At 41.7% G+C, this 72,089-nt stretch overlaps 1 protein-coding gene across 1 annotated transcript; it reads right to left on the bottom strand.

Annotated features, from left to right (window-relative positions):
- Positions 1–30,571: 30,571 nt before the first annotated feature.
- On the bottom strand, positions 30,572–36,644 carry FGF3 (fibroblast growth factor 3). The gene is made up of 3 exons (XM_049821278.1): positions 36,309–36,644; positions 34,173–34,276; positions 30,572–30,904 (listed from the first exon to the last, which is right to left on the bottom strand). The coding sequence occupies exons 1-3, from the start codon at positions 36,565–36,567 to the stop codon at positions 30,572–30,574; spliced, it is 696 nt and encodes a 231-aa protein (XP_049677235.1). The 5' UTR covers positions 36,568–36,644.
- Between the last annotated feature and the right edge of the window lie 35,445 nt (positions 36,645–72,089).

Here is a 72,089-nt window from a genome sequence, read left to right on the forward strand (position 1 = left end):
GGCCGGTCGTTCCGAAAATACGCTCGCCCCCCCAGCTCCCACTTTATACTGAGGTCAAAGGGAGGTGGGGAGGAAGAAAAAAAAGAGAACCAACAACAACAACAAAAAAAAAACACCCACAAAACAGAACAAAAAAAAAAAAACCAACCCCAAAACCCCAAAAGCGAGGCGGGGGGGTAGGGAGGGAGCCCCGCGCTCAGTCCTCCGAGGATCTGTGGTTTCCCTGGGCTGGCTGCATGGAGAGGAAATCCCGGGAGCAAGAGCTTCTGAACTTGATCTCAACTCCAGGAGTCTTGTCAGAAGTGCTGATCTTCTTCTATAGCTGCTCAGCCATAGCGCTTTAGCCCTAGCCACGATATTTATATATCCATGTGCGTTGGTACCTATTACATCACCACCTACTGCTGTCTGCTGCAGCCCTCCGGTTTAGCTGAAAGTCAAATTATCACCCCTAGATGCTTAACAACTCCGAAGCGTCTTGAAAGGAAAGGGTGAGCAGCACCGGTGCTAAACAAGAGGGACAGCACACACTTTTAAAAGGAAAAGGTCATATTTTGCGTCCATCACAGCAGCTTCCTTCTCTCTCTTCTTTCTTTCTTTTCCTTTCTTTCCTTTCCTTTCTTTCTTCTTTTCCTTCCTTTCTCTCTCTTTCTTCTTTCTTTCTTTCTCTCCCTCTCCTTCCTTCTTTTTTCTTCTTTCTTCCTTCCTTCCCTCCTTTCTCTCTCTCTCCTTCTTCTTTTCTCTTTCTTTCTCTTTTCTTTCTGTTTTTGTCTTTCGTAAGTGCTTACAAATGCTAATGCAGGACACAAAAATCAAAGAATGCCCAGCACACTTTCCCCCAACACAATGTATGACTTTGTGGAAATCTGTGGAATTTCGGCTTTTGCTGTATCCAAGCGACATGGTTTACAGTTTGCTGGATGCAGAAAAATTCCCTTCATTAAAAGCCAAAATAGTTGTTGCATGGGAGGTTTAAGAAATGAAAATTGAAAGAACTTGAAAAAAAAATAACAAAGGAAAGGGCCGAGGCTTTAATAAAGAAGAAAACAGTTAAAGAGGCAGCATGTGCTCAAAAGCAGTAATAAAGTTTTTGATTCTAAATATTCCTTTAAGAAATCAGAAAGCATAGCATTGCTCTGGAGTACAAGACGTGGAACTCCCTCTTGGTCACTGTACTGATAGGGGCTGTAATGACACAAGTTTATTCCTGAGCTTTAGAGGCTGCCCATACATGCAAGTACTGCTGTGCTTTTTAATGGTGTGATTATTTTCTAATCTTGACTATGCGTGCACATACTTAGATGTTGCTGTTGTGTCTTAATGATGCCATTGTTCCTAGGTAATTACTTCATTTGGTTTAAGTTCATGAAAATGAAGCTCAGTATTTAAAAGTAGGAGAAGTTTTGACCCCATCCGTCTAGAATCCCTTTGTTTAGAGCAAATCCCGTATGTTTTGTCACCTCCCTTAGCTTAAGCCTGAGCCCTCAACAGGTTTTCAGAACCAACAGGTGAGGAGACATTAGGACAATTTTGGAAGGTCCTGAATTAATACAAAAGTGTGTGTTGCAGGGGGAAGTGGTTTGTGACTCAAGTCCTTTATAGCCCGAGGACAGTTTAGTCTTTCACGCCAGCAAAGCTCTCCTGCTGTTCCAGCAAAGGATGCGAGAGAAAAGAGAATTGCCCCAAGCCAGATGACAGCTCACCTAGGTGCGAAAATCTCTGACCTTCGCTAAACCTAAGCAAACTTAGATGATGTGCTTTTATTTCTTCTTGTGAGGTGCATATACACAGTGTGTGTGTGTGTGTGTGTGTGTGTCTTTCTCCTACCACACCTCTCAGGATGGAAAAGAGACTGCTGCTGTTTTGTGGGTGATTGCAATCTGGTGCTACAGAGGTGAAAGACTCCTAGGTGTGGTTTTGTCTGTGTTGAACAAGTTAATTTCTGTGTGTGTGTTTAAAGACAGCAGAATTTAGATTTTTTTTTTTTTCTGTGGAGTTTTACAGGTTGGTAAATCCATTGAGGTCAAATGCACAGACTTTACTACATTTCTGTTTTCATTGGGTCCATCCAGACCCCTCTTACACCTGAGAAGCCCGGTGGCTCAGTTCTGGATGAAAGGGCTGTGCATCAGGCAAAGGTCAGCTGCTCACAGGTTTGGAAACTGCCCTGCTCTGCTGGGGCTGTGCTGGACACCCGCTCCTTCCCCAGGGTCCTTAGAACAGCATGATCCCACCTCACTTCAAAATCCAAATTATTTGCTGTTAGCAAACAGCAGTGGATGAATTCGGGATTAAATTTGTTTATCCTCTGAAGGATAAGGCCAAGGAGCGGTACTTCTGCCAGCATAGCTAAGCAGCAGCTTCCCTCCTGCAGCAGAAGTGCAGTCTAATGCCCACAGCTCATGGGTCACGGCCAGGTCTGCTTGGCCTTACTGCCACTGCCAGCGATTGTCCCAGGCCCAAAAAAACATGACCTCTGAGGCCTATAGTCCCCTGAATGAAAGCACGTTAAAACTCGGAGTAGGGGATGTGAACTGGAGGCTCAGCGAGCTGTGGTACCTTCATCCCTTGGGGATGTGTGGAAATGGGTCCTAAAATGCCCTGTTAGGCTCTGAGCCCATATGTTTGCAAGATCAAGTCCTAAGAGGTTACACAGAGCATCCAGAACATCAAATTACGTTGCCACAATATCACTGATGAATAAGGGATGCTTCTGCAAGTTCATTCTTAAACTTGTTACAGAATTAGATGGCACTTTTCCCATAAAGGCTTCAAATGAAGCTTTCTGAGAAGAAAAGCAACAAGTTTTCAGCTAAGAATGAAACAAGGAGGTTTGGGTTTGCTTTCTAATGTTATATATTCATGTGTGTGTGAGCTTGTGCACAGTCTACCTATGAAACGCTAGTCCTGATGCTTCAAAGCCCTCCGATCGCCAACTTGTTCGTACCTGTGAAAAATCCATAGGGATGAAAGCAAAGCAGAACTGCAGCATTTCCAGTTTGCCCCAGGTGTAAATGACAGGTGGAAGCTGCTGACCTTCGGGGTCTTTATGCTGCAACACGGACATTTCCACTTGGAAATTCCTGTCACAGGAAACCGTTAAAGCGGCCTATTCCCTTTGGAAGCCATGAAATCTCGCCAGCAAGGCTCTCCAACATGCCATCAGCTTTCACACAGTGGAGGGGAGCTGCGCGTCTCCAGATCATCCCATAAATAATTCTTCTGAACCTTCCACATCGTACCACGCTCCACTGCTGTGTATCCCCTATGCCTGGTGTCACACACTCTTTCACAGTAATAATTTAAATATTAAAACAGGTAAAATGTCTTCATCTTTGTATTGGCTCTGTTCCCTAAGAAGCATATGGGGATGTCACAGTTCAGACAGCTCTGCTGTCCAAATTCCTCTAGGCTTAAAGTATAAAAAAGAAGAAAGGATTCACAGAATTCAGGTCCACACCTAGGCTCGAGCCCCATGTCATGTATTCTGAAAGAAAAAGGGAAAAGAAGGAATCTGGAATATCTTTACAACCTTTATGGAAATTATTCTGTAATTGCACTGGCACACCAGTCACCCGAACTTGGCTCTGTGTCTATATATCCAAAGGGGTCTAGGTCCACAATTTAAAAATCAATTTACATATTTATTAACCCCAGTAAATAGATGTAAATGACCCTGAAAGATATTGCTCATGAGCTTTTTTGCTGAAGGCAAATATTGTACTGAGATCCTTTGATCTGGAAGGATGGGGAGTGGACTCGAAGGGGCACGGAGAAGTATATTGTTAGGAAAAAATCCCTTTCACCATGTTTGCACGCTATGAAGACATGATAAAAAAAAGCAAGCCCGTACCCCAGCTCCCCCTTTGCGTACGCCCCTTTTAATTATGATTATTTTGGAAGACAACTACCCAGTGATCTGCAGAAGGGACTCGCCTGAGAAAGCTTTCTCACGTTCACGTCTGGCTGCCTCTCTGTGTGAGCGGGGGCAGTGGTCCCGGGAGAGGAGGCAGGCTGGAATGCAGCGCGGTGCTGGGGGCCCAAGCCCCGAATGGCCGGGGTCGCTGGGAGACCTTCGCCATCCAGGCCTCTGCTGCCTGCATAACACGCATACCCACACACAAGCTAGCGAGTCATATGCGCACTTTTTTTTTTTCCCCTCTCTCTCTGTTTGCAGCTGGTCTATTTGATCTCCGTGTGCCTGGGCTGTTTGCTGTTGTGAGCATCTTGCCATGATCAAAACCTTATTATCTCGAGTGATGTTGTAGTGTTATATATTGGAAAAGGGCAGCGGAGTATAGCAGCGGGGAGCTACAATACTAGGCAGCTAACAAAGGCACCAATAACCTCTCTCCAGTGTATTTGGATTGATTCAGTGAGAGGACTGAACATCACTTTGCTTGTGATGGGTATGGACTTTTTCAACCGCTACTCCCTCTGCTGCTGGTGAGCTTGCACAGTCGTACATCTCTGCGTATCTGTATAAAGCAGAGATCAGAGACTGTATCCATCTGTGTGGGGTCCGTAGAGTTTCAGCAGCTTAGATGTTGTAATTCACATTTCTAGTTTGTGACCGTGCTGCTCGTATACACGCACTGCTGCAGGGATGGGCACCAAGGAACTCCAAATGGAAGATCAAGCCACAGACGTTTGACTTTGTGAACCGCATTCAGTGTCTTAGCAGCCTCTTTCTCAGCTTCTGTGCTTGATTTATTTGCTTTATTGCTGTTGAGGTTGCTGTTCCGGCAACATCAGCTCAAAGGGGTGAGGTGGTGGTGTGGTGGTAGCGACCCTCTGGGACACCCAAGGCCGTTGGTCAAGCAACCTGATGTGGTCACGGCAAGATGTTTCCTTGTCCTGCTGGTCCTTGACACTGACCGATGTATGAACAGCTCTCAGGTGAAGAAACACGTCCAGACAATCTAATATACCCTCTGATTCTCACCCAGTTCCTGCAGGCCGCAGCTTTACTCCAAGCTTTTCTTTCACTATACATTCCCCACAACAAAAATTCCCAACCCTACTGTCATTACTGCTCCATATTTCCAGCAGTTTTCTTTTCTCCAGTGGCTTTTGCTCTGTTATCAGCTCTTCTTGCTGCACATGCCTCCTGTGGTCCACTACCCTCTCTCCTTTTTCTGTAGCTGTTCTACTCTCTTCTCCATCCTTAGGACGAGGTGACAGGCTTACAGAAACAAATGCCCTTCATGGAAGCTACCTTCATGGTAAAGGATGACTAAACACCACCCTGACCTTAACTGCAGGGCTGAAGGATGTGTCCTACCTGGTGAATCTTCTGCAGTCACCTTTACGGTGCTGCTGCTTACGTGAATGTGTGAACCATGGCTGGCATGAAAATGAGCTTTGGGGAGCGATGTCATGAGAACCAGCGAAGGGAGGAATTCTTAGCAGCCTTAAGTGGGGTTTCTCTCTGATGTTGCGATTAGTGTCAGTTCCTGAAGCCTGAGATGCTTTTCTGTGGGGCGGTGGGATGAGTGAGGAACATGGAAGATCTGAGGACTTCTCAGGAGCATCGTTGGAGTTTATACTATCGAAGAGCAGGACTCAGTGGGATGGGACAGTGGAAATGTCGTGGGAAGTCATCAGTCAAACCAGGTCATTTTTGAGGGCAATCATGTCTCAGGGTCTTGTCATAGCCTCACAGCTCTCATCCTCATGAAGTTTAACCAAAGTTTGGAAGGAAAGTCTGCTAAGAACCTAGATGTAGAAGTATATTCAGAGGGCTCCAGTTATTAATGTAGGTCTTTTTTAGAAAACTTTGTTCCCAGCCAGGCTCACTCTTATGCTAAAACTCACATGCTTATACTTTCATATTCATTGCTGACATTTCTGCATATGCTATTTAGTTCTTCCTTGTCCTGTATTCTTTTTACCTGTTGAAATTATAAACACTTTAAAACTAAAAATACACATTTTTTCCTTTTGTCAGATTATGGCACACATACTTTTGCTGATACATTACTTGACACTCTGCCAAACAAAACTGGTGAAAGGAAACATAATAAAAAGCGAGTTTTGAGAATCAGGGTAAGTGTTTGTTAAGCTTATTTTTATTATTATTATTGTGGGAAATAGTAGCTTAAGCTAACTTTTTGTGTGAGAATGTTTTAGCTGACTTTGAATGTAGCATAATTGGTTTACATGAGTCTGTTCAACATGTGGCCGCTCTTGTATGAATCATTTTTTTACCGGTGGCTAATGTGAAGAAAACTGGCTGTTGTAAGCAAATGACGTGTATTGCTGAATTTTAAAACTTCCCAGCAAAGCACCACTTAAAATCTGTCAGAACATATATGGACATAGCTGTACAATTCATAACCTCTCTGAGCATGCAGGAGACTAGCTTTTCCAGTTGACCTTTAGTGTCACAACCATGAAACAAACGGGATGTCTCTTTTCCTTATTTACTCTTGGACTTTTGGCGGTACTCATCACTGCAAGGTCTGAGTCCTCTGAGGAGATAGTGGCCGTATCCTCAGAACACCTCCATGAGCTGGGTGTTGCTATCCTCCTTCCCAGCCCGTTGCTGTCTGTGGCAGAGGGTCAGCCAGGCTGCCGTCAGATGAGATGCCTTCACGTACGTCTGGGGTGGCAGAGGGGGAATCGAGATCAGAGAGGTTGTGGAAGGTCTGTGTGATCTGTCGGGGTTGATGAACCACTGTGGTAGAAGTTCTCAAAGCCTGGTCTAGGCAAGTTGCTTTCCCAACATGGCACAGAGTGCAGAGAAACTGCGATGCTGACTTTGACCCCCAAGGACAGGACAGCTTCACAGGTCCTGCAGGACCACAGCACTCGCCTGCACCGGGAGACATAGCTGGGCTCCTTGGATTTTGGACAAGCTCTGCACCTTATGGGCTGCACGGAGTGGGGGCCGGCACACAGACATCCCGAAACCTCTTCAAATATTCTTCTTTCCTAATAACCACCAGCGGCATTGGCAATGGCAAAAACTTTATCTTGCGCACAAAAGGCCCTGAAAATGGTTATAAACCCACAGTTTAACAGACAGCTCGCTCAGACAAGTACCAAGTTCAGCACTACCTTACTCCTGATGAAGTCAGCCAGCAACAACTGTCCAGTTTGCTGGGTGAGTTTTCAAAAAGTGAACTGCAAGCCTCAAAGTATCCACAGATAACAGCTCTAGAGCTTGAAGACTAATCAGCATGGAGGTTACTCATCAAATTCTGTGTTGCTTGAAGGTAGTGACAGCAGTAATATATTAGGTAAAACGTAATTTCTTCTCCTTCAAGGCGTTTGGAAAGAAAAGCTAAGAAGCCAGGATATATAGGTAAGAAACATATTGCGGAAGTGTCTAAAACAGGTTATCTGTTAACAGACGTGTCAGTCATCTGTCATCAGACATGTCTAGAAGATTTGTCGTAGGTTTTGGCACATTCATTATTCACTCTATGCTCTTTAATAACAGGCCTTATAGATTACAGCAGGACCCAGTTCTCACTCCAAGTTTGAATCACACAAGATATAAGTAAATAAGTTTTGGATGAGTGATCCTTGCCCAGAAAAATCCCCTTGACACCAAGAAACCTGCAGAGACGGCATACTGCATTGCTCGATTTTTAACTTCATCAATTAATTCCTCTTGCCATTCAAGGCCCAGAACAACTTCATTCTAGTCAACCATTTTAATATTACCTCTGTTTCCTGCCCCCCGCATCTTTCTCACTGCACTAATAAAGCTACGACAGCTACAGTGACATCAGCATTGCAGGAACTAATACATGCAGGTTAGAAAATAAACAGGCAAAAGAAAAAGAGAGAGATTGCTTATATCCTTTTGGGTGATTCCTGGTACTACTCTGTGAGTACATTTCTTGCAAGGTCTGACTTTTGTTCCTGCAAATGAAAGGAGGAACAGGACTGGACTCCAAGTCAGTTTGTTCAATGAACCCACACAGTCTTCCTTAGCTCTCAGCAATGAACATTGTTTATGATTTTTCTTCCATTTCAAAGTATGTTTATATTTGGACCAAGAGAATGTACAGTTTCCATACTGCTAATGTGCTCTGCGGGAAGAGATCCACAGGAAATTAGCTTAGATCCTTACCTTGCTTAGGAGTGCCTTTTGTTTTTAAGATGTAGAGGGAGTGAAATGCAAACTTGAAATGACCATTTTAAAGACTGTCTTGAGAAAGAAACAGTGTTAAACCAGGCAGAAAACAACAGAATGAAGACTTTGGTATTCTTAATGTTTTCCCAAGACTAACCCATGATTCCATCCCTCAGTGGATTGGAAGCCACTCGGAACTAAGCCAAGACTCCTTCCTGAATATATACGTCCTGCAAATGTTGAATGTAATAGTGTGGTCATCTAAAAACTGTTAGCTATCACATGCAAGCAGAACATGTCCCACAGCTCCAACATTTTCACTTTCCTACTACCCAACTGGAATAACAGGTAAATTATTGCATGAAAGACACTGAGCTAAACTCTATTCTCACTCATTTCCATGTAACTTCCTGAGATAATGGGATAAAACAAAAGAACTTGAGCCTACAGAAAGTCCAATCCCTACCAGAGATACTGTTTTTATGTTCAGAGCACACCCATTCAGAATGATTATTTTGATATGAATCTCCATGTACATTATTATTGATATGAATGGGAACAGAGGATGCACACGCGAGCTGTTGGAATCAGGACAGCGGGATGGGAACGACACATAACGAAGGGAAAACTCCCTGCCCAGGGAATTCAGACAGTGCTGTGCAGTCACTGCTATGCTATTTGCCCCGTGCTATATACAGTCATGAAATATTCCACTCAGTCAGAGACATGGCCAGAAAAAGCCCTGCGAACCCCAAAGTCTTACAGTCTTATAATAACCACCGAAGCACGCCCTCCTCCACAAAAGGAGCACAGCAAAGCTCCTGTTGACCTGCATGGGACAAGCTGTATGCAATTCATTCCAGTACGTAAAGAACCAGGCAAAATCAGAAAGGCTGGTTTCAGTACATCCGTGGCCATTTAGCATTGCTCTGGAACTACGAAGCAAACGTTTTTGGCTACCTTAATGAAGCTTCATAAACGTGGAATGAGATATTAAAAAGTTATCTGGAGTTTTCAGAATAACCATTTATTTCAGTGGAAAACTAAATGTGGATACCAGTATTTGGGCAAAAAAGGATTCTGCCATTAAAAAAAAATGCTTTCAAAATTAATCTGTTGTCTTCTCCCCTCCCCCCCCTTTTAATTTGTAAATTTATATTCCTGAGAGTTGTTGGACCTGCATACTAGGAGGTTACTTGTCACTTGAAGTTCAAATGTAGGATCTCAGAAAAATAAAAAGCATTGGAGCCTTTATGAGTGCTGCTTGGATGGGAGGACAAAGGAACATAATGACAATACAATAGTCCTTACTGTAAAATACCATTCCTATTGTCTACAACACTGTACATATTATTATCATTCCCATTATTATTTTTCTGAAAAAAAAAAAAAAGTCAGTCTAAGACTTCAGTTACAATCAAACCACAAACAGGACAAAAGAGCAAACACAATAAGCTGCTGACAGACTTGCCTTCCAAAATACTCAGGCAGCTGCTAGTTTTCAATAGTGTTTCTACATGCTGTAATTACAAATTACTGCAGACAGGTCGTTTTCATTTAGTCTTTATCGGCCAACACCAGTATAGCAACCTGGATGAATGGTTCCGATCTCTTTGCATATTGGTTTTAAGAAGAGGATGGGGCAGATCGTCCCTTGTCCCACACAAGAGGATGGCTGCAGAAGGAGGGCAGCTGAAGCCGGTCCATACGTTATGCCAGGACCACCGGGAACTAGAGCACCGTGTCAAAGAAACCAGAGCCACCATTGGAGAGGTCAGGCCAGCGCTGAAGATTCTGTCAACCGAGGGAGCCCAGGGAAAGGGGGCATTTGTTGGTGCTGACTCTACCTTAACGCTAAGAGGGTAGATGGAAAACCTGGCTCGGTAGCCTTTTTCATGGAGTGCTGGACTGTGGCCCCAGTAAAAAAATCCCACTGGCTGGGGACTGGAAGGTATCAGAGGGTCCGAGAGCTGGGAAGACCTCAACGCTACCCTGTTTGTGTGCCTGGAAGTCCCCACTGAACTGCTGCCAAAACGATTTAATAAGAATGTTATTTTTGGTGGTAGTGACAGTTTTCACTATCGGTATTTGCAGCATCATCCATAACAAACGTATTCCAGTTTGGGGATGCGTCACCCCTGCAGTCAGATCTCCTCTTTTCCATTCCCTCTAAAAGTCCCCTGCTCTTTCTCACACTGGCTGGGGCCACTGCTGGGGAGCTGGGAGGATGAGGGAGAAGAATTGCACTGGCGTGTGTTGTTCTATGTTAGATTTTTTACAGAGCTTAGAAAGTTTGTCTTCCCCACCCCCCTGCTCCCATTAGCCATGGTAGTTTATTTAAATTGCAGCAGGAAAATTACAGAGTGTAAATAAAAAAACTCCCAAAACTCCCTCCTGTAGCAGCTTTGGTGCAAGTGCAATCATAATTCAGAATCACGGGAACAAACCTGGTACACTCCTGTAGTTTATTATTTAACAGCAGCAAACTGCCATTTTTTTTTACTGGGCCTGAAGGGTGGTTTGCAAGCCATACTCATGCTTCATGGTGCTTGCAACTCCACATGAACACAGGCTGCAGAGTTAGCTCCCAAATACATCGGATCCTGATTTGATGATGTTGGCAAAGCGGCTTTAGGAACTCTTGCCTTTTGGGGCTGCAACAGTTTGTACCCAATGCCCTGCTGTGGTACTCCTGCTGCTCCTCCAGGGGCTTCAGCACTTCCATTGCCAACGCCAGACTCATTTATGACAGAGTTGCATATTACTACGTATTATTTAAGCTTCTGTGACGATTAGGAATAAGGGGAAGACATTTCCATTAGCTGCTTTTGCTCATGGACTAACCCTGTACTGCTGGAGGAGCTTCAACACCTCAGCAGAGAGCTTATAAGAAATCAGCCAGACATGTCTAAACAGCAATTTGGAATCACCAAATACTAGCCAAATATATCTCACTGTTGTTGTAGTATAAATATAATTATTGCTATTATTATTAGTAGCAATAGTTACTATTACTGGTTATTATTAGTCATAATTTTTACTGTGGTACCACTTAGGAATTCCCTTAGTAGACCAGAGTGCCATCGCAGTATGCGCTGTAACGCTGTTACCATGACAATTTTTCTCTGTTTGCCAGTGTGTTTTGGCTAGAGCGCCAGCTGTTGACTAGCTGTGCTCCAAGTTGCCGAGCAATAAATCCCAAACCAAATTCATGACCAAATTTCTGCTCTAAGTCTCAATCTTGTGACCTGCTGCATAGGCTGCTTTGCAATTCCACCCGATTTCATCAAGTCACCCTGCAGAAACTTCGCTCCGTCACTGAAACAAGTGGCTGCTACGTCAAATTTTTGAAAATATGTATGGCATACTCATTCATACTGGTAAGCAGAGGAGGTGCTGCTGGTGAGGCTGGCAATGCAGAAAATACTTGTGAAAGGCTCTGGGGAAACAAGGGAAGATGAGAATGGTTTCTTTGCAATACAAGAGTAAAAGCTTTTAGAAGCACATTATATCAAGAAAAAGGCATTCAACTAAGCAGGGCGAGACAAACTTTGTGAAATGTCAATGGCTTCTTATAGATGAGGCGATTTCCCTGACAGATTGTCAGTCTCGAGGGATCCACAAACTATTGGCCTGGCTTTCAGCCTGATGTTGAATGTACTAGTGTTGTTAATTCTTCCAGGACAATACAGCAATTTGGTTGGGTTTTTTTTTTTTCCCCCCTTCTTGTAGCAACATGTGAAATTGGTCACTGCGCACAGAGAATGAATTTCACTGTGGGGTTCACTCACGAATGATGTTCCCCTTAAAATTTTCATAGCCTTCTGGACAGAGGCACATGTCACGCACTGAGCAGAAAGTGCATCAGAGGTGGCGGTGGTAGGGGGGCGGTCCTCAGGTGCTCAGAAAGCTCTCAGTGATTCAGCAGCCCCAAGACCCCTGGGGTGACACAACCCTCTTGTCACCCAGGACTGCAAACCATTAACATCTGAGGGCTGTTGGGTAAAGCCACGGTATGTGAGCTAATGGTCCCAAACCATTACCTACCAAATTGAAATCCTTATCACCAAAGCACTATGGTTGTGATTTGCATCTCTCCAATGTGTGGGTTCAGTAACTTTTCCATCTGTCACCACCAGTAATCTCTCTCCGTAATCTTCCTAGGCCCTCTGTGTCACCAGTATCCCCACTATAGGTGTTGTGTTTTCTAATGGTCCACTTAGCACATTCAGAAGTCTTCCATGCTCGCACTATTGTTTGATTATGTCTTTTAGGGTTAAGATCTGATCAGTGTACGTACACCCTCTTCTGAAGCTAAACTGACTTTCCTTAAGCCTACTATTCAGCCGTGCCTGCTTTCTTGTTCACAGGCACTCAAGCAAATGTATTCTCAAACACAGCAAACAGGCTAATGCCTCTTGAGTTTTATATTCCTTCCTGCCACCTCCTTTTCTTTTTCTTCAGCTTGCTGTAATCACATCTGAATACCAGGGACAAGTCCTTCCGCAGCTTTGAAAAAGCGCTGGGAATACCTGGTGCTGTCCCACAGGTGACACCTTTGATGTCAGCACAGCCAGGAGGATGCGATGCTTTGGGACAGCCGTCCGTGTGTCACACGGAGGGCTGGATCTAAGGAGCAACGGCATCTGTGGGGCCACTGCACTCTCCTTGGTGGCTTTTGGTCATGATCTTTGTGCTTGGCACCCCTATTGACTGATTTTTTTTTTTTTTTTTTTTTTTAATTTCCCAGCCTAGATTACCAATGCTCTTTTCAACAGGTTTCCACTGTCACTTCTAGCTTCTCACCTAAAGTCCTAAATTTTCCTGTCTCCCTTTTCAATAAGATCAACTTCTGAGAGATGAGATCTTCCATCCAGTTCCTGACTCTGTTCACGTGGAGGTGTGGGGCCACGTGAGTTTGTGACCTACTGCATCTGTCACCCACTTTCCGAAGCACAGCTTCAGAGATATGTCTCTGAAAGGATCTATTTAGAAATATTGATTGAATAAAAGTACACCTGGAACTTGGTGTTAACACATACTCAGCCTTTATTCAGACCAATCGCAAAATTGATCTGTCTCTTCACACTAAACTCTTTTCACCTTAAGGGGACTTTTGTCCTTAATCAGAGTTTATCTGATTAAATACTGATAAAGTCTAAAGTCGTCCCATGATACAGGCATGCAAAATATTACATTTAAAAGAAGATAAGCATTCAGACTTACCTGCTGTGATCAAATCAAAATAGTGAGCCTTAGTTTCCTCCTTTGGGCAACTTGGCAGTAGCTTTCTGAGAACGCTCTCCATTTCTGGCAAAAGGTTCACAAAACTTGCATGGTTAGCAGCCAATCTCCAGAGAAAGGCTGAAATTAAGTGAGCTCTTCTTGAATCAAATGTCCAGTCACTTCTTGCCAAATATGCTAGTGTTACCAGTACTACAAGAAAAAAGATAACGAGGAAAACAAATATTGTTTTATTAATTCTCTTACATGTCTGTATTGTTCAAATGCTGCAAACATTTTGTGCAGCATTGCACAAACATGCAGCATAAGACACTGATCTGAACAGCTCATTAGCTTGATTAGTGCAAATGTAAAATAGCCATACTGCACACTTAAAGTTGTACTACTTGTGATAAAAGTGAAACCCATTATCAAGAAAAAAAAAATCCAAAAGTTACTTGCGCCAACCAAAGAAGTCACAATAGTATTTGTGCCACGGCATTTTAGTGCTCAAATCTGTATTTGATTAAATAAAATTAAATGAAAAAATTATTTCACCAATAAGTGATTGATATCATGCTTAGTAAAAATATCTCAGGATCATGGGGAAAATCTGTGACGTTTTATTTCTGCTAGAACTCAGTGTAACGATTAGGGCTTCCAGCTCAGGTTCCAGGGAGACACCTTTCTTCCATTGCATTTTTCTCTCTTCCTTCTGTGCCAGCTCTTATAAAACAAGATACCACAGGATTTAATTCTAAAAATCTAATATTACTGCCTTGTGGTGAACTGAATACTACAGATTCCTTCTTGATAATACTGTCTCATGGGATTCCTGTGTGGTAACAGAATCTCCTGGGATTCCTGCCTGGTAACCATATCTTGCTGGACTTTGGTAGTATTTCTCCCATTGGATAACCCCAGCCCCACCAAATAAGCAGTCATAAACCTTATGCTCTCATTATTTTACATGACATTATTCTACTAATGTCAGATCCTGCACTGTTTAAATCAGTGGGGGTTTTTTCCCCACTGATTTTCACCAAGTAAGAATCAGGGCTCCAAGAGAAAAGAGTATTATGGAATATTATCTTTGTTTGACAAAAATAGCATTAAGAAATACTTTTAAAGTAGTGATAATAGAAATATTTCATGGCTGGTTTATCTACATACTGTTATTCAACTCCTGCAGGACTTGCACTTAGTCTTTAATCATACATGGACTAGAAAGATTTTTGTTGTTCTGAAAGTGAGATATTGTAGCATTTCTTGCTCTTCATGCCAGTGAGCGAAATCACAGCTAAATACTTTCAAAAGGAATATACTGGACAGCTCTTGAGATTTTCAGCAAATGTCTCTGCTGAAACTATAGATCAGCAGTAAACCAACAGCCAAAAATCGCCTATTATTCTGCTTGGTTTATTGTACCCAAAAGGCTCACTAAAATATCAGGACCCCATGGCAGCAAATCCTGCACCCTTAAATAACGAAGAAAGCACTCCAGCCTTTCTGTTCTTAGCCACTCTCTCTACCCAGTTGTTCACAGCAAATTGACAGGGGATAAAACCATTCCAAAAGCCCCACGAACACACAGAATTTTGTTCTTACAGTCCTGGCCAGTATCTCCAGACACTTTTCCAGCTTCTCCCAGGCTGTGGGGTCACCCTGGGAAGCAGCAGGTAATCCACTGGCACAAGAGGCTGGTCCCCACGGCTGCACGTGTCGCAGGGTTCGGACCCGCTTCATCAACCTGTAAAGCTGAAAGTGATTCAGGTGAGGTCTGCTCTGGTTCACCCTGTGAGATTTCCAGGCTCAAAAGTTTTGGCTTGAGCTTTCCTTTGACTTATTTAGTGTTTCTAATGGCCCCCTTTTGAGAAGATGATGGGGATCTTTATGGTGAGTGAATCACCTTGATGGGCGGACTGCGGCTGAGCTGAGAGCCAGCCTTGCTCGCAGGGGAGAGGTTTCATAGTGTTGTCATATTGCCATAATACACCTTTTGGGGAACCCAGCCCTAACGATGTAGGTCAAATGAAGCAGTGATGGACCCTGTGAAGAACTATTCAGTAAGCTTTGTGTCACTAAGCTCTAGATGTACCAACAAACATCAGGGCAGGTCTTGACTACTGTCTTCCTGGCACAGGGTGGCTTTAGCAAAGCTCCGACCAGCTGAAGCTCTGGCTCAGTAAGAGAAGGAAAGCTGGAAACCCGGACACTACTAGGGCTTGAACCACAGTGAAGGCACCTGAAGAATAGAAATGTTTGAGATGAAAGAAGATGAGCAGGCAACACCTTCTATTAAAACACTGTATCTCCTGTTGCATGTTCAGACAAAAAAATGGACATATGCCATTTTTCCTTTTCACAGCTGTCTTTCAGTCCAAATATAACACAACTCCAGATCTTACAGCTGTTCTGAGCCCTTTTTTGAATCCAGACTGTGCTTCAACACCAGCTTTTCTTTGGTCTTGATCAAGTCATTAAACCTCATAACTCTTGGAGACATGGGTATCTGTGATAACAAACCCCGACTACTTCATGTTGGTTTTGAGAGGATCAATAAAGTTTCTGAAGGTAAAAAAAATAAAAATACAACTGACCCACTTGATACCAGATCTGCCAAGACACCTTTATCCCCAAGGCCTTGAATTTTCATGGTGTTTATCTGCCTGAAGTACCGTTGAATTTACCAGGCAGATAGGCAAGTGAAAGGCATTCAGGAGCTTTGGTCCTGGCTGGCACTTTGGTAGCCTCTGCAATGCCTAGGAGAGCTGTATGTTCCGGCTATTACTATAGGGTATGATAAAGAGCAACGGTGTCAGATTAGGGTCTGCATCTCTGCTGTGTTGCCTTTTAGGGTACAACTTGCTGCTTGGACAATGAATTGAGAAAACCGTGTTGGAGACTTGTGGAAATATCCACAGGCAGCCTGGACAACGAAAACAGGAAAACCAAAACACTTCTTACCAGGGGGCTTTTGACAGCCTCTTAAGGGGTCATTCATGACTTTCTTGTGAGTCACCACCCCAAAAATACTGTAAGTGCTATTCATTCAGCAGGGCTAGCAGTGCAAGCTGGAAACAATCTAGGGAACTCTCATCTTCAGGTCAGTGGGGGCTGGCAGCATGGTCGCTCTTTCCCTGGGAACGAAGGGCGAGACGAGAAAGAGCACGGCTTCGAAATTGCTCTCATGCATGCTGCAGCTGGGGACTGGCACTGCAGAAAGGGAAGGGTCTATTCACTGCCCAGAAGCGGAGCTGTGGATCCCCTTTGCAGCTCTTATGAGAGCTGAGATGATTTTTGTACTTGAGAGGTGATTATGGCTAGGAAAGTTTTATGTAAATCTTGAACAAAAAGAAAAGGTGCAGAGCTTGGGGGAGATGCACGAAAAGTCCTGCCATCCCACACTGCTTTGTCTTCTGCTTGGAAGGGTCGGAGACCAACTTTGGTGTTTATCCCGTTTATAGCCCACAGGACCTTCTTGGGGCCTGAAGCCCTCCTGCTATAAAAATAGGGGAGAATCCATAAAAGCAGCAGCACCTCATATATAGCACAAATCTTTTCTTACAAGATAGGCAAGAAGCTAAATGCCTTAATTAGAAGTTCATGGAGTTATTTTTTGTACGTTGTAGCTAACGACACAGAACATGGACTCCTGATTGAATACCAAGGCAGTAAATCAATAGAGGGTCTTTGCTACCGTTCATGAAATGCTCCAGCTGTGCTCCTAAGGATTATAATGTCAACAGAACTCTTGATTTGAATCACAGCCTTGCCTTCACTCAGGGGCCATATATTAGTCTTGAAAAGCAGACAGAGTTTCATCGCTCAAAGAAAAAAAGATAATCGCTGAGCTGAAAATAAAGTGGTGATGTAGGGGAGGAACACTGCAATGCAGCCAAGAGAGACACACGGCAAGTTTCAGCAAAAACCTCTAGAAATTTAAATGTTAAGATATTTCTCCATGTTTGTTTAGTATAAATTTCACAAGTCAAATTGAATTTTTCCCCAATACATTTAGACAGTGCTTAGTCACCCAATTAAGCGCTCAGCTGGTGCGACTCCTCAGCTTCAAAGCCGGTACAGCAATGCCAGCTGACATCAGCCAAGGATCTGGTCCTTACCCAGAGTATGTTATGGACCAGGAATCCCAGGAAGCAAGACATGGATCATTTTAGACACAGGTAGATTTGTCTAGAGGACAAATTGGTTTCTGAATATCACTTGTGGTTATGTTTCTGCTTTAGAGCACAAACAAATCAATGAAGACAAGACTGTATTCCATCAAGCTGGATTCCTGAAAGCTGCGTAAAAGGTGTAGTTTCGCCTTAGCAAAACACTTGAAGTTTCCCAGGAATCTTTTGACATTTAGCAGGTGTTCTCTTGCAATGATTGCAATAAATCTTAACAACCCACATGCAACCAGGCAAAAAAAAAAAAAAAGCTGAAGACTCTCCTAATGATGACCTTGAAGTTGTTGACGAGGTCACAGTGGTAGTGTCATGCTGCAGTTTGCACATGTTCTTGCTTTTTTATTCCTATAGGAATCAGCTGCTGCCAAAGTACACATGATACAAACTAGAATCTTGATTATCCAAAGCTCAGTCATAGTCTCTGTTTCCTATAATACAGTTCTATCCCTGGTATTTATTGCTTACATTGAAAATTATCTCAGTTATTCAAAACCTTGGTTACTCAAATTCAGTAACTGAACCCATTAAATCAATTTGCAATTAATTCAGCTGGCCCCAAAGCATTTCCCTTCTCATAACTGTCCTGAAGCTGTGCAAAAGCTGGCACAAAACTATTCAAAAGGGAAAAGACATAGCTTTCCTTCAAATATTTTTGTTGAAAGCAAAAAGGAGGAAGAGATCTCACAGAACCCTAACGTTCCTGGAACTTTGGGCAGGTTTATATCTTTTCAGGAGCAAGAAAACTGGCCATCCTTCCTCGCTAAAACATAGAATTAATTGCAAATGCTGCTTTTCACTAGCACTAAGGCTGAACAGTAGCTCAAATACAACAGGGTTGGAGAGTTGAGCCAAGTTCCTGAAATGTAATACTAGTTTCTACCACACCGACTCTTGCAAAGTCACGATACCCCGTGAGGATGATAGTAGCCTGTTTCCTGGCTTGGCATTTCCCTCATCATGGAGGGATCAGCACCACAATAACAGCTCGAGGTGTAAAAGTGTTTTTCTTATCTCTCTTTGCATTTTAATCTGTCCATGTCTCCTTTCTGATCCTGCTTTATCAAGGTTGCATGGAAAAGAGGTACAAAGTGTCCTTCAGTCTTTCCACAGTTTTTTTGACCAAATGCTTCATTATTTTCTAAAAAAGTTTTCTTCCTTTTTTTTAACCATACATGTTCATTACAGGAGCCGTAACCATTTCCTCCAGAACTTACCAAGAAAACAAACTTTCTTACTTTTCTAATTCACCTCCAAAACTGGAATCATGTTCCAATATTCAGACAACAGAGTATTCCACACAGACTTTATAAATTGTATTATTTTATAAGGTTTTATTTGTTTCACAAGAATCTTATTGTTCCATAAGTTTAGAGTTTTTCATCTCACTACAGCTACCACAGGAAATCTACACAGAAATTTATCAGTGCAGATAAGAATTTTTTGTTTTAAATTTAAGTTTTCTGTGGGAAGGAAGCTGGATGGAGCATTTGGCTTGTGTCATGAGACAGTGCTATGACAAAACCTGTAAATTTTTATATGGATTTTTAAAATCAGAAAAGCTTTCTTACCCTTTTTCTTGGCAGAAAAAGGCAGTATTAAGTTTACATTAAAAGTAATCTTATCTTGTATTGAGTTATGAGGCAGGAGTCCATCCTCATCCTTTAAGAAAAGGTATTAGAAGAAAGCAAGATTGGGTTCTTTCCTCTTTTCCCAACAGGAAATATTCAACCTGCTATTAAACCTGATAAAATTCCAGCTCCTTTTTGTCCTGCCCCAAAATACCTCTGCATAGTCACAAATCCAAATAGCTACAAAATAAAACCTAGACCCTAAATTCAAACACTGTTACCTCTCTTTCCAGCAGCCAAAGCCTTGTATTTGCCTGCACAGCAAGTTTCAGAAGCAATTGACTAGGAGGATTTATTGCAGCCCCCAAGGAAGACACTACAAGTAGTGGTAGCCACGTCTTTTATGGGGATTAACAAGGAAGGAGTTGATTTTGGCCAGTGGATGGTCAACAGCTGCCTTCCTGGGGCACAGATGTAGGGAATTAAGGAACCTGTGCCCCCCCCCCCCCCCCCCCCAGGCTCTAAGAGAGGTGTGCTGGAGCACCTGGGGCTTTCTTCTGGCTCAGCGGGTTCTTTTTCTGAAGGGTGGTGGGGTTTCTTTGAGATCATTCTGGGGTTGGATCACCAGGCTGCTTGTGTGCTTTCAGGCTTTCTGAGAGGAGACTGTTCTTACTTTATCTATATACGTGTTCTATCTATGTGGAGCAGAGGAGAGAAAAAGTAAAGAAGGGATCGTCTTCCCTGAAAACGTATGCAGAAGTATTGAACCAGAAGGAAAAACATGAGCCCACAGGAAGGGAAGTTGCAGGGGAGAAGGCTTTGGTACAAGTTTTTACTAAAGCTGGGAAAATGCTTAGAGAAGTAGACAGCAAAAAGGGATGCTATAAAACAAGAAAGTGAATTTGATCTGTGCAGAGATAAGGGGAAACAACATTGGATTGAGTTCTCTAAGAAAAAGCAAAAAAATATGTGGGATCACCCTGCTCTGTTTAGAGTAGGAAACTTAGAGTGTAAAAAAAAAAAAAAAAAAAAAAAAGAAAAGAAAAGACAAGATGGAAAAAAATCAATTCGGAAGAGATTTGTTTTACCATCCTGGTCCCCTGCTAGGAAGATTTTAGAGAATCTCGATTACCTATAGCTATTTTTTAATGCATTTGCAGTAAAGCACTGGAAATGCAATGTGCTCTTCATTCACAACTGGAGAAAGAAAGGGTTAATCTGATCCTGCGGGTTTTCTTTCCATATGCACTACTGAATATGGCTAACAGATCCTCGGAGCAGACAGACTATGGGACACAAATAAACTCAGTTTCTGCTGCTGTAGTTTTAGATCCATGTTGCCATGAAAAAATGTCTAAGGATTTAAGAATAATTTTCAGTTGGTTTCGTGGTCTGAGCAACACATGCCTGTGAGACTCCAGTGTCTGCAGTGTAAACCAAGCGTGTACGATCATACTGTAGCTATGCTGCGCCGAGTAATGTGTGTCACCTATCTTCTAGTGCCACTGTCTCAGAGACTGCCGGCAGACGTCTTACAAACTAGTTCATTTCTGGCTCCATAAAGTAACATTTGTGTGACTTTTCCTAGTAGGAGCATAAAAGAAAGGTGGAGCCTTGATCTGCTGTCAATTTTAGGGGAGAGTAATATTTAATGAAGTACTTAAAGACATTCAATGCTGGTCATACTTTATGAATGAGCCCATTTCTCCCTCCAAAATCCATGCAAGGAATAATTTCAAAAGATAAAAATTGATTTAAGACAAATTATTATCTTTTATGGCTGGTCATCACTTCTGATCTATTATCAGACGGTATAATCAAACTCCTGTGTAGTACTTCCAAAAAAGGTTATTTCCAAATGAAAAAGACATTCCATTCAAAAACATCTTAGTGGGAGATCCTGTGATGTTTTGATACTATCAGACCTAGTTTTCTTTGCTCCAGGACAAAAACTTGCAAAGTCGGGTGCCTGAGATATTTCCAAGTCAGTAGAACCGCACATCCCACCCGGGCTGGATCCTTCGAGTGCTCCGCAGCCAGCCCCGCTGCCCCGTGCTTCTTACTCTTGCATTAGCATCAGGGTGTCTCTAAATTCTGACAGACAAATCGCTGTTCTTCAAATTCAGGCATTTCACACTGCGGTAAAGATACTACAGTGTTAAGGATTGTTACTGTAGGATAGCATAACTTTTTCTTTAATATGTAAAGTGAAGAGCATGAGCTTGTTTATGTGGTCAGAAAGGGGATGTACCCTGGATTTCAGAAAGGCTTCTCTTCTGCTATGCAATGGTGGCATCTAAACTATTGCAGAACTAAAACGGGACAGTTCTCTTTAACCGTCTAAATTTGGAGGTGGCCTGAGAATGCTAACAAAGGAGGACAGTTACCATCAACTGTTCTTTAATTATAGATCTGCTTGTTCACCTTCCCAAATCCTTCAAACCTTCCGAAAGGAAACAGGAGACATTTGAACTTGAGCGCCGCTGCAAACTTCAAAGGACTATTTGAGATAGCTTAGAAAAAAAAATAAAAATCAATCAGTTCAATACATTTTCTCCCTATGCAAAGCATTTTACCACTGAAAACCCAAGAAGGAAGAACACAAATCTTTAACAGAAGAGGAAGCAGATACATGAACTAAAGAACTGCTACCTTATCCAAACTATTTAGTTTTGTTATATTCTTTAGTTCTCACAGGGGTGCAAGTTTCCCAAATTTCCCTAGGGTTTTATACACTTTATCACTCTCTTTCTCCCTCTGCTTTGCTTACTCATGCTGCTGAAATAAACCTTCCCAACACCATGCTTATGGGCAGTGCTCTCGTCTGAGGAACAGTACATCCAAAAAACAAGGCACCTTTTGCTTACAAAAAAATAACTATTTTATTCAAATGCGCCCCTGACCTGTTTACTGCACACATTTAAGAAAGGCTCAAAGTACTCCAAAGCCTTGTTTAAGCTTTCACAACGTTGTAACGTCAGGTGGAAAATGATTCAAGTCCACTGAGAGTAACAGAATAAGTCCCACCACCTGTGGTGGGAACCGGACTGTGCTGGAGTCAAACCAAGCAATTATAGCTGAAACTTTACGGTATGAATTGGTTCATATCATTCCAACAGAGTGAATTCTTTGGTGTATATTCTGCTCACTAGCTTCCCTGAAGATAGTAACAAGAATGAAATTTGGCCTCAAATTGGAGAAAAATATGTCAAATTCAAGTAAAAATTTTTACACCTTGTTACTTATGTGTCTGCTTTTATTCATGTAAACTTTCGGGTCTTTTTTTCATATTTTAGAAGCTGGTCACTTCTTTTTGCTGTCACTTTAATGGCCACAGTATGTGTAAAGCAACATTTGCAGCTGAAAGTGTTTCCTTCCCTGGGTCAGTTTGTCTCTCAGGGTTGTGTCCACGACACAGACGTGGGTGAGACCATCCATTTCCCACTACAGGTGCCTTCTTAGCCTATACATCAGCAAGCAAAAAACATGAAAAACAACCTCAAAGAAGGGAACCTCCCTCACATTGCTCATCTCCACACTTAGAGCTAAGCTTTTCTGTAGACAAACCAAGGAACTCACTATTTGGAAAAAAGGCTATAGCAACAGCTAGGAATCCATGACCAGTGTTTAAGACACCATTACCAGAACAAAGAAAAAACAATAATTCTTCAATCCCTGAAGACTTGTACAGCTGCGATGACATGCCAAGGAGACCAGAAGCAACCAAGGGGTGATTGAAGAAATCTCACATCCACTTCTCAAGCTCTAGAAGATGCAGTAATATCTGTCAGGATTTGGTTCATCAGCAGACACTCTGCAGTCTCCTGTTTTTGACATGTTAGCATCCCTCCCTTGTGCCTTACCTCCCCACAGAGAATCGGAGAATCCTAGAATGGTTTGGGTGGGAAGGGACCTTTAGAGGTCATCTAGTCCAACCCCCCTGCCATGAGCAGGGACATCTTCAACCAGATCAGGTCGCTCAGAGCCCCGTCCGACCTGACCTTGGATGTCTCCAGGGTTGGGGCATCCACCACCTCTCTGGGCAACCTGCTCCAGCGTTTCACCACCCTCGTTGTAAAAAATGTCTTCCTTATATCTGGTCTGAAAAAGGGGGTTGGTGAGACTGTCAGTGACCACAGCTGTATTCCGTATTGTGACACAGATGGGTCATGAGCGTTTGCATCTGAGGGCCAGGAAAACAAAGTGAAACATGGAGACGGACCCCACGTTACCCCAGACCACCACATCAGCATGCAGAGCTGGAGCAAAGCCCAGGCTGCTTGTCTGTGTCCTGTGCTTGGGCTACTGTGGCAAAGCTTCAAGCCCAAACTCCAACATCAGCCTCTTGCCCATAAAGTCTGAAAGCTTCTTGTTAGGTTGTTGGTAAATCCTATCAGGTACAGCTTACATTATGTAAATGCTAAATGACTGATATCATGAAGAATATTCTAACAGGATGCATTTGAATTAGTGGGAGCTAATGCATTCCATCCCCCCATATGTTGTTTCACTTGTTTGCTTCTTTGTTGGTGTATTTTACTGGTAAAAGATACTTCTTTTGTGACCAGTAGAAAGATGCTATATTTATTACCAATAAAAATAGTTTGCATTCCAAAAGGAGCAAAAGAAGAGCTGTCAGTAAGGTTCTTCCGTGCACAGATTATTGTTTTGATAAGACAGATCACAGCGGTTCCTATCAAGATCTTTTTGGAGAGCGGCATGCTGATCTCCTTGCAAACATGTGGTTCTCAGAAAACAATTCGGCACATAAATAATGCATAAATAGCTGTCCGAACCGAATGCCTCTTTTTACAAGGCCTTCGGCACATTACTGGTACTTAAAATTGAAGTATTTCAATTCCTGGAGTATAAAAATATATAGGATCTTGTTTGCTTTGAGCTCAAAGATGTAACTGTGTTTGCCATATGACATTCAGTAATTTCATGATGACTAAACATAGAAAAGTTTGGCTTAATTTGTCTTAATATGTTATTGGAGAGGCACATTGTAAACCACTCTCTTTTAGTACTCTCCCTCAGTTTTTGAGGCCAGAAAAAGGATTCCTCATTTCTAATGCAATTGATTGTACATTTTTCTGAGAAAAATTCCATATAACTATGCAATACATGTACATATAAATATGCTTTATATCAAATACAAATAAGCACTAAGATTCAAAGTTTTCATTGTCATCATTAACAGCTCTGTTTTCTGAGGTTATTGTTTCGGTCTGAGAGGGAGATTCTGGACGTCAATGCACAGTGGTGGCAGGGTGCTCAGGAGAAAGGTTTCCGCTGTAACTCAAAGAGACTTTTAAATGGCATTGTTCTGTGATGTCTCATATTGCCCTGCCTGGCCACAACTTCAAATATATTTATTTGTCTGCTCCTCTGAGCTCGTGTTTACTGATGAGGCTGTGAATCAGATATTTGATGATGAATATCAGTGTGTTGTAACAGCTTTGTTGTCCAGATTTTTTTCAGCCTGAACAGTTCTGGATGGGACTAAACCTTCTGAAAGCTGGGGGAGTAACCACATCCTTGATTCAGACAATTATAAGAAACAGTTAAGCCTTGTCGACTGAATAGTTGAACTAATACCAGCCCCATTCCAAAACCAGGTCCATGCAACCACCCAAAGCAAAGGCACGTGTGGTCAAAAGGATTTCTTTGCCTATTGTTTTGCAGAGGGTTGTACGTCTGCAAAGAAAAGCAGAGAAGAAAGAGGAAACATCAGGAAGTAAAGCAGGAAATCTAAGAGCTCACAAAAGGACTCGAAACCGAGAGGGTTTGGGGCTGGGTACTGCTATTAAAAAGTATGAACAAAAAATCCCCTCTAGCATTATTTCACGCTCATGGTGACTGAAGAAAACAAATTTTATACATTCTTTGTAATTAAATAAGATTACCTTGAGAAATGTCACCAGTGTCTCTTCTAAATGCTGAGGGTATAAGTGTGAAGCAGTTTCCAAATACAAATGGGGTGCACTGCTATTCTTGCTGAAGCAAATGGGTAACAGTAGCAGGGCTTGTAGAAACGAATATCAGATCTATAGCAAGTGGCAAAACAACAAGTCAGAAATATCACAAAATTACTAAAATATAATCTCGGGATGGCAGAGTAATGACCCTCAAAGACAAGGAAAATCCATGCTGAGAATGTGGAAAAAAATGTGTGAGTAAACTGGGGAACAATTCATGCTTTGTGACTTAGTTATTCAACATGGGGTAGCTATTTATGTTTCATGCACAACTCTTTGCTTTTTATGAACAGACAACCACAAAATTACTAACATAATCACTAAAGACCAGAATATTTTATATGAAGTTTTGAACAGCTTGGAATATAAGAGCTATGATGGGTTAAAGCAAGGATTAAAGGAATTAAAAAAACCTGCTTCAGATATAAATCAAGAAGTCATGGATCAGGCTGCGTGTCTTCTGTCTGGAAGCAAGTGAATGAAAACTGGTTGCCAAAACCCCTTGATGCACTGTTCTCTGCCTCATGCCCATGAAAGAAAATGACATTCAAGTCCAGTTCAAGTAACGTATGAGTGACCGCGAAAGTAACACAATATTTGTATCATTTGTACAATTTCTACAGAACAACATTTAGTTTTTTAAAAAGTGCAAAACTGGAAGGAAACAGTTCTATGCATTGCTAGAAATGGCATCAACAGAAAGACTTTTATGATGGGGAGGAGGTGAAGGAGGTGAAGAGAATGTACCTTGTGGAGCTCAGGAAAGAGCTGGTGCAGGACAGCAAGCTGAAAAGGTAGATTTTGCAAGTACATACACCAGCTGCCCAATTTTTGCTTGTATCTGGCAATTGAACGACTATACTGAATGTGCAAGAAGTGATTTTAAGGGAAAGAACAGATAGTTAGTACACCAAACGGTTAAAATAAGCTAGAGAATAACTGATCCAAAACTGAACAGCATGCTTGGTTTCAGAACAAGTTTGAAGGGAGAGAAATCTGAGGGGTTGGGATAGGGAACTGGTCTCTCAAATGCACAGCGTGACTCTAAATATCCAAAGGTGAGCGCAAACTAATAATCAGTTTGAATTAACTACAACTAATAATTGAATCAGTGACTCACAGAAAGGTTGAGGTTGGACAAGACCTCTGCGGGGCATCTGGTCCAACCCCTCTCCTCAGGCAGGGCCACCTAGAGCAGGTTGCCCAGGAATAGGCAACTGGCATGTGGTGACCATCCTCTCCTGGCTCCAGGATGAGAACAGCAACAGTTTTGTGCTCTGGTGACTGATTTGCCACCCAGGATGGAGAGGCTTGAAGTCATGGTCTCAAGATCTGGGTTCTGCCCCAAAAAGAAATGGTTACAGGGTATGAATGAGCGGATCTCACACAGGCTGGCATTGGGTTGAAATCAGGAGCATGCTTTTTGAGCATCGTCTCCTGCTCGTTGGAGTTATGTCAACATTTGCTGAGCACGTGAAGTGAATTCCTTCTTGGTGACACTCAAGCCAAAGACTTCTCAAAGTGCTCCACCTGCCAAAGGGCTTCCAGTCCATAGGGCCAGACTGGAAGTCATACAAAGTAAACCTGCTCCCTCCCAAAATGTGTCTGGTTTGGACACTGGGTATTTGGCACCAAAAGTTTTGCTCTGTAGATCTGTTGCTGTGAGTCTGCACTACATGCTAACGCAGATGTAACTACAGAATGCTGATGGTCTCCCTGAAATGGACTCTGAAGCACAAAACAGTTGAAAATTGCCCTGGTATATAACCAAAAGGCTGCAGCAGATGAGCTTTTCACTGGGACTGGCTTTCCTGAATGAACCTTTCTATGATCTCTGTTTTGTGATGAATTTAAGGATGCCAGCGAACTTCTGGAGTACGTGAATTTTACAGAAACTCTATAATCCCAAATGGGCAAAGTTTACATCTTCCTCAAAAAAAAAGGAAAAAAAAAAAAAAGAAAAGAAAAAAAGTCTGATAATAGCCAGTATAATGGAAAGGCATAAAGTCACTCAAGAAACTTTTTTAAAAGAGGAGGCACATCTTGACTTTATAATCTTAAGGAGAAAGTAACAGTAACTCAAATATACTGTGTCTTGTAAGGTATCCCGTAAGTTTCTGGTCCAAATAAATAAAATGGGATATAAGATACAACTGGGATAATTATCATGAATAGGATTTCAGCCTGTCAGTATCTGGGAACTGTGGAATTCAAGGTTGCTAAAAGAACATTAAGTAATGAATGTCTGTAATGAAAAGTATTTCAACAAGAACATTCATATTTCTTAAAAGATAAAAAAAAAGACAAATCCCAAAGCCATCTCCTTTGAATTGCTGCAATGAGGCTGAGCAAAGAAAAATTCTAAGAATGTCAGTAAAATTGTTTTAGGTTGATGTGAAAATCATCACTTACCTACAGTAGTTAAAATGCCATTGCATCCAATCAGTTAATTATTTTTTCTTTTGTCTCCCCCCTCCTTCTTTTTTCAGTGTTAGTATTTTAGACTTGTTGGGATGAAAACTGAAGCTGAAATAAGGATATAGTTCATGTGTTAAGCTAAGCCTCATTACAATTTCCTTTGGGAAGGTGGTTAAAACAATACTTCTACAACAAGCATGCAACACAGCTCAAAACAAAGACAGGAGTAAGCAGGTGTTTTGTATTATTATTATTATTATTATATTCCTATATAAGCTATAGCAATTACCTGCTGTTGCATTATGGCAGGTAGTTTGACCATCTGTAAAAGATAGGTAGAAGGAGAAAAGAATGAGAAGAAAATTTGATAAAAACCGAGACAGAAAAGTAAGATATACAGTCAGCACAAGTACTTGCACTTGAGAAAAGCTAAGAGTGAGGACTAAATGTTTGATAGGAAATGGGCTTGGAGCTGGTGTGAAGATGCCCTCTTTGTCTCATAGGAGACAGGAGTTTGTCCACTTTCTTTGGACAATCAGGATTGTATCAAAAATACCTGATGCGGTAATTAGTCATTAGCTTTACAACAACAATTTTTAGGGGAGAAAAAGCTGAGAATGGATCTTGTTTTTCTTACAAGTTGAGGTGAAGTAGATCTGAAAGCAGCCAAAATAAATACGGCCCAGAAATTAGACATGGGGGGAAAGCAGCTCTCTTAATCTTCAGCTGTAGGTGATCTTTCCCTGTCAGTTGGGCTTACTGACACTTTCCTCCCCTTGCATTTTGTTCTTGAAGCTTGAGAGCCATGAGGACTCCCTATATCCCTCCCTTTCCTGCCCAGTCAAATTGTTCAGCCCCCACCAGTAGCCTGAAGGGAAATACAGAGCTGAGATGGAGTAGCTGGCGTAGTCCACAGTGTGTCCCCAAAAGACCCCTGATGCCCAGGATACAACACTTAATTTTCTTCACTGATACAACCAACATTCAAAAGACACCTTGAATTCTGCAGTAGTTTGGACCTTGTGTGGTTCACAGGAGAGTAAACAAAACAGAAAATTGGAATTCTTCTGTTTCCTTTTCAGTCTCTCTGTTTTTCTGTGCACAGCTTTTTCAGTGGCTCCTGACATGATACTGCCTGATTACTTCAGTGAAGACCCCATCACTATTTACAGTTATTTTGTAAAAGCAAGAAAATTTGGGAACATGGTTCATGGTTTTCTGTACCCTTTTCTAAACCTAGGTCTATTCTGTGTGCACCACATTGCATTAATTAATGTACATAATTTAAGTGTCTTTTTACATTATTTCAGCATAAAGGAAAACAGAGATCAAAGAATTTTGACTTTCTTATTCAGTTTCCTTCTTGGTCAGAACATTACAGAAAAGATGCAAAGGTAGAAGGAATGGAGCATACATTTTGGTATAAAGACACCTTTCTGTTTTTACCTTTATAGGGATGTAAGCAGTGCTAAACCCGTAACTACTAGGCTTAGTAAACTCATTCTATGGACTCACTTTACTTCTCTCTCACACAGAATTCATACCTTAGTGATGGAAGATTTTCACTACCTAGTTTTAAATGATCACACTGTTATTCAGTAGGTAGCCCACAAGAAGACCTTTGTGTCAATATGACCAGGAATGGGATTTGCACCTGTCTGTTTCTATATAATGTCATATTTAACTTACAGATCTTTTGTTAAATTCAGATTGAATGTTTATTTCAGTGCAGACTCTCCTCCAGCTGTGCTGTATCAGGGCCTAATTCTAGGAAGTGAAGAGCACAAGGCCAAATCTCATTGAAATGACCATTATTTGTGCTTGTCAAAAACATCTAAATCTTTGTACTACTCTATCATCTCCTGGATGTCAAGAGAAATTTTTAAAGCTTAACCCCTTGCTCAAAATTAAACTTGTGATGTGGACTGCCCGCAGCTTTGTAAAAGTCAGCTCCCAGAATTGGTTTAGAAAAATGTATAGAAACGTATTTTTGATGCATTGAACCAAAACTCAAGATTGTTAACTCCCATCTGGATTTTCAGCTTTCAATTTAGGACTACCTTGCGAAAATAACAATCTTTTGAAAAGAAAGGAAAATCAGAACATAGCAGCCACCTTGAATTAACAAGTCACTACAGTTTTTGTATGCCCAATGTGACTGTTATTTTTCCCTCAAACAGTTAAAACATGTTTAACTTAGAACTAGGACTTCCTGTAAAAAACTTAGCTAAACAAAAGTACCCGATAAAGATTCTCATCCCCAATGCTGACTTTTCCTATATTGAAAGTTCAGTCCACAACACAAACTCAGCCCTCACACCACATTTGGGTCCCATTTTAGGAGAGGATTCATCAATTGGTAAACACGTATATATTGCTAAAGCTTGGCCAATGCAAATGCTTTGCATTTGCCTTTACCAACATTCATTTATTTGAATGACAAGGTCAGGTGTCTTGGGTTTTTCATTAAAAAAATTCAAGAATAATCTAGTAACGTGTAGGTCTGTTGAAACATTTGAAGTAGCTTACAATTTTACTTTTCTTGGACAGTCTTGGAAAAAGTATAATTGATACTGGCTGACCATAAAATAAAAATAAATATATGTAAGTTAAAAAATAAACCAGTTTTCTAACTCCTGTATTCCATAAAAATAGGAATGTAGCCTTTTATGAGGAACTGCCAAAAGAGCTATGAAAGTGCTATACCTTCTCTGTGGACACAAAAATGGTAAGTGTAAAATATTCACACGCTCTGGGAGGAGAGGGTCTCTGAGATAATACCCTATGGCAAGTTAGAATGAAAATACTAGTAATGAAAATGATTATTTTTTTTTAGAAAAGAAAATGTGAAAGTCATTGACAAAATTATTACATCCAACTACTTTACATTTGAATGTGCCTTATCTCACATCTCTTTTACCACAGATAATAATTCTACAATAGCTAGAAGTAAGTGATGTGACTTTCAGTTATATTATACAGTGTATAAAAAATGTCCGTGTTAATGCCTGTCATACAATCACAGCTGTTAGTTTTTTTAGTAGTATTTTGAAGACTCTCAGTCACTTCCAGCCCCCATACAAGCTCCCCCCATCCCCGTCAGCGTCCTCTCCTTCTTCGCTGGTTCTTGCTTGGGGGCTTCAGGAGACTCTCTCGGTACTTCACATTTGTGTGGAACAGTCGGACCATTTCATGGTCTTTGTTATCCAATACTCTGGGCAGAAAGAGAGACGATTTCTGTGTCCTACGGGTTTTAAAGCCCCTTCTGGGTCGTCCTTTCCCATTGATTGAGACATACCAGAGTCTCTCCGCACTGGCTTTGCGCTTGGTGCCGGCTCTGTTGGGTACAGTCCGGTAGAGACGGGACGCGTAGGTGTTATAACCCAATTCATGGATCCTCTCCACGAACTCACACTCTGCGTTATAATTTTCCTGTAAAGCAAACATGACAAAGTTTAAGAAAGACTATACGGGTAATAGCTCTCTTTCACCTCAGTAAGATTGGACTAAAGTCTTAAGCAGGACTACTCAGTTTTAGGATAAGGATAGCAACACGTGTGGTAAGAAAAACTGAGACCGGTGCTACAAAAGGCAAGCAGGAGAGGCGCGCTGAGCTCCCTGTCAGCAGTGTGAGCATACACTGTGCATCAGAGACAGAAGGAGGCCAAAAAACAATTTGAAAACAAAAAATGGCATGTGAATTGGAATGAATAGCTCTGCTGATTGTTCAGCTGTAAATTTAATTTTTTTTGAGCTTACGGATCTAAATAAGCCTGTGAACTGGACAGTTGATTTAATTGCTGCCTATCAACCTTTGGCATCTATTAAAAAGATAAAATCCTACAGTTTAATGTAAAATGTGGCTCTTCAATTGGTATATTAGTAGTTAGATATACCTGCAGTCTTTTACGTCCAGCTTGTTACAGATATTTGAGCAGTAAACACCACCTTTATGAAGCTTCTTTGTTTGCTTCATCGAAACAAAATCAAAGTACACCCTGCCCAGCAGTGTGTTCATCCAAAATGCTAGGCTGCTCCTTTATCACAAACTGTAAGGGAGAACACGCACCCATCCCGGGTGCTCACATTTTACATCATCTGTCAAAATTCGCCCCTTTTCATCTGGTCCTCAACCGAGAGGAAAGCGTGCAGAAGCCTGGCACAAGCGACTCCTTCCTCCTCCCCGGGAGCAGTAGAAACAGTGCAAATAAAGGACCTCCCACACTGTACATCTTTTCTTAACTACAAAATCATCTTTGCTGTAACTGTGTGATTAAGACTTCAGTATCTAACGCGTGTAGGGCACAGAGGCGGAGGGGAACGGCTACTATGGCCTTTACAGAGGTTTTTTATTTCGCGTTGCCTCTCTGGAGGACATAGGAAAGGGCATAGGTAGCCAGGCTGGGGCCAGAAAAGCTATAGGCTCCATTAACAACATGTCTTTAATGCTGTTCACTCACCAGAAATGCTGATAGGCATTTAACAAGGTTTTAAAAGACTCCACATGTCTCAGCTTCACAGCTGTAAAACGGAAGTGCCCTTCCTTGCAAGGACAAGGTTTGCATATGCTGTGGTGCTGGAACCCACGCAACTACCATATGTAGGCAGATTTGTCCTGCTGTCTGCCTCCGTTCTGGTTGTAGAGGGTTTATCACAGAGGATAAACCCATAGGATTTTCACAATCTGCTAAGGACACAAAGGAATTCTGCAGACTCAACAAACTCATTTTATTGACATGGGAAAATTGGTGAACCAAGGGATAACAGAGTTATTCTAATATTATTTCATAAAATGTCCCGTGTATAATTATCCCCAAAGAAGTCAGTCTTATTTGAAATGGGGGTCTTGCATGGGTTCCTGGAACTGTAGTATCAGTAAAGTTGCTGGTCAGTTTTTTCTAGGCAAGCAAAGCCAGGAAGTTTCTCCTGAGCTGAGCCGTCACCCCTTGCTGCTTCCGTGAAAAAAAGCTGGAGTTGAATAGTTTTTCCTGGATTGTCCCTCCAGCTCTGAAACAGCCTCTCTCAAACTTGAGCTGGAACAGCAAAAATAATCTTTTCTAGTTGTACAGAAACCTTTAATGGCTGATGTTCCTTGGCATGTGACAGCTGAACAAATTTCAGGATGGCCTGATGCTCTTCACGCTAGAAAGGGAAATCCAGGAGAAAAGGACTCTCTGGGCTATCCTACTCTAGGCTTTTCTCGACTCCAGAAGAGGAGCTTTTTGCTCAGAATTTGTTTAGCCTTATTTTAATTCAGTTTAATTAATCTGGAGGAAAAACTTACCTATTTTGAACAAGAAAGAGAGAAAGATGAGAAAACTTGAAAATTCATCCTTCCTGTTCATTTCTTTGGGGCAGACGCTGGCTCTGAGCTGATGGAGGAGCTCCATTGAAAAAGATGCCCATTTTAATCAGAATATTAACTGGAAGCAAAGAAGTGGCCAGCCTGAGCTCTGGCACAGCAGAGCTACTACGTCCTCATTCCACTTCAGCTGCATTTTCCTTTGCCAAAATTGTTTGTGATCTGCTTCCCTGCACCAGCAAAGAACCATCACCTTTATACACAGGCCCTTTAATCAGTGTGCATCACATGAGACACATTACAGAAGCTGGGTCGTAAACACCTTCAGAACATTCTTGCAAAGGTGGGGTAAAATGTATTAAACCAGAGAGGCAACTGAGTTGATTGTGTTACCAAGGTTGCATTCACATGGAAAGAGCTCACATTGCTCAAGGATATATCATGCTGTTCAAATCAACAGAATTACACATAATGACTATTTGGAGGAAGCAGATTTCCATAGCCATATTTACCCTCTTCAAATCTGTTTCCATACCACAGGATTCCTGGAGAAACTGCACAGTATGGCTGTCACACAGTAAGAGATCACAAGATTGCTAGGGATGTAATCAAAGACAATGGAAGAAATTCAAGTAGGTAGATAATGTGAATAGTAGACACACTGACAAATAGGTCTTAGTATGTCCCTGAATGTGAAGAAGTCTAAGCTAAAGTATTTTATTCACTGAGGGGAAATATTGGCTGGGCTGGAAAGGCAAGACTCCCACTAACATCAGCACAGCCCAGATTTTACCTCAAAGGTCAGGACAAAAAATGAGGTCAAAGGAGTAAAATAAGGTGTTTATTTTCACCTTTATCTTCTTGCTCCTTCTCATACTTCCTTTCCTTGCTATAGCCCTGCCTTTTAGTACCTGTAAATTCTTTCACTGTCCAACCAAACGATCAGTGCAAAGAAACTCCCGACAGTAGGCTGCTTTCCTGTAACAGAGATGCTCAGTTGCTTCTGGATATTCTCTGTCTGAGTTGTATTTCCTCTGCCAGTGTCCAAGATCAAATATAAATAAGGCTAATTTTGGATAGAGATGGACATTCTGCACTGCAAAGGCTAGGTCCTGAGGTCTTTGTCAGTGCACCCAATTGCCCAGAACTTTGGCCGTGTGAAATACCTTTGCCAAATACATTCTTCTGCCTTTGGCCGTAGAGGCAATAAGAAAGTAAGAACATAGCTTCTGTCCACTTTTAAAGATATACTGATTGGTTGCCTGTAACAATTCCAGACAGAAATCTGTTATAACATTACTCTTTTCTTTCTAAGTGTTTATTCATAAGAAATCAGTGCTCCCCACTGAACCTGTTCTCCCCATAGGAAATGGCAGGCCAGTCTTAAGTAAAACTTACTGATGCATAAAGTCTGCCCCTTTTGTTCATGGCCAGGTATCTGCCAGAGAACAAGCCCTTGATGGCAACGATTCCAACATCAACAGCAGTTATTTCAAGAATACCTAGAAACAGAAACAGTTATGAGATATGTTGTTGCTCCCCATCATACGTAAATTTTCAAGGTACGTTTGAATGACTGCTTACCTGCAGAGTATGATTTCACAGCTATCACTAGCTGACAGCAAAATCATAATGCAATCAGGTGAATGAAACAAGACTGTTATTTGAAACAATATAAAACAACGACGATGTCGGAATTGTTTGAGACAAGCTTGACAATAAATCCCTAGATGTCTGATTGAGATTGAACTCTTTCAAAAATGAAAGAGATCTGACACTGAACTAGAGGTTCACTTAATCCTATATGTATATAAAAAAGTTTAAATCCTCTTTAATGCTTAGGAACACAAGAGCTCTTGACTTATTGAAACCAGTCACAAAGCTGTCCATTTCAGGACAAAGCCCTTGCTGAGGTCTCCAGAGGGTAAAACAGAGTGAGTTGGCTGCGTTTTAGAGAAGAGCCATCTATATAATCACGAAAGGAACTTGTCATTTAAGAGGTCAGCGTAGCCCTCCGGACAAGGACAATATGACTGTTCCAGCCAAATTAAAAGGGAGGAGATTTTCAGGTCATCAAAGACAGGGGCTCAAACACAAGAAGAGCGTCACCGGTGAGGCTGGCACAATACCTGCCAAAATGTGTACGTCCAGCCAAAGGTGCCACAACGCTGAAGGAGGCACAAATGGCTCGGGAGATGTGTTGTATGTGCAGGGCTCTCTAGCTGGCTCGCTCAAACTCTCCCCTCAGTTCTTCAGCTGTGGCCCGCTGACTTGGTACTTTCTGCGTGTTTGGAGGCGAGAGGTGACCCTTGCACCCAAACCCATTGCTGCCTTTCGGCAACGATAAAGCAGAGCCGGGGTCTGTCCCCTCTGCAGAGCTGGATTGCTGGCCTGACCGTGTCTGGGAGAATTTGGTACAGCTGTTTTGAATCAGGCACCGGTTCGCTGCTGAAGGATGCCTCCTCCAGGCTTTGATAGCGAGGGGGTTTTCCTCTAGGAAATAGTGGTTTTCCTTTATGGACTTCAGACAGATCCCTGAGGTCTTCCTATCTCTGTGTGCCATCACCAGGCGGGATTTACGCTTCCTGGGGTGGCGGGGCCGGGGCGGAGGCCGGGCTGTGCCCGCGGCCGGGGCCGGGCTGGGTGCGGGGGTGCCCGGGGCTCCCCCCGGGGCTCCCCCCGGGGCAGCGGCAGCCCCGAGCCCCGCTCTCCTCCCTTCTGCCGCCCTCGCACAAACCCCCTCGCTCCCGACATATCGCGTTTCATCTTAATTACCGCCGATCCCCGGCACATGTCAAAGGGGACAGATGTGATTTAGCCCGTGGAAGCTCAAGCCCCCCCCGTGGGAGACAAGCTGGGCCGGGACGAGGGAGGCGAGGGCAGCCTGCAGCCCGTCGAGGAGGGCACCGGTTGCCCAGCGCTCCGGGCTGGGGCAGGGCTGGCGTGGGAAGCCCAGCGAGGGCAAGTGAGAGAGCCGGCCGGGCTGCTCAAGGCGGGTTCCCGGTCCCCGTCGAGGGGGTGGATCTTGTGGTTTGGGGGTCCCGCTCTGCCCCGGGGAGGGGGGCTGAGCCCCTCCGCCGCCGGCCGGGTCCCCGGACCCCGCAGGACCCCGCTCGGGAGTGCCCTGCCCGGGCCGGGGGCAGAGGGGGCTGCCCCGTCGAGCCCGCCACCCCCCCGGGGATGAAGCGGCAAGCGGGAGCCGGAGGGTGCGAGGGCGCGGACCGGGCGCCGCGTTCCCGAAACGCCGAGGCGAGATGCCGCCGAGCCCGACGAGGGGAGAGGGCGAAAGCTCCGGCGGCTGGGGGTGTCCCCGGTCCCCGTACCGTCCCTCCGGCCCCGGGGCAGCGGGCGGGCAGGAGGAGAGGCTGGAGCGGCTTCTCCACCGCCCCGTCCGGCCCCGTCCCGGTACCCACCGTCGCCTGCCCGTTGATGCTGGAGCAGGACGCAATTGGTCCGAGCGAGAGACCCCCTCCACCCCCTTCTCCCCACACTCCCGGGGGAAGCGGGCTGGGGAAAGGGGTGCCCGGTACTCACTGAAGACGCTGTTTTTCTCCAGGGTGCCGTTGATCTTGCCGTTGGGGTGGATCTGGAGATGGTACTTGGTGGCACAGTAGAGTTTCCTGCGCCTGGGCGCTCCCCCGAGGTGCTCGTAGACGCCGCCGCGGCCCCCCGCATCCCGGCGGGGCCGGGGGTCGCTCGGGGAGGCTCCGGCGGCCCCGGGCAGCCCCGCGGCCCGGCCTGGGAACCAGGGCTCCCGCACCAAACTCAGGAACAAGATCCAAATTATAACCATTGTGGCATGATGGCCGCAGCGCTTAGTCTGCTGGGGAGATCGAGGCTCGGAGCGAATGACACCAGGGGTCCCATTAAAGCCGTCTTGCTAGCAGCACTCCAAAGTTGCAGAGCGCACACTGTTTCGAGCCGCGAAGCATCGGCAAGTTTTTATCAGCCTCGATCCGGCCCTTTTATCTGTCTCAGATTTACTTAAATCAATAGACATCAGCAAAGGCCACCGAAGAGTCCCAGCTGTTTGTATTAGATGGAGCTGCCGTGATCAGCCTTCTCCTTGGGTTTCCAGATAGACAGACGGCATGCATGAGAGCCAGGGAGCCAGAAGGAGAGAGAGACAGAGAGAGAGAGAGAGAAAGAGCGAGGCACCCACTGAATTTCGGCAAGAGACTGCGGGGGAAATAGTTGATCGACGGAGCATAGAAATAAAAGCAGCTTCCTGCAACAATAGCCTGATCTGCGACCAATTGATCCAAAGCAGAGGAGGCAAAAGGTATCAGTCTCGTGTGAACTCCCAGAGCGCAGCGTGGATAAAATTACACAGCATCTCTCTCTCCCCGACACCCCGCACACCCCCGCACAGCCCCCGCACGGGGAGGGGGGCAGGCTGCCTGCGGTCGCCTCCCGCCCCGCTGCCGGCCCCGCGGAGAGGCGCGGTGCAACCGCGGATCCTCCGCCGGGTACCGCCACCCCCTGCTCAGCCCGGGGCCCGCCTGCCGCAGCTGGGGCGGGGGGAAGGCTTGGGGGGGCGGGGGGGTGTGAAAGCAAACAGTTATTACTAAATCAGTCGGTTCACGGTTACAAATAATACGCGTTATTTTGACAGGTCTTTCAAGATTTCGTCGTTTCTAAATGAACTGAGACAAAGTAGGGCCCGGCAAGTGTGATGATATACGTCCCCGAACGCGTTTGCGAGAAGTCGGAGCTAATCCTTTTTCTTAGCTCTGGTGCCTGGCAAGTCTCATTAGCTGTAGCAGATCTGCACTCGCTACCATGTAGCTTCACACGACTGCCTACGCTTTCAAAATATGATGGAACTACCTATAAATAAATATAAAAGGAGGCAAAAGGTTCAACAACTCGGTGAATTACGCTGTCCCTGTGTGCTACTCAAAGGCAGCTCGTTAATTAGATTTGCATCTGAAACAGGCAGTAGGAGTTTTGGGGAAGTGTTTGAGAGATAATTAGTATTAATGTGCTTGAAGGGCACACAAATACACCTTTGAAGTGAGTCACGTCAGAATTCAAGCTTTTGACCTTGATCAATATATTTTTTTTCCAGAATCGGTGAACAAGAAGAGGTCTATAAAATATTTTTCAAAGACATTCCTATGTAGAGCACGAGGATTTTCTTACACGTTGAAGAGATCTTAAAAAAAAAAAAAAAAAAAAAAGCAGCTTTTACTAGTGGGAAAATAAGGGAAGGGATACGACCTTTTCCTACAGGCAATGGCAGGAGGACGAAACGATCTCGAAAGCTACTCTCTATTTTAAGCTGTGCTTAATATTTAGTAGTTCTCCAAGGCTAAAAGGCTTTTCATTATATAGTCGTCTGGAATAAAAGGAAACACATAAAAAACCCACAAGCACCCCTCTCCGCCATTACCACCCCTTCCTCCCCCTTTTCTTCTCCACAAGTTAAGCCCTACCAGCCTCACAGGGAGAGTTTGATCTGGGGATGATAAATGTTTGTACAATTAATTCTTTATTGCTGCTCTTCTGCAATGCCACTTCCAGGCAGTCATGGAGTTCCAGTATATTTAGTAAAAGTAAACGATTGGAAATTAAAATAATTCAAGCACCGTATCCACGTAAAAAATATGAAAACATAAACATGCGGGACCCCAATCTTGGAGCGTATGCGGGGAGGGGGCAGGCGGGGAGGGGGGGGGGGGTCGTTGCTTGCGGGCCAAATCCTTCAGTCTCTCGTAAAACAAGAACCCCTCTGAAAAACCTTCCTCTCGGGGATGCACCGCAAACCGTGTCCTACGGTGCTGACGACCTACAAGACAAAAGTGGTAGGAGAAAAATATCTCTGAACATGCTACGAGTCTCCCGAAAGATGCTTTCACCGGCACCGCGCGCAGGCGAGATAAAAGATAATTACTTTCAGTAATTATAGCGATCTCTTCCGAGTAAATCTCAGGTCGTCCCGAGCCTAGTGCATCGCCCTGTAGATGTGCAGCTGACATTTTACAATTTCGGATTTGCAGGGCATTTTTCATTAGTGCTCTGAAAAAAAAACAATCCCGCAAGATCCTCCGCCCCCCCCCCCCCCCGCCTCCCACCGCAATAATAAACCAAAAAGACTAGTGGGTGGAAGAGTAACACGTTAATGACTTTTGCTCAAATTGCTTCCATCTTGATCACATTTTCATAATTAGCACCATCATCTACAAATCTTTCCGCCCTGGGCATCTGACACAGACAGGCTTCCCAAGCGATGTGTATTCTACTTATTAGGGAGGGGAACACTTATAGGTCTATCATTAATGGTTCCCTTTCAGATGAAATGAATGCGACCTCCACGGAAATATCAAAGGGCTGTAGCTACCTTGTCTCACTTAGTACAACACTGAATAGCAAGCAACCTTAAGTCGTTTTGCTCTAGTCAGACATCTATACAATAAAACATAAGCCCACTCTTGTATATTTTAAGTTGTCTGGTGACCATTTTTGAAAACAAAAAGGGTCCCTTTGATGTGGTCTAATTCTAACAGGGGGTGGGACGTCAGATGTGGTCTACCGATTCTTTCTGGAAATATTTTTAATTATGCCCCAAAGCTTCTTGTAGCCCCAAAGTAATAATCAGAGAGCAGTTTGAGTCTGTTACTTAATGTGGAGGGGAGAATAGGCTCTAGACCGTATGTAACTAAATTAGAATTACAACCGATAATGATCTATTAATTCGCTCGAAATGGGTGATTTTAAATGGAACATGTTAGGTATCTGTTATTCTTTACGCTTGATCTTGCTAACGGAATATTTCTAAGCCTTCTTGCAGTGAAGCCATAAAACCAGCATTTCTCCCGGCAAGGCAGTGGGTAAAAGTGAGTATTTGAGACAGATGTTTTTATCCTCACAAGCGTGCGCGCTGTAAGCACACAAAGCACTTGTATACTTAACCGATTACCCTCGGAGAAGGACCATATATTCAGATATGTGCGTGAAAGAGCTTTATGATAAAGCAACGCATATTTCTATTTAGGTATTGCATAAAGGTAAAGAGTGGGGGGAAAAATATGCATAATTCTGGAAGCCCCCTCCCCTTTAAAAATACTAACTTTAACCTGTAATAAACTTTACAAACACGCATTTTGCAACTACGCAGCTTTAATGCTGTTGTGAATCAGGATCTGATTTTACTACGCGGTCCAACGCCTCTGCTGCTGCTGCTGCTGCTGCAGCCGCGCCAGCCCCTCGCTCCTCCGGCCCCCAGCGCTGATTTACGACCGGCCCGTTACTCTAACGAGAAGGAAGTTACAATTTGTAGAGCAATAAATACCGAGGCGGTAGGTGGAGCCCCCAGCAGAAGAAAAAAAAAAAAAAAAAAAAAAGAAAAAAAAAAATCGGTCTCCTTCACCAATTAAAAATCCATCCTAGCTCCAATGTGGACCGTGGGAAGGTCTCAAAGAAAACACAGCCTCGGTGATTATTAGGTGTTTGTTTGCAATGTGCTAATGTCATCTTCGGAACATAACTTTCCTGCCCGATGCAGTTCGCTCACACCTGCTGATATTGGGAAGAGTTTATAAAATTAAATTGATATTATTCAGCTATATTTTGTTTTCTTTGTGGTTTCCTAGCGGGGCTATTCTGCACCCTGTGAACAATATAATCTTGTTTAAATGACTTTCCAGACCACACAGCATCACATTACCCTGTTCTATACGTGTAGGCAATACTGTTTATTGTATTGTACACTATTAACTCCCAGAAAGCAGGATGAAGGGGGAGTGGAGGAGGAAAGCTCCGGGGAGTAAATTCATAGCTTCCAAGGTTCAGGTTGCTTTCTCAGGTGGAGAAAATAAGATTTAGATTATTTTGAATGAAAATAGATAGAAAGAATTCTCTAAAGGAAATGTTAAACACATAACAGGCATAGCATCATTTTTCCCTTTATCCACTCATACAAAATGTTTTTTGTGTTCACGGTTACTTTTTATGGTTTATGGACAAACAATCTGAGGTGTCCAGATTTAGCATGATACAGTTGATTATATACACATTATGTGAGCTACTGCTATATCGCACTTCAGACAATAAATTAATTTAGAATTTTTAAACTTTTGTATTTAGGTTAAAAGCATGTGTCATTTACTGATATCATGCAGATCTGCTAACTTATATTTTATATTATTCTTATTATTGTTATTGTTGTTGTTATTATTATTTTGACATCAAGATGCAAATGCCTAAGTTCATTACTCCAGGAAATTTCTACTAAAGTTGGTGTGCTGGTTTCGGCAAGAGTTTCTTTGGCTGAGGATGGAGGGATTAATCCTTCATTCAAAGTCCATGGAATTCACTAAGAGCCTTTTCTTTAATGCTGGTGAATTTGGATCAGGCCCAATCTTATTACTAGAAAAATTATTTTCCCTTGTTCTCAGATAATCTCTTAATGGTTTATTGATTGAAAATATTCAAAACAATGAATGCAGCAACATTAAACAAAAATTTTAAGTCTCTTTCTTCCCTCTTGCTTACTCTTTTTCAATATAAAAAACAAAGGAAACAATAGAAGAAATGTAACAGTACTGAAATATGTGCGATGGTGCAGTTTAGATGACAGTCACGTGGCTTGCAAAGATTTGTGGCAGGCTCAAACCCAGCTACAATAGGGAGATTCAGACCAATACAGAACTGTAAACTGCAGCCATGAAAATAACTAAACACAAGGGATATGGGGATGTCTAGAGGAGGAGAAAGGAAGTGTAAAAACAATGTAATTTGTTGATAGCTTGGGGACGAGATTTGCACACCTGCTTCACACCTTTGATATCTCATTTATCGTTTAATAGCCCGAGCTCTTGGAAAACCTTTGCTCCTGTTTTTGGAAACTCAGCATGTGTTTTTGAAATGGGCTTCAAAGCTTTTCTGTAGATTTACAGACAAGTGTGGTGTACCTGAGAGAGGTATCTGGCCCATATCCATGATGTAATTGCGCTTCGTGCCTGAAGGACCTGCTATTCAGATAAATCTCTTACTACTTTTAGAATTTATCCCCTGGTTACTTTCACAATCAGAGGCTTGTTACGATCTCACTCAGCCCTGAAAATCTTTGGGAATTGGGTTACCTGAAGATAAAAGATCTCTCTTTCTCCAAGCTCTGGTTGGATCAACACTTTGCAAAATCAGATGACAGGTGTAGGGGTCAGGCCTAGGTCTGTGCATGGGGCTGCCCAAGCGCCAGGGATAAAAACTGAGAGTAGCTGCCTCAGGGAAATGCCACGTGCGTGAACATATGTCCCTGGAAGAAAAAAACTAGTGCCAGGGATTATCCACTCCAAACTGTAGATTAGTAACTTTTCTGGTTTTAGGGAAGTCTACTTCAGATCAAGGTTTACATCATATGGCTGGGGTTTTCCCAGAAAATCCCATTCATGGTTATATATTGTCCTAAGGTGGTCACAATGCAAAGTATCTTGAAGTTCCACCTAGATCAAGGGATAAGAAAGAGGGTCAAGTAGGCAGGAGAAGTACAGGCAAGGAAAGGTTATGCAACTACCAAATCTGAAAAGGCAATGTGGAGAACAAACAGAAACACAAATTACAATTAGTACCTCAAATGAATTTCAGTGGAATTCCTTCTTTTGCCTCAAGGAAAGAGGTGAAAGTCCCTGGCATTTGTCATCAGTGCATAAAGGAATGATCCCTTCTGTATTCCTCACACACACATGTGCACAAACACACACTGACATCCCACACGGTAAAGGTGAGAGGAAAATGTGCAGTGCAGGACAGAAGGAACAAAATGAAAGCATGTTTCCTTCTGGTACTCCCCGCATCTACGTATCAGGGCCTGGATGTTAAAATAAAATGGAGGAATAGTGTCAGACCCTGGCTGTGACATCTCTATCCCATCTGTGTTAAGCAGGTGGGAGGCACTCAGGACACAGGGGTCACCCAGAGTGGTCCTGAGGAGTCCCGAGAGGCTCGGGCTGAAATTGGTGTTGTTTTGCTCCCCTCCGGTCTCTGCCATGGTCACCCAGGAGGTCTGTGGTTGAGGAGAATGTGGGACCAGGCTCTGAGGCTTGCTCAAGCTAGCAGAAAAGCAGCCTCCACTTGATACTGTCCAGGTATAGACCCTTCCCACAGGCTCTCTCTCTAGGGAGGGACTGAAGGTCCTCCCTCGCTAGATCTGGAACTCTCTAGAGGAAGTTATCTGCTGAGAAAAACCACGTACGACCTTTCTTAATAATTTCTTCCCATTTTGTGGAAGCAGAAGTCCTCCTACTTAAATCCCCCTGACCAGTTGTGCAAAGAAGGAGGAATGAATCTCTTTTCACTGCTACATCCCTCTGCCTTCCTTTGGGAAATTTATACTTATATGGTCACTTTAACGTCGACATTTCAAGACAGAGCCTGCAGTATTCTTCCTGAGCAGTATATGGGCCTAGCAGTACGGCTGTCATTTGAGATGCCACCACACTGAGTTCCCTTTCGCATAACGTTTCAGCATCCTGCCCTGGGGTGCTTGGTGTCTGGGTATCAGACCCTCTTTGCTGGCTTCTCCTGCAGCCCCAGCAGCCCTGGCAGCCCCTGCCGCCTCGCTCCTGGCTGCCCTCTCCCCTTCGGCACCTGCTCTCCTGCAAGGCAGAGGGCTCTGGCATCAGGGTGCTGTCCTGTCACTGGTCCCCCCGTGTAGCAGATGTGGCCTCAGTTCCTCTGGCGCTCTTCTGCAGCCTTTAACAAATTCTTTTTCATAGTAATTTATTAGTTAGATCATTAATCAAGTGATTACTACCATGTTCCAGACATCCCATATCTAAGACAGTGCATCTAAGAAAGTATTGGGTAGATCAAGACAATTTGGATCTCCCGTTTCAACCCAATTTGACAAGTGGGTAAAGCTGCAGACCTGCTAGATCTGAAGGTATATTTTTCACCTGTAACATAAAGACGGAGGTTTAATAATTTAATAGTATGTTATCTTAGTGCACTATCTAATCTGAGACAGACTTCTACTACTTCTTCCGTCCTCGGAAACATTTCATAGAAGTGATGACCCAATTAGCCACGTGTTAACCAAAAGAAATAAAAGATGTTCCTGAAGAATCTTAAAAGGAAGGTGTAGACATAATTTGTGATTGATGACAACACAGAAATGGACTGAGGACTGCGTGTGACACAGCTGGTGTTGCAAAGCCATGGAACACCTTCCTCACTACTTGCAGCCTCTGGTTTAAATTAGTAATTAATAGCCCCAATAGAATATTTTCCCACTGAAGACGGCTTTTTGGTGGCAAAGGGATATATTGTGATCAATAAAAGAGGTCAGCGCCATTTTCTTTCCTGGTCTTTACATCGGACAACTGCAGCACTGCTGAATGCTGTAACTCAGACTTCGATACCAGTGCTTAGATACCAGATTTCAGGTCATGCCTGAGCTAAAGGCTTGCACAGAAGTGGTCGTGTAAGCATCAGGTATGGGGAATCTTGGTATCATCAACATCCACAGGCAAATTCCACATGTGCTGGAAGCCACAGGTGAATTTGTAATGGATATTTTTCTTGCTACTTTGGCAGTTGTCTCCCTTTCCTTAGAAGCTGAGTAACATAAGCTCATAAACTCAGAATAGGGGAACTAGAATTTAATGGCCAATATTATTTTATCCATCTCTAACCCTTATTGCCACATTTCACCCCACTTCACCATTTTCTTTCAGAGATTTTTCTCATTGGGAAATGAAATCCAGCATTCTCCCTCCTCTGGTTGGGATGTCTGACTAGTAAGCACAGGTGATTCTTTTTTTCATCACTTGTGAATACCCTCAGCATAGGCCAGTTGCATCCCACAGATGTGGCATCTTAGGTATCTTTACTAAGGCATTTTTTAAAGCGGATATGTACAGACCAGAATTTTTCTTTTGGCTCACTTTAAAAGTATTGATGTATCTTGCAGAATTGGTCCTTTAGTGAATTACAGAAGTCTGGGTAAGTACTTATTTATACCTTGATGTCTGAGAACTTCTTTCTCCAAAGTGTATTGTTTGCTGCCATGACTCTCCTAGGTAATCCAGTTATTTGCCTTAATAATCTATCTCAAAAAATAAAGGTAACAATTTCTAGAGCCATTCCTGTACCTTCTCTCACAAACCGTGTGAAGAAAATTGAGTCCAAATCAACTCCTTCAGCCACTTCTGATTTTGTTTTTGGCTGAGGCCTCCAAGACTCTAACTTGACCAAGCAGCAACAAGCAGCAATCTGCAAAGTACAGAAAATCAGCCTCTGTTTTGGATGCACCTGTTTCATTCCCACTCCTCCTTTTCTGGGTTGATGGCTCTTACTTTAAGACTACAGTGAGGATCGAGCTAGGATCATTTCACAATCCAAAACTGCAGGAAAATCTAAATAAAAGTACTGGAACCCCAGCGGGTGTCCGGAAACTGTCGGTTTGTTTTCTCCTCTGAAATACACTTGTCCTCTGATTTTAACACTTAACCCCAGAAAGCCAAAACAGATCAGGAATTTCTGTAGCAGAAGGATATAAAACTTTTTCAGGAAAGCAGAGAATCTTACTGAAGTATTTGGAAACTACCTACCATTGCTCCAAGAAGCAACAGCCTTTGCAGAATTTCTCAACTGGACATGGTCACAAAAGAGTGCAAGGCTACTCACAACCTTTCCTTTTCCCATCATCAGGTCTTTAGCAGACATATTCTTCTAGACTACCGGTAGCTGTTTTTCAACAGATTCTCTTCGGTTCCCAGAGCTGCAGGACTCCAAGGAAAGTCCGGCACACATTGCAAAGAATGATCCCCAGAACAGTTTGGTAGACCAGGTAGCTGCAACATTCTGGTCTCAAGGTTATGAACAAGGGTGAATTCTAATATGAAGAAATCAGATCCCTTATGTGATGTCCAGGGCACCGTTATTTGTTTGTCTCAGAATCATCTTGTTTATTCATATACGGAGGATGTTACCCGGAGTTGTGCTCCAGCTACATCAAAGTGCAATGTTGTTCCCTAAAAGGTGGTCTTTCCAGGGGAATCCTGGAATACTTTTCAAAGACACTTATTCAGATAATTTGGATATTGCTAAAAGAAGCACAGTTCCCTTTCTACTTCCCCACCCTCTGCATCATTGCTTTTATGCACAGCTGATCCAGGCATAAAAAATCCTGTGCTTGCAAAATCTTGTACCTGATCACAAAAATTCCCTTTTTTTGACTCTGTCCATTTGGCTCTTTCTCCACTCTGCACTGGAAGTAATCTCAGTGTGGAGCAGGAAAAGTTTAGAGACTTACTCACTCACTAGTTGTACCATTTGCCCTCACGGAAGTGAAAATGTACATATAATTTTCAGTGTACTATCCAATCCAGTCCAATCCAATCCAGCCTACCATTAAACTTCCAGAATACATTCATTCTTGGGTAAAAGAAAAACCAAGGCAAGTATGCTCCCTGTGAGCCCTTGCCTTCTGCCGCTCCAGAGCATGAAAGTGATGCCCAGCAAGGCTTGCACCTACTCTCATTCCGTATTACCACCTGAGACTCAATTATTTTGCTATTGGGAGAACAGAAGGGTTGGTCAGCCCCCGTCTTTCCCCCTTTGCTTCTCTGCTGCCTGTCGGCAGGGTGTGTGTTACAGCAAGTGTCCTCCCCTCCAGCCAGCCTGGCGGGGGCCTCCTCCTCGGCTAGAGAAGATTGCCATTTCACAAACGAGCTGGACGCAACCTATGTCACTAGCATCCTCTGCCAGTTAAGGCGTAGGACCATCTGTTTGTAACCTAAAACAAGGCATTCTTTGCTCAATAATATTTGGAAGATAATAACTGCTGCGAGTGATCTACACCTGATGGTGATTCACACAGCTCCTCTAAAATAAATCAGTGAAGTAATTGTTAGACAAACATCTGGATTAAAAGAGAACAGTGCATTTAATAATCATCTGAATTTTATGGAAGCAGAATACAAACAGTTACAGAGATTTGTTTATCTGCTTTTATCTTGAATTTTGAGTTTTCAAGTCTATAATTTTTTTCAGGTCACTCATTAAATTCTAATCTTTGCTTCGAAAGAAGGCCACTCACCTCTGAGCAGACACATAGACACAGACACACACAGACACACCTGCATCCCCTAACCAAATGTAATGCCTGAACTTGCAAACTCTTTGTCATGAAAGTAATCTTTATTCACGTGAGCAACCCCACAGGACTATTCATGCAATGGAGAATTACTCACACGAGTAAAACTTTGCAGGATCAGGTCCTGGATCTAACAACAGCATTTTAATTACAGACAATCCCCAAGCAATGTGTACAAAAGAGTTTTTTTCCTGGACAATAACAAAGGTTATTAGCCTGTTCTTTTTTCCCCTTCTTGCTCTTTGGTTTAAAAGGAGGCACCAATAATCCAAACCAAATAAAACTGACCTTTGAACCTTTTTTGCTGTACTTTTTCTCATGCCATGATTTCTTTAGTGTGTTAGTGATCTGAAGGCTCGTTCTGGGCTACAGCCACTTTCCCAGACAGGACTGCCTTTCGTCCCCTGACAAATCACTGCTGAGCCCCTTTTGTCCTGCACCACTTTGATCTCACCTGCCTGTCAGGCAAAAAAGAACTCCCGTACAGTCAGAATGCATTGCAAACAAATTGGCAACCATTTCATTCCCATACACCATTTCAGCAAAGATCAAGATAGAGATAGAGAATTTTTAACCCTTTCATTGACCTGTAGAACCGAGAAGGAATGCTCGATCATGGTGGAGTGATAAGATAATTTCTTAAGGAATTGGAGGATTAAAAAACCAAAAAAACCCAACCCTCCGTAGATCATAATTGCATGGCATATTAGCTCTCAAATACAAAGGAGTTATTGCACAGTGGGCAGTGCTACGTTCAGATACAAGCTTTGTAGAAGATCGATTCCTTTTAATTGGACAGCTGCTTAAGCATAAACTAAAGAAACATAATAGGTAGTCTCCAATGTGAATGAAATTAATCCTATTGTAAATAACCATTGGAGTATTTAATGGGCAATCGGAACCCTTTCCAATATACAAACTTAGCCATAGGTGAGTTTCTTTCCCAGTTTAACTCAGTAATTTTTTAAACTTTTTTTTCTTGTTTACATATTACAGTTCCTCATCACATAAAGTTTAGAAAAGGCATTATGTAGCAATTTTAAAAGTGATTTCATGCTTGGCAATAACTTACCAAGATTTGTGCATTTCACTCTGGGTTATTGGAGGTATCCAGTCCTTTGCTAGGTCAGTTACAACGCAGCTACTAGGCTGGTCCTACTCCCATTGAGTCATGTTTTGCCTATTATTTTAAAGGCAAAACTCGCTATCATCTTTGATCAACTCAGATTAGCAGGAACATAGGTGTATTTCAGCTGTTTACCATTTATCTGTTCCCAACTGTAACCACGTGCCAGCCTCCTGCCTTCTTCCCACAGTAGCAGCCCTGTTTGCCCAATAGTCTGCTTTCTATCAAAATACACCACATTTATTTCAGTCTAAAATGCACTGGCAAAACATTTATTACTCAGAGGAAGGAAATTTAATGCATCCCTCTCCTATATTTAAAATGATTGAAAGAAGAAGCATAGACTTTTGGAGAAAACAAAGCTACACCAGTGATGAAAAGAAGAAAGTGCATTCAAACCTGCTGTCAAACATACATATTAATGAAACAGTGGCATACTGCACAAAAAGAAATATTTAAATTACATTTTAAAGCTAAAAGTTGAAAGCTTCTATTTTCCTGCTACACTTACCCAATACAAACAATAGTGATTGTTTTATTAATTTCGGGATACCTCTGCATGCTTATTTGATTTAGAGTGTGTAAGTTTTTCTTTCAAGTGTTACTCTGCTAATTCCTTCACAAGGAAAGAGTCCTTTATTTAACAGTATATATTATGTGAAATTAAAAGAAAAGAAGCTGTTTAAGAGCTTATTATAAATGTTAAAAAGAAACTATGACCAAATCTCAGCTTTGGTTCATTGTGCTGATGTCCTGATCATCTTCGAATACACTAATAATTGAGGTAAAAATACTATTAATAAATTCTTTCACTTCTTGGAAATGAAGCATTAGATTTTTGTTTTTAAGCTGAGCTAAGTACAACTTCATGTTCAGAAATCCCAGTCCTCAAAGCCTGAGAGTATTAGCTAGGTAGATCAGAATCTCAGTATCAGCTAGTTTTGCTGCATTGGAAGAAATTGTTTGTCTGTGTTTTCCATGTATGACACATTCCCATCAGAATTTCCTTCAGTTCAGTATATGAAAATGGCCAAGTCACGGCAGAGGAGTTGAACAACCCCCTGTGATCGTACTGCATGGCTTCTTTGTTTTGGAAAATGTCTTCTTTGACTTGAAACTGGACAAGCTTTCTGTATTTTCACCTCTCTTTGCTTCTTAACTTCAAATTTCAAGTATCTTTCAGAAAGCACTGGACTATGGCACACCTTCTGACATAGATCTTTGGGAGGAGCTGTCAGAAAGTACTCTACTCATCATTGCAGTGCTAAAGCCACCACCAAAACCTGAGGGCTAGACAAGTGATGGGAGGCTCCATCATTCCCAAACACGATCAGGTGCTCTTCTTCGACAGGATCTCTTCCCATCTGATCTTTCAGGTCTACTTCAAGGGCATTTCATGACCACCCTTTTTTGGAGATGCTCAGTATCTCCTGATCTGAGCTCAATCTTCAAGAAAATCTTTGAGGCTCCTTTCCTATTTGTGTAAAGCATAATTTTGTCCCAACAGCAGTCCAGAAATTAATCCTAAATTGTGTAATTTTTAACAGGAAAGTGTCTGTAATGAAAATCAGTAAGTTTGGAGTGGTGTCATTTTTTCAGGGAATTTCATGGGGTTCCTTGACCTGATGTGTGGCTAGGCCAGATCATCTAAACTAGCCCTGAGAAGGCTTAGACCTAATAAAAATGCCGCTGATGGTATATACGGTGATGCCACTGCTGCTAACCCAAATGCAACTGCGCTGTTGCAGGTAGAGTTAGGAGAGATAGTAACTAAAATTCTGTAAAGACATATATACAACAACTGTGAATACAACTGCACCCACTGGAAGACATTGCCAAAACGTAGCAGTGAGAAGTTCCTTTACCATACCGATCTCCAGATATCTTTATGGCTACCTCAAACTTTTTTTCAGCCAGCATACATTGGAGTCTTTCTTAGGGTGTTTTTTTTTTTTTCTCATGAAAGGAAACTACAGCTTGTATTTGACCCAGTGTGTGCAGAAATCAGCCCCAAGATACCTTTCATATCAACTGTTTTGACTGGCATTCTTCTCCATGTAACTCTACATTCTACTTTCAAGCTAGCTTTAAACATCTCCCCCCTCCTCTTTTTTTAACCTGTTCCCATCAGCTATTTAAGGTGCACTCACTTTTTCTTTTTTTTGAGCCTGATTATTTATAATTAGCATTTTCTGCTCACATGCAATTGTGCTCTAAACTCTTTCACATTGGGTTAATTCACTGACTTTAAAATCTATTAATTGACATCCAGAGGGAAAAAAGTAAACATGTCTTTAAAGATGGCATGAATGGTTGAATCAAGATTAGGTCCCCACTCTTTTAGTCCCTGATTTTAAGGGAACGCTGCAGTCTTCAAAAATCAATTGTCTTCAAAGCTCCAAAAAGAAATGGAATGAGCAGGGGTCAGACTCAAGAGCATCCCTTGTGTGCTGGAGTTAACATTACCTAAGTACTTTAAACGATCACTAATTAGTGCTTTCAATGGGCACTCTGAAGACCACAGGATTGAAATATCTTATTTGGGAATAAACAATTGTGTAAGGCAGACTAGATCAACTCTATAACAGGGGCAGCAAAATAAATCTTCTGTTACAACCTGTAACCAGAGAGAGGTCCTCAAGGGCCTGCTAAACCATTCACAATTGCCCTCTTCCATTATTCCCAGGTTATGGCCACGGGACTCTTGCGTATACATGCAAGTGTGCTTCCCTATTAAATTCAGTTTTTAATACAGCCCTGTTTGTCTTGAATCAGGAACATGAGTGTGCCCCTTGGTATTTAGGAGACTAAGCAGTGAAAAAAGTATCCTTGCTGACCCTTTCAGATGCAACTTGGAAAAATTCTTAAAATATTCTTAAAAGTCACAGTAAAAAAATCTATAAATATTTATTTCATGGTTGAGTTGAATTCGGTAGAGTTAAGAGTTTACCATCCACAACTGCATTTGAACAAAACAGGAGTATCTAACAGAGCAGTTAATTATAATTAAATATTGCCAGATCCTTTCAAATCAACAGCCATAATTATTTTCTAGGTGTAACAGGTACAAGAAAGAAAAAATCCTAAACCATCTGACATACATATCCAGTCAATTTTTAAGAGCGCAATTACAAATACTGAGTATTCTTGATAGAGGTTTTATAAATAACTTGCAAATCGAATGCAATTTTCATGAAATAGGGGAATAATGAGTATACACAAGGATGGGGATCTGCCTTAGAAAACCTGAAAATTGGCATAGGATCTCCGTTTGTAAAAGTAATACTTCATAATCACTTGTTTGCTTTTTTTTAATAATATTTACTCATTGGTGTAAAGTAGGATGAGGATATGTAACAGCAAGTCAATAGATATTCCAAAACAGAAGGGCAAAGCCTTGACTTGGACATTTATCCAGAGCCTGCCATATTGCACAAATTAAATTTTCCTTTTACATAAACTGACCCACTTATAATACTTCACCTTGTTAAAGTGCAATACAAAACATAAGTCATCATTAAAAAAAAAAATCAGAAAAATGAAAGTGGGACTGTGACTGTTATAAGGAATGATAAAATCCTCTTTATCTACCAGAAGACAGATTTTCTATTTTTAAAAAGAGAAAAATTGCATGAAGGACAAAATCATTCTGATTTCACAAAGGCTTAATGCTTTCTTTGGAAAAAAAATAATTTTTTAATTTTTCAAATATTTTTATAAAGACAAAATTGTTTCATTTTTACACAGAAGACTGAAACTCTAATTTCTGTTTATCAACAACAAAAAAATGTCCTGGAAAAATTCTGACCAGCAATACTGGAAGGCATAATACCATCAAAAATTTTGTGAAGTTCTACTGTGGCCTCTAAGTCTTTGCTAGACTCTGCCAGAAATTCACTTCTTGTGCTTTATGGCATATTTAAGTGGAGGAGCTTCATTGTTAAACCTTGAATATAAATAAAAAACTACCTAACTGATTTCCTCTGTCAGGAGTTTGTTTCAGATTCTAATACTTAAACTGCAGCCATTAGAACACTAACTTCTGATGTTTCCAGCACTGTTTTGGTTTTTTGTTTGTTTTGGTTTTTTTTTCAATTGAGGAAAATGGCTTCAAAGATGCTACCAGTCCCTCCTACAGGTAGTAAATAAGACCCAGCAGAATCACAATATACAACAGAAAATGAATCCTACAGAAATATCAACTGTAAGGTTAATGTAAAGTTTAAAAACAAACTCTGAATTTCTCAGATTTGATGATATGAGCCAGCCTTGGTATTTTCAAATGAAAGGACCATTTAGAAAAATATTAGAAAAATATAAAAATTATTCTAGTCATTGCCACTGCCAGAAAGCCTCTTTTCAAACAGAAAAAAGCGCCTGTTCCTCCTGTGGCACTACCTGAGAAATCAGTCATTAGCTTCTACCTCAAGCACTAGCCGATAGACACACGGAAAGGAAGTTGCCTTACTCCGGGGGCTTTGTTGCGGTTAGTTTTTCAGGGCATTGTGTTTTAGCACGCCATTTTCATGGATGAATAATGGCAGGGCTGTTTTTCAGCCTAAGTGTGGCCAGGTGCGTCGGGGACGCGGCTCACACAGCACCGAGCTGGGGCTTTTGCAGGGCTCAGCTCTCCAGTTACCACTGGAAACCCTCTATTATGCCCCATTCTGTAGCCTGCCCACAAGGCACAAGCAATTTCTGAAAAGTTAAAGCAGGGTCATCTCTAATTGAAACAACTCAATGTATAGGTCAGATTTGAAGGATCTTTAATGTGAGAGATCATGAAATAAAGAGATTTAAGCAATTGTTGAAACATGTAATTTCAAAAGCCAATCACACAAAGGGAGATACGAGTTGGCCACACTGGAGAAAGCCAAGCCTCAGTTCGAGGATGGTCAATAGCTGATCCATGGTGCCCTTATTCTTTGTCAAAATTAATCTTTTATTTTTCTGGGGTTTGTTACTACAATTTAAAGCTCAGTTCTATAAAACTCTCCTGTTCAGTGGTAGTTAAATGAATCAAATTATTTAGAAGTAAAACTACATTCTGGATCAAACTCTTTCCTTCTATATTTTTCTATGGATGTGCAAAACTAAATTTGTCCAGACAGAATGTAATAGAATTCCACCATGAAAATAAGTTTGTTGGTTTTTATATATCGGAAAGGGCAATGCCACTTGTCTTTCATTTCTAGGAACTAGATTCTGCAAGTCTAATATATGCAGAAATGTTTAATTTACATTCTTGAATCAATAACAACTGATTTTGGAAATATAATGTATAAACTGCTCTGCTGTGCAATCCAACCAGCATTACCGTATTGCTGAATAAGGGATCAGAAATTGAAAATAATTAATAAGAAATTGAGAATAATTGAACTCTTTTCAACACCTATTCAAGAAAGCAGGAATGGTGTCATATAAAGTCTTTATTATGTTAGATATGCAAACATCAGAACAGTTTGGATTGTAAGCTTTAAGGCTTGATCCTGTAAGAAAGCGGCCCTTTCCTAAAATTTCCACTCCCACTGATTCCAGCAGGATCAAAATGTTTGAAGGTGCTCAGTGTCTTTGTATATTGTGGTTATTGCTGAGAGTCCAAAGATGGTGCAAGGGAAAACTATTCCATAGGGTTTCACATTTTTACTGCATCCCCTAGATAACTAACAGACTGTGGGTCAACTTGAAATTAATTATTTCTGTTTCTTTTTCCTGAAGAAACCCAACATTGAAAAGATTCATAGAAGTAGTATTTCCAGCAATGCTTTTTACAGAAATTTCAGTGGCTGCTCCGTGCTGGTAGTGCTAATTCCCTTCCTTACACATAGCACAGGAGCCACTCAACTAATTCTGACTTTTAGGCCTGGCTGGCATCATCCCCTTGTTGTAGGAAAACCAAGAGCAGCACGAACTTTAAACTACCCCAGTAGGTCACTGGTTGTTTCTGGCCTATGTGCAGTCCATGTAAACATTTAGATCAGTAAAATACTTTTTAACCGAACCTCTCCTTTCAAAAGCAGACAAAGAGAAATGGGAAGCAAGATAGTGTTCTGAAAAATGAAAGAGGGGTCCACACACCAATATAACATAGACAGTCTTTTGAATCATAAATCTATCAGAAAAAAACCCCTCTATATGTGGAATCTGACTGCATAAGCTCAGCAAGAGCTTTGAATTAACATCATAAGCTTTGGAGTGTTTGTTTTAAAAGTCTGATACTGATTTTAGAAGGCTTATTGAAGAAAAGCTTTGACTCCATCACCTGGCAGACTGAATGGTTAGCAAAGTCTTAAGAGGAGTTTCAAGAATTTTTTCTTGCTCTGTACAAGACATCTGTGTGCTATGGCCATAGGAAGGCACTTACGGGATTAAATCAGCAGCTGATGCTTCCCTAGATATATTGTGAGAAGTTTTCCTTTCTGTGGCTTGCTTTGGAGGTTGGTGGGTGTGATATGAAAATTGTGTCCATCGTGTATTAGTGGCCTTGTACCAAAGGGGTTAGGTTTTAAGGGAGCCTGTGTGACCAGTTCATTTAGCTAGTGCCACAGCCACGAAGTATTTGGGGTGCAAATGAAAGTCTCTGTACAAAATAAAGTCATATTAAAACTAACTGCATATTTTTTTAACTTAAATCAACAGCACATATGGCCACAGCTTCCCAGTGACACTCTGTGATAAGACTTCTTGTAAAGTATCAGTACCCACTGTGAGCTTTTCCTGAGGCTCACTGCCTGCTGCAGGAAGGAGGTGAAAACCCAGGAACGCCTGTTCCATTGCCCACATGTGAGCTGAATGATCACCTATCTTTTTGGAGCATTCTGCCTCCAGTCCTTTGCATCTACCAGCACATAGCCATAGAGCCCACACCATCCCCCTGTCTTGCCGTTCTCCCCAAACTCCCTTGTACTGGTAGGATGTGCCACCTCTTCACTTATCGTACCATGTCTCCACAGTGAGCCAGATGTGGGAGCAACCCTGATCGTATCACAGAGCTGGAAAAAGTCCCATGTTGCCCTCTTGCTAGAAAAGACTGATTTTGAAAGGCTACCACTAAGGGTGATAGTTGATCAGACAGGCCAACAGGGAAAACAATCTTAAGATTGTAGATTATGATTGAAGGTTACATTACATTAAAGATCACATTAAAAGGAAAGATGGAAACATCCACTAAAGTAGTGGTAACTTTTCTGTTTTGGATAGCAGCGGCTCAATCTGCTATGCAAATAATGGAGGTGCTTGCCCAATTTTCTGGTGGGGAAGGAGGAACCTCATCACTTTTGGGGGAAAGTGAGTAAGACGTGACAGAGATGCAAGCCTCTTAATACAATGCAGCGCCTGGAGAGGACAGTAATCATGAGCCTTGGCTTCCCCTCCCAAAGCCAATAAGATATGGTCTCTGGCATGAAGCTTGCTGCTGACCCAGACAAACCGAACTCCACGTAGGACCCAAAGTGTTGGAGCACAGCAGAGCTACCTGGCTGAACCGATCCCTCCCTGGCGCAACCAGGAAGGAGTCTCATGCAGGATGACTTTGTGAGACAAGTTAATGGCAAAGGTGCAGGACTTGTGTCCTTGCTACTGCCAGCCTCGCCTCTAGTCAGAGCATGGGCAGGGGAAGGCTTTTTGCATCTCTAATGCTCAGGACCTCCTGGCTGTTTTCAAGGGAATCCAGGATGATATCAACCAGTTATGGATGGGGAACTAAGGTGCTAATTGACTTGTCTATATTATACAAAGAAACATATGGCAGAAGATAGATCAGACTTGGGGTCTCCCACGACCCCAAATGACAACGTAAAAACCAGCTCACTCCTTCTGCTTGTTAGACTCCCATATGTTACACTGTTAAATTCTTCTAAATAGATGTTTAATCTGCTTCGTGCTGTCACACTTAGTAATTTGAAGTGTTGGAACAGGCTCATTACTTAAAACTCATAACAGGAATTATTTAATAAAATATTATCACTTTTTGATCTTGCTCTGCCCTTTTGGGAAAAACTTGGGTTTGTATTCCAGATTTCTACATTTCCCAAGTGTGTTAGCAGTAGAGCAAAAGAAGAAAAAGATCTCCAGCAATCTCTCTACTACAGACTTTTTAACAAAAGGATTTTTAAAATAAAAGTGAGCGTCACTGTGCATGTAGCATAGGCTAAGATAGCAGTTTCATTGCTTAAATTTGCTCTTTAGAGTTTTGATTCACCAGGAAAACCCTCCCAGAGAAATTAAATAGTACTCATGGGAAAGGATCCTTCTTTCAGCAAGTTTTCCTGGGACTTTCAGGGCCATTAACAGGCCTAATACACTGCATTACCTTTCCAGTCACTTCTTTTCCCTTTGTTGTGATACCTACTTAAAATATCAAAGCTGTGAGAAGTTCAATGAGATATTGAAAACTGAGTAACACAGGTTTTATATGACAATCCCAAATCCCTCCCTCTGTCTTTTTTTTTTAAGAGTTCTTTGCCAGCATCACTAGATGAAAAAGAAATAAAAAGTCCATGGGTGGGACATGAAGGACTGACAAGGTAAAGCCAGATCAAAAAGAAGCCTCCGTTAATAAATCAAAGAGGCTAAACAAAGGGCAGAACAGAAAAAAGTATTTTGAATCCTGTAACCTAGATGTAAACTGTCCTAATTCAGCATTATTTAGCCCTCACAAGATTAATTCTTAGTCATTCTAACCTGAAGAAGAGGGAGGGGAGAAGCAATATTCCTCTGGTTGTATCAATGTCAAGCTTAGGGATCAGTGGACAAAATCAACATATTTTTCCTGGAGACAAGGAAGAAGAAAAAGTACTAGTTCTTGATGTTTCTGATTAAATGTTAACATTTAAGGGTTTTTTTAGTATGCACAACTATTGGTCTAATAAAGCTAAAGAAGGAAATTGGAAAAAAAGAAGTACAGATGTAGCTCTGAAAGTACACCTAGATAATTTGTTAACTATCTCTGGACAGATATAAATTCCTAGAATACGATATGGAGGTGACAGGCCTATCGCATGTTGTTTAACCTAAACTCAATTCTACACTTTTAGAATTAGCTTTCCATCAGATCTTTTCCTTTATAACTGTTTTGATCATCAGTGTGACTAGTTATGAGATGCAATCTATAAAGCTGTCAGAACCTCATAGTTGCAGAGGCAGCTATTAAAAGAAAACCAGGAGGAATGTTTGGAAGAACACTTTACAATGCTGTGCTACCATCCGGCACATATTCCATGCTATGCATAGGTTTGTGATCCAGCCAGTCAATTAGCTTTCACAGTCCTGGTCCAAAAAGTTCTTTGTCAAGTTTTACAATGTGTTCTGAATTCAGAGCAAATCCTGACTTCCTGTTGGTGGATGTCATACATTGAATCAGACTTTATCCTGAGGTTTTCAGTATCCAACCCAAGTCTGATGGGCTGAGGACACAAAATCCAGAAATCCAACCCAAATTGCAGTATAATATGCATAAAGCTTCCAAGAATCAAAAGAGATTCACATAGCATAAACATACAGAAATCTTGCATGACTTATGATGTATAAATATGAATTACTTACCTTTTAAGAGCATATCAAATACAAAATGAACATGTTTCCACCCTGAATACACATTTGCTGGAATTGTAGAAACATATTTCTTTACGATTATACTTTTTAGAAAAAAACCAGCAAGTGTCCTCTTTCCATTGACACATTCTGACCAGTACATTTTGTTAGTGGATGTGTGGGACTTCTGCAATGCATTGCTGTTTGTATTCAGCTACTTAACCCTGGGAATTCTTCTCAAAACCAAGCTGAGATTCAATCTATATAATCCCAGTGAATGAAAACAGAGAAGTGAAGATCTGGTAATCCAAATCCAAGCAGCCCAGGTCTAACTTTTAGAAGCTAACATTAGAGTGCCTGGTTGCTGAAACCAGAGGTCTGCACCTGCTGGGTTTATTTCCAAAGATACAGGTATAAGCCTTCACAAATGCCTTTTGCTTTACTTAAACATTCTGTAATTTGACTGGTCTCAATTTGAAATTGAAGGCAAGTCTTTTCTTTTTCATCAATAATCTGCTACATCTTTTAAAATAAATATTCTTTTGAACATGCTTATCAAATCAGACATCCACTATGGTTCTTTAACAATGAAACCGTTTAACCTGACATTTTAAGGTGGACTTGATAACCCCTAATCCTCAACTGCTCCATAATCTTTTCTTGTTTTGTAAATTGCCTTAAAGTAACCTAGACATGTCTTTGATGTGGGTTTGTCCTTTATTTACTACACCTTCTGAAAACCTTTGATAAATTAATCTCACCAATAGAATAGCAATGTGTAATTCGTACTTTGATGCCTGCTATTGAAGGAACTGCTATTCACCACTGCTACTCAGTAGGTTAGAGGTTCAGGAGAAAATACACAGAAGGCATCCTCATTTAAATGGTTTCGTATATCCAGATGAAGAAGACTTTTTGTGTGCTTGAGAAGAAAACCACTTCTTCCATGATAATTTCCATATACTTACACAGTACTGTTTCCTGCAGTTCTGCATCTGTGCATGTGTGATCCACTATGACTCAGCTTTCAGAAACAGTGGGTTCTGGGAGATTTCTTTTTATGTAAATATGTATAGTTACAAATAAAAATAGGCATTTAAATAAATAAATATAAGTGTGCGTATGTGTCTGTGTGCATACTCCACCGGTGTTCAGTGGGACTGTTGCTGCACATCTTCCACCAGTATTTCAAGATGACCTGTTGTACAGCTATTTACACTCTGTGAACTGACACATTTCAGATTAATCTGGTATTTAGCTCTGTGAAAAGGAAATCCAGTTCACATGACTTATGGCACACAGGCAAATTTTAATGTGTGGATCCAGATATGTTCGCCTGAATCAGAAGCTGTCGACTCTCCAGTACCCTACAGGCTGTATTTGTTTGAATTATATCAGCACTGCCATGGTAAATTGTCACTATGAAAAGATAGTGTATATATGCACATAGTAAGTGCACTCTGCCAAATCATCTCTGCTTTTATTAGCCCTGCATCCCAGATTAGTACTGCTCAAACATGACATTGATGGTTGCAGGCCATACCTTTGCTTGCAGCATACTTGAGTCTGAAAAGGAGGAAAGAATCAGGGCTTTTAGCATCTTGTACAATTAAACCCTTAGGCACACTAGAAACTGAAAGTGAGTATCAGTTGAAAACAGAAACTTGCTGATGCACTTTGTTGTCACCAGCTTACATAAAGTAATATGCCAAAAAGCCTCTTAGCAATTACCCCAACATTTAAGTTTGTTCTTAATTTTAATATAATGGCTTAAAAATTATGATTTAAGTGCTTAGGGTTTTCTTTGCAGAATGAGCAACATTCCAAAAATATTTGACACTAAAAATGGACATAAACAACATTATAATTAGGCAAAGTCTATTTTGGGAATGTCAGAAAGAATGTCGAGAGTCTGTTGGGCCAGTGCCCAATGTCATCATTTGGTATAATGACTCTATTCATCCCATTTAAATCCAAGATCACAACATTTTTCTTAACTGTAGGGCAAAAGACTGGAGACTCTTTCTCATTCTCTTCTCCCCGCAGTTTGTAATGATCTTTGTTTTTAAGATACATTCTATCTCTGTTTTTACTTGTGTTCTGCTCTCATCTCTTTACTCATACGTAGAGAAAAGTTGAAAAAATTTCCAAAAATTGCAAACACAGGTATGAGTGTGAAAGGCTAGGCCTAAAGACACTGTGATGTCTGCTTACTTTCAGAGAAGAAAAGAGCAGAGAAGAAAAAAAAGACAAGAAGAGAAAATAAAAAAGGAAAGACCTTGTCTTGCTTAATTAGTAAAACTGCTGGTCATATGAAACAGTGAATTTAAGGTGATATAAGTTTGCATTTGCATTGTAATAAAAGGCAGCTAAAGGAATTTGATTTTTTTTTCAGTCTTCCCTCCTGTGATGGATGACTGTGTAGACTGTCTTGTAGTATTCATATTCAACATCTCAGATCATCAGACCATTTAATCCAGAGTGTCCTGTCTCTAGGAAGAGGGTTTTTTTACTGACAAGATGGTCAAATATTGGTCCAGGTTGCCTGGAGATGTTTTGATATAGCTGCCCTTGGACATATTCAAAACTTTACCAGATGTGAGCGACCTGCTCTAACTGGACTTCCTTCAAGCAGGGGATTGGGCTGGATGATCTCTGAAGGTGCCTTCCAACCTTAGTTATTCTATGATTCTGTGCTGCTGATGTATAAGAGGGATAAAAGACATAGTACTTCTCCCTCACATGACTGAAATGTGGGAAAAACATGATGTCGCCTTCTTCTCTATAAATCTTTGGAAGCCCCAGTGAAGATACCAGTGCTAAACACATTTTTTTTGTGAAGCTGAAGGAGTTGTTAATTTAAATTTTGAGATTAGGTTGCAGATCTCTCTGGTTTGTGGATATATGGATACCTGTCTATTGGCTCAGATCTTAGAAGGTGATGCCTCCAAGTGCTGCTTCTTCCTCTTTACATTATTCCTTTTCTATGTTTTTACTGACTAATTAATAATTCAAGTTGAGCCGTTATCCTTTTTTTATCATTGATATGAGTTTATTTGCATAGTGAGTTGAATAGTTTAGTCACTAGTATGAATCTTTTTTTTAAAAAAAAACTTTTTCACATAAAATAAGGAAGAAAAAAAAGTTTACAATAAGGATAATTTCTCAAGAACAGCTGATAAGCAAATGTGTCAGACAACTCCCAACCACTGTGATGACATTTCTATGCCTGCTAATTAACATGCCAAAGTCCAAGAGTCCAAGAAGATGATAGCACATGTAGATACATAGATTAGATTATACAGAGATATTAGGTCAGGCTAAAAAGCAAAGAAAAAGATACTCCAGTACGATAACATATTTAGAAGGCTGCCCAAACAAAAACATTTGGAAGTATACTCTTCAGTATTTATTTATTCTTCTCACTTTTTCCATATAGAAAAAAAAAAAAGAAAGAAGAAATGCTTAGATCAAGGGCAAAGTTCTGTCATCATTTATAATACCAAACCAAAGTTAATTCAACCAGTTCTGACTTCAGTCATAGGTTGCATCCATGATAAACTTAGCACAAAGTGAGGTAGCTAATACACTGTAGTGCTGTATGTAGATTCCTGTCTCCCAACTTTACATGCTGCAGTGAAGGCTTCTACTTCAGGGTTACAATTTTTATTCTCCTTAGAGGTATTGGAGAGAAATAAGCAGAGTTTGTGCTTAAATCTAATTCTGATATTAGCCATTTAAGTTGTAAGTAAAAGGAATACCAAGCCAGAAGTACCTGTTTTCCTTAAGTCCTTGTAAAAAAAAGATTCAGAGGTACAAGCGTATACTGTCGACATCTGAAGCAAGGTGAATTAAATCTCATCTTCTGCCCATGAATCAACACTTTTCCACAGAGCAGTTCTGGAAATAGAGGAAGGTCCTTCAGGCCTCCAGGGCACTCAGGCCATGTCTGTATTTCCAGACCTGAGCACCTGCGCCTGGATGCAAACCACGGCCACATCTTTGCTCCCTGGCAGGGTGAGACCTGGAGGTGAACTGGCCCGTTCTTCCCAATCTTACCCTACTTTTACGGAGCGGAAGCCTAAAGAAGCAGGGCACATGAAGTATGTGGTATGCTCTGAAAAAAGAGAAGGCCAAGACCCTGTGGCAAGTACCATTAGGTGCAACTTCAGTCTAGAGAGAACCATTTGTGTAAGGCAACTATTGGGCTGTAAGCGTGTACACCAGTCCTCTGGGCACGAGAATCTCCACCTAGATGACCCCTTCTTTATGCTCCTCAAAAGCCAAATAAATCCACTAACTTCAGATGATCCTTTCTGGTATATCAGCACAATCAATATCTCTACTGACACAGATGTTGTACCAAAGTAAGCTGAGGGGAATTTGGCCCTGGGCTGTTCCGCTCTAGGGCAGTCAGAGGGATTGCTATTTGAAGTAACAGCACAAGTTGTGAATTTCCTCGTCTGCAGACACAGACAAATGAGATGGGACAACATTCTCTGAGCAAGGAGCCCTTAGTGAAAGGGAACTGGAGAAGTGGAAAGTCTGCGCTCAATTACATTAACAAGATAAATCATTTATGTGCCTCGAATCGAATTTGCTGCATGATTTAAGGGCATCATCACTATATGCAGTGTTGTCATTCCTTGTTAGTTGTTATTTCCTTGTTATTAATTCTAATTCTTATTGCCTCTCAACTGTCCGCACTCAGAAAGAGAAGTGCTTGAGTTTTCTGTATTCTGTTGCTATGTAATGTGATATAAAACAAGTTTGGAGTGTCTCCCTGAATGCATGCAACCAAAACTAGGCCAGAAATCCCTTCCGCTGCAGCTGCTAATCATTAAATCATGGACCTGTTCAAGAAGCCCTACATCCTGATGTCAAACTGCTTCAGAACCTATAGGAAGGTATTCATATGACAACTAAGAAATCCCCTGGCATATAGTATATGTGCATCCTCTTCCTACTTTTGGATACAAAAGTCTTTTGGTTTTAATAGAATCACTAAAAAATTATGAAGAAGATTTACATGCATGTATATTTGAATGTACACAGAGAGAGACAGGGGGACAGAGCTGCTATTACTTTACTAGAACTGGTCAGAAAAAAATAGTAGAAATGAGATTTTTTAAAAAGTTGAGGGGAGGAGAAAAATTAAGTGTATATATATTCAACACACTATCTTTTTACTCAAAGGCATGCTAGATTCTTTGTGTCCCAGTGCTGGAGCCTGGGGCAGGGGAGCTGGCTGGGCTATAACACTGGGAACTGGGACCACAGCTCCCACGGAACGCCACGGGGCTGCAGCAAGGTGCTGTGCTGCGCAGGGATCCTCTGCTGCAAGGAAGCAGGCAGTTCATGCTGGGGGCTGCTGCAAGGCAACCCTGGCAGCAGGACTGTGCTTCTCCCCCAGCACAGGGCTCTGCCGTGCAGGAAGGAGGGCCACCTGCAAAAAGCAGGTTTGGTGCCTCTGTAGAGTTCTCTGTTATGATGAAGACTCTCATTTTCTTTTCCAGCTTGGCAGAGCCATGATTTCTGACAGGTGTATACTACTAACATTAGTCTACCTCACAAGGGTGTTTGCTAGACTCAGTTAGTTAATTAATATAGGTCATATTCTGAGATAATTAAGAAAAGCTCTATAACTGAATCCCAGTCTCTATGATCATCTGCAGGATTTTTGCCACTAGCTTCAACAGGGTGAGGATTTTGTTGTATAACGAAAACCAAGGAACAGGTTTTTATGAGACTCAAAGAGTATAGTAAAAGTAAGGGCAACTCTGAGTGCTTTCTAACATGTAACAATATCGATCCGCTATCACTGACCTCCTACTGCTGCGAGCAGAATGACTAAGCAAAGGCTGTTTATTTTCCTATAGATCAAAGAGAGGCAACAAAAGATATCTCCCCAAAAGGTGGTTCACTGCAGAAGCCTGTGCTCTTGTTTCCCTATCTGATCAGCAGATTCCTTCAGATTGCATTGATAAACCCGGCTGCTGCTCAGTCAGCCTCAGCCCTGTCATCAGTCTTGTCGGACAAGATGCTTGACTCTTCCCAGGCTGCATGGGAGAATAACAGTGTTGCTCTGGCATAGCTAAAATACAATAGATGGGAGCTGGAATATAAAGTGGGGAATTCCTCACATACCTTCCCATTTTCATGGACTATTGGCAGTGAAGAAGGAAAAAAAAAAAAAAAAAAAAAAGGCTCACTTTGGCATTCAGCCAGATATTTCATTCGTTTTCCTTTTAATTGCCTGAAGTCATTCCACATTGTGCTAGGGTCTCCCCTCCCCGACCTCTCTTTTCTCCCCATCCTTTCCCTCCCTCCCCCTTGCAGCCACCCTCAGCCCCAGTGGCACTGCAGGAAGGCTGGGTCCTGCTTCCCGCACAGCCTCCAGGGAGAGGAGCACCTGGGTGCCCACATTACTGGGATGCTGCTCTCCGGTCTGATGCAGAACACGCAAAAATCCCCCTATGGGGTAGCAAGTGCTTGCCTTACCAACACCATGAGCCTCAGTATGTGGCGTAGGACCACATCGTTAACTTGGGCAAACTGTCATAATTGTGTGGAAATCGATGAAACTGCAACAAAATGCATCAGCTGAGGGTCTTTCCCTGAGTCTTTACTTATATTCATGATGTGAGGCGTTTTCCTTAAGGCTTTAACTAAATTCCAAATCCCCACTGCAGTCTGCTTGCTTACATTCCCACTACAATGTCAATTACCCAAAACGGTCCCCTCTCCCAGCACTGCACAACAGTGCAGTGCTATTGGGATGTGTTACACAGAGTTGTTTCATTCAACTTTGGACCAGTTTGCATCTTAGTGAATACAGTGGGTCTCTGTTCCCAGTGAACCTTATTTAATATTTTAAAAATGGAGAAGTAGTACTTTTTTCTCTAGTCAAAGAACACTAATCAGCAAATTTGTTTTTTTAAATTATGCTGTAGGGCAAAGCTCTCAAAGACTTCATCTAGTATGTTTTAAAAGACTGCTTTTCTATAATAATCTAATGGAAATGCATTTTAAAGAGCTTTAAGATAATCTTTACCTCAAAATCTTTATATAAACAGTTGGATGTGTTTGTATACCAGTCATTTCAGGACAGTGGATTATAATACATCCACTGTTCATTAGGGATCAGGTCCTTGAACATCTTACAAATTGAGACCTTGTTCCCAAAGAACAGTCAAAAAAAAAAAAATCCATACTACTCAAATAGGCAAAAGCCTTTTTGCTGAAAAATAGGCTGAAAGACTGTTTTTTAGATTGAAAGCAGATATGGTTTTATTTTGACTATGTAATGATTTCAGTTTTCTGGGACATTCTGTAGAATTTAGGAAGAAATTAATATACCAGATTTTGCATTTTAAGGTGATGTTCTGGGTTGTAGGGGTTACTTTGGTTTCAAGTCTAACATCTGCATTCAATCTTTATTATCCTAGTTGTCAGTTGCCAATTTTATGTCAGCAAATGATATGGTGATATTCTCTGTTGGAAAAGTTGTAGCAGAATGAAAGAGAAGAAGAGAAAAGAAGGGAAATCTGCCAATGGATGGAGGGAAGAGTAAGACTGTTGTCTTGACAGGAAGCAAAAATGTAGAAAAACAAAAAAGGAAGTATTGCTAATGGAGTTTATACTCTACAAAATTTCAAGAAAAATTCTTGCAAGTCCAAAATATTTGGCCAAAACATTTGGATTTTTTAGATTATTACTCAGGTTCTTGCTGTATCTAAAGTATCAGTCCAGTCTTAAATGGGACTGAAGAGCTTGCACGAACACCAGCAAGAGAGCACCCTGGATTCTAGCCAAGAGCTAAACCATTTACTATACCTGCATATACCTGGCAGAACCTGGGTGGGGAGCAGAGCAGAGCCCAGTCCCTATCCCATGCTCTTTGCCTTCACACCAGCAGCAACGGGTTACAGGGAAGTGATATTCAAGTGTCCCCGAATCACAGGTTGCTACCCTGCATGCAACTGGAGCCCAGTGACAGTGTCTACCCAGCAGTGAGCCCACGACATCGAAGGACTGTGGTTGCAATCTGTGTTTGGCTTTCAGTATGAACTCCAGCTCATATCTAAAGGAGAAAGATGGCCTGTTGATTCATATCTTAATTTTGTCATTAGAAACACTTTCTTAAATGAAGCCTAGATAGAAATCTGCCACGGTTGCACGGTGGATGGGGACAGCACTGCATTGGGCAGTAATATGTGTCCAACCACACTTCCACTGAGCAGCTGCCAGTCACAGCTGGGGCAACACAGCAATAGAGGAGTTTTTCTTGTGTGTTTCCACTAGGCTAAAGAGAGGAAACCCTGCTTGGCTTCCCACCACAGTGCAGCCTCACCTCCCTATAACAAGACAGACACCCCCTACAAACTGGAGCTAACTACAGGAAGGATAAAAGGAACAATCAAAAATGTGGGATGTTCAGCTATTATACAAACAAGAGCTATAAAAGTGTGACAGAAAGAGGATGGAAGTGCAACAAGTAGCTAGAGAGGGAGAAATTATGCAAATTTTCAAAAGCACTGCAGTGATGTAGTGTTTAGTGGGTTGTTAGTAAGGGTTAATGTTTGTGCACTGATTATATCTTTGATTTACAAAGCACTTTTCATTCAGAGATATACAAGTGTCTCACACACACTAGTGCCAAAGCCGCCGCATTTGCCAGTAGAGTGAGCCAGCTCTGGAATGCCATTAAAAGCAAACGCTGTCTAATGTTCTACTTTTTAAACACAAATATCAAAGAGAGGGGGAAAAGAGAGAGTTGGAGGGATGGGGAGGAGGGAAGGAAGAGTCAATTGCTTTTGCAGAAACTGCAGTTTCTTTCAAAAAACCTGTCATTGAAATCTTTCCCCAGAAAACATTTTGTCATGCACATCAGTGTATGCCTTTAAGGAGATCAATCTAGAGAAGGAGTCAAACCAACAATCATCATGTGACAGATTTTCAGATGGTGTTCTCATCAATCACACTGATAATGAGGTGGCAAATTGCTGTCTTATAGCAAAACTAGAAAGACAACTACCCCAGTAGGTGTCAATGAATATGTCAAAGGATTGTCCCTAGGGGAGTCTGAGGAGGTTCTCAGAAACCTTTTTGTGAAGCTTGAATGCAGAATACTTTATTGATCACTAAAGAACTTGCACTGACATGCTATTTCCCAATGACATCTGAACCGCCAATTTCCTAACTCATGGTGAGTACCTGTTTGGTAAACATTTCGGGAGTTTTCTTTCACCTTTAGATATACTAAAAAATCTTGGTTTAATATTAGCTTAGTCTTTCATTTCCTAAAGAACATCAAAAGCAAATTTTTACAAGTTATAAGGAAGAAAAATGCCTGAAAATGTTTAATGACCAATAATCACTCTGACCCAGTAATAATAATTAAGAATTAACTTGTTTAGATTATATTCTGAGCTATTTTCTTAGGTTGACTAGTATTTTATATTCTGTCTTCTTAGCGAAATAAGTAGTCCTATTTATGGATTAACCTGCTATTAATCTGCAGAGCCGTGTTATCAGTACAGTGACTTTTGAAGATAAAATCATCCTTTTGTTCTCCATTTCCTGAGGCTCTTAGCATCTGAATTAGAGCCCAGTATGCTCCTGCAGCTCGAGATCACGCAGTGGTGAATTGCCATCACTCCAGGTTGTGTTCTAGAGAGTTTTGGTGGCAGACAAGCTGCTGTTTACCAGGCCTGGAATTCTACATGCCTTGTTTGTCCAAATTTCAAGCAATCATGGTAATGCTTATTTCCTCCCATTTTTTGTCAGAGTGCAAACAGTATGGACTGTCCTTCTCAGTTCTGAGGCAAATAATATTGCAAAAAAGTGTAACAGTGAAAATTTTACACACTGCTATGATTGCTCTTGGCTCAATCGTGAGCCAAATTTCACAAGATTTCCCTCAATATTTACATGAAAAAATGTGTCCAAACTCCTTCTGAGATAATTTGAATGGTCTTTAAGTTTAACACCGCTCAGTTTGGGTAAGAAAATGTAATGTGAACAGATGGAATTTGTTTAAATTTTTCTTGAAAAACACTTTGATAAAAATCTTCATTTAAAATCAGTTACAAAAAGAAAATATCCATCCAGTTAATAATATTGCACAAGAAGATTTGATGCTGAGAAAAGGCCATGTTTCAATAATAAATATTTTAATGCAAACATTTCAGTTTGATTTGGGGCTTATATGATGCCTAGTACAACTGCTTCTAGTCTTGAGTTCAATAATGCAGAATCATACCTGGAATAAGTTTTCTAATATCCATTTGGGCTTGTGTGGATGAGGTCAAAGGTATTGGGGGCACAGCTTCACTTCTGTATAAAATTGTAAGTGTATGGTTGATGACTCATAGTGCGTATTTTTGGCATAAAAGCACAGATTTTCCACATGCAGCTGCCTGGGGTTACCCGTGCCTGGCATTGTCCCACCTTGAGAATATTTAGGCATTCAAAACTACTGAAACATATTTGGTTTTACATTCAGCTTTTGTCATATCAAATTAAACATGTGCAAAGCACATGTAACAATAGGAAATGCAATTGCAAGCAATAAGAACGGAAAGGCAAAGACGACCCAAGCCCACCGTATTCTCTGCGTACCACTTATATACTCAGCTCGTTTGCTGGCAAGTTTTGCCTAAAATAGAATGAGGCATCAGCCTAATTTCACATGCATCTTCTGTCAGAAGATGGTTGTGAAAGTCTGAGAAAAGCAGTCCAAAAGATTGTTTTGCAGAATGTCAAAAGTTAGAAATTGGAACAATGTCTGGGATTGTTCCTGCTTCCGACCTTTGACATTCCATGAAACAATATACTGAAGCACAGCTCTACTTCAACATTATGAGTAATGTATTTCAAAGGGTTTATGAGCCTTATCTAATTCCAGTTAAAGTTAATGGAAAAATTCCCACTGAACAATAGTAATAGTAAGTGTAGTCTTGTTGGATTGCCAAGGGGCCAGCAGTGAAAGGACCACTATTGTACTAGATGCTCAGTGGAGCAGTAGCAAGCTCAAGTCCCAAAGAATTTATGATCTAAACAGACAAGACAACCCCATGGGGAGGGAACAAAATAGCCCAGGAACTGAATGGCATCCTATTATACCATGCATAATTGAGTCATATCAGTATTTAGTATCTTGGATCTTAATCTCCCAATTAATACAATTGGCATTAGAGACTTGAACTAGAGCAAGCCCAATTGCACCCTAATTGGAAATTTTTTTTGGTTTGAATTTCCATCGTATTTGGGGCTCTGTTCATATTCCTTTAGTTTCTTACCTGGACATTTAAGGCATGAACAATGTGGCACCCGAGATGAGGTAGCAGGTGTATTTTTTGAAGGCAAGGGACCATCAGAGCCTGAGTAAGCATTAGAGAATATCAGTGGCATGTACCTTCGCATATGGAGTAGCTCTCCATATGTGTACTAAAACTCAAAGAAATCTGCTGCGATAAGTGCTGCTGAGACAGGCCTGCCATGGGATTTAGGATTTTTTCCCTTACACACGTGCCCAAACAAAGCAGCAAGGCAGGCAGCATGAAGATCAGCGACACTACTGCCATCCCTAGCCAAGCTGGCTGTCCTCGTCTCGTGTTCCCCTGTGTGCAGCTAGCTTGGATGGAGGTGAGTCTTAACCATATGACACTCTGGGCCATTTAGACTCAGGAGGGCTGACCATTTCTCTCTTTCTTTTTGCAAATTTCATAAATACTTTCAGTGCTGGGCCTTTACTTGGCTAAATGTGTATAACATACATGCTATGGCTTCTGTACTAATCAACATCAGCACCCAGGAAAAGACCAGGTCCCTTAGCAATAAAATCTAGATCCTTTTGGTTTGAGTGATGAGACAGATATTATCAAGTATCCTTTGAAAGATATGCTTGCAGTATGGTCAAAGGAGACATTCTGGTTTCACCATTATAAAAATTGTGATGTATAAGGCAATTAGGTGAAGCATGAGACTTCTTCAACCATTCCTTTCCTCAGAGGCTCAGGGTGGGGAGGAGAAGGGCAAGGAAACATTGAGGAGGTTGCTATCCTGAGCCTGCATTAAAGTCCCTTCGCATTCTCAGTTATGTTGTCCCAGCCTGAAAATTCGTAAGAATTTTGATGCACTATAAGCAGTGAAAACCCACAGCTGCTATTCACATCCTGAAATTAGTCTCTGCCCAGAAGACTGTCTTGGAGGATTATGTGATCCTTTCTTGCCACCCACTCACTCTGTCATTTCCTAAACTCTGATGTTTTTTACAACATCTCTGGCGGTTAAAAGAACATATGTACATGTATACCCCTGGAGCAGACTGCAAACATGTTTTTAGAAGTGCACAAGAAGACATCTATTTCATAGGCCAACCAAAAGTAACTGGCTTTTATTGTTAAGTGACTCAAGGGAACGCATGTACCGCTGTCAGCTTCTTTCCACACCCACTCTATGAGATGACTACAGAACCAATTTAATCAAGAATGAAGACTGCATAATTCAAGCAACAAGGTCAAAAGTCTTGTGTCTACAGGAAAAGTACACTGGTTTAACTTCAGTCAGTCTTTAAATCAACATTATTAAAACTTGGTTAAATAATTAGGTAAGTAGATTAATACCACTTCTAACTTAATTTAAAGCTAAACTAATTTAAGACAAACTAATAGCTGCTTTTTTACTCTAAAATGAATATATCCCCACAAACATTTGCATTGATTACATAGAATCATAGAATACCAGGTTGGAAGGGACATCAAGGATTATCTGATCCAACCTTTCTTGGCAAAAGCACAGCCTAGACAAGATGGCCCAGCACCCTGTCCAACTGTGTCCAGTGTTGAGGAATCCACCACTTCTCTGGGAAGATTATTCCAATGGCTGATTGTTCTCATTGTGAAAAGTTTTACTTTTGTGTCCAACTGGAATCTCCCCAGGACTAACTTGTACCCATTACCGCTCATCTTTTCCATGTGACTCCCTGTAAAAAGGGAGTGTCCATCTTCTTTGTAGCCACCCTTTAAATACTGGAACATGGTGATCAGGTGTCCCTTAAGCCTTCTTTTCTCAAGGCTGAACAAACCCAGTTTTCTCAGCCTTTCCTGGTATGGCAGGCTTCCTAGCCCTCTGAACATCTTTGTGGCCTTCTCTGGACCATCTCCAGCCTGTCCACAGCTTTTTTTGCATAGTAGGGACCAAAACTGAACACAGCATTCAAGGTGTGGCCTGACAAGCACTGAGTAGAGTGGAATAATGACTTTATCTCTGCTGGTGATGCCTTTGTTGATGCAACCCAGCATCCTGTTGGCTTTCTTTGCTGCAGCAGCACACTGTTCACTCATATTGAGCTTGCTGTCCACCAGGACCCCCAGGTCCCTTTCCACAGAGCTGTTCCCCAGCTGGGTAGATCCCAGCCTGTGTTGTACTCCTGAATTGTTTTCCCAGGTGCAAGACCTTATGCTTGTCCTTGCTGAACTTCATAAGGTTCTTGTTAGCCCACTCTTCCAGCCTATCCAGGTCTTCCTGCAGGGAGGCTCTCCCTTCTGAAGTGTCCACTTCCCCACTCACTTTGGTATCATTAGCAAACGTCATCAGGGTACACTTGATCCCATCATCCAAATCACTTATGAAGATATTAAACAGCATTGGGCCCAATATCTATCCCTGGGGTACCCCACTTGTGACAGGTCGCCTGATTGATAAGGAGCTGTTTCCCACCACTCTCTGGATGTGGCCTGTCAGCCAGTTCCGCACCCACCACACAGACCACTTGTCTAGACTGTAACGCATTGGTTTCTCTAGGAGAAGGCTGTGGGAAACTGTATCAAAAGCCTTGGAGAAATCAATTATATTCATATCCTAGGTCAAACCAGTGCAACTTTCCCATGTTAACTACAGCCTTATAAAAAGGTTTTTAAAGACAGATAACTCAGTTAAACACTTAAGCTGTAGTCTGAATCCTGTTGAAATCAATGAGACAAGAGAGCATGCTGCCAGCAAGGCACATACCGAAGTGTGTTTCTGAATGAGTGGCTTCATTCCACTCTGAGGAACAAACCTCTACTTCAGTGGGAGTCATCTTAGGATCACAGCAAGTAAATATTTTTACTTCTTCCATGTTGGCAGATGGAGACTAATCATAGTTACTTCCAAATTAACTGGTCTGAATGATTTGTACCAGCGTAGCAACAGACTAAGTAATGCAGGGCTTAGGACAGACTATGAAACCAGAGATATCTGCATAAATATTCAGATAACTGCCATGTGCTGAGTGGTCACGGCTGCCCTGCTAGTTAGACCTTGGCAATATAGAGGTGAAAAAGCTCTGATGAGAGTAACTTTTTTGTTCTACTTCTTTTAGGGAATGGCACCCCAAACAGTATCAGGGATTGTAAAAATGCACATGGGTTTGTAGTGCCTTCACACCTGATGCTCTTTACACTGACTTGTGGAGTGAGGGCATGAAGAGGAGAAGTATACTCCTTCACTAATTGGATACTCATCCGTCTGGTATGGGCAAACTCCAAACAGATCACTCTGCCCGACTCCC

This window comes from Accipiter gentilis, chromosome 17, assembly GCF_929443795.1.
Source record: "Accipiter gentilis chromosome 17, bAccGen1.1, whole genome shotgun sequence".
NCBI lineage: Eukaryota > Metazoa > Chordata > Aves > Accipitriformes > Accipitridae > Astur > Astur gentilis.

Coding starts and splice junctions, on each gene's coding strand:
- FGF3 (XM_049821278.1), bottom strand. CDS start 36,567: ATGGTTATAATTTGGATCTTGTTCCTGAGTTTGGTGCGGGAGCCCTGG. Junction 34,277..36,308: donor GGAGAAAAACAGCGTCTTCA/GTGAGTACCGGG, acceptor TTCTGTTTCTAG/GTATTCTTGAAATAACTGCT. Junction 30,905..34,172: donor GGGGCAGACTTTATGCATCA/GTAAGTTTTACT, acceptor TTTGCTTTACAG/GAAAATTATAACGCAGAGTG.